The sequence below is a fragment of the Homalodisca vitripennis genome, chromosome 3 (genome assembly GCF_021130785.1).
Source record: "Homalodisca vitripennis isolate AUS2020 chromosome 3, UT_GWSS_2.1, whole genome shotgun sequence".
Taxonomy (NCBI): Eukaryota; Metazoa; Arthropoda; class Insecta; order Hemiptera; family Cicadellidae; genus Homalodisca; species Homalodisca vitripennis.
In genome coordinates, this window is record NC_060209.1 from 77,871,055 (window position 1) to 77,943,143 (window position 72,089).

The 72,089-nt window shown below is 33.3% G+C and overlaps 3 protein-coding genes across 3 annotated transcripts; 1 reads left to right on the forward strand and 2 right to left on the reverse strand.

Annotated features, from left to right (window-relative positions):
• Positions 1-21,099: 21,099 nt before the first annotated feature.
• Positions 21,100-23,646, forward strand: LOC124358249 (glycine-rich cell wall structural protein-like). Its single transcript, XM_046810543.1, has 3 exons — positions 21,100-21,111; positions 22,609-22,678; positions 23,360-23,646. Exons 1-3 carry the CDS (start codon positions 21,100-21,102, stop codon positions 23,644-23,646), a joined length of 369 nt encoding a protein of 122 aa, XP_046666499.1.
• A 5,351-nt stretch (positions 23,647-28,997) lies between these two features.
• On the reverse strand, positions 28,998-30,041 carry LOC124358663. Its single transcript, XM_046810967.1, has 2 exons — positions 29,970-30,041; positions 28,998-29,335 (listed from the first exon to the last, which is right to left on the reverse strand). The coding sequence occupies exon 2, from the start codon at positions 29,312-29,314 to the stop codon at positions 29,012-29,014; it is 303 nt and encodes a 100-aa protein (XP_046666923.1). The 5' UTR covers positions 29,315-29,335; positions 29,970-30,041; the 3' UTR covers positions 28,998-29,011.
• A 19,725-nt stretch (positions 30,042-49,766) lies between these two features.
• On the reverse strand, positions 49,767-57,487 carry LOC124358664 (cold shock protein 2-like). The gene is made up of 3 exons (XM_046810968.1): positions 57,363-57,487; positions 53,679-53,985; positions 49,767-50,051 (listed from the first exon to the last, which is right to left on the reverse strand). The coding sequence occupies exons 1-3, from the start codon at positions 57,378-57,380 to the stop codon at positions 49,975-49,977; spliced, it is 402 nt and encodes a 133-aa protein (XP_046666924.1). The 5' UTR covers positions 57,381-57,487; the 3' UTR covers positions 49,767-49,974.
• Positions 57,488-72,089: the final 14,602 nt, after the last annotated feature.

A 72,089-nucleotide genomic window follows, 5' to 3' on the forward strand; every position in this document is an offset into this window, starting at 1 on the left:
AAATAATTGCTCGATCATGTGGGTTTTCAGTGGCATATCACTCTTTTCATACGCTTACAGTCAGTATAGAAGCTGTGCCGTCGCAAAACATAATCCTCTGCATAAATTATAACTAATCCGAAGGTGTTATCTACACCTGTGATTGAAAATCATAAGTTTTATCATGCTGAAAATTGTAATAGAGAAATACTTATAGGAATTTCAAATAAATTGATGAGTAAAATGTGTTGCTGAAGACTAACGACAAAATTAAAACTGTAGTTGTTAAATATTTAACGCAAATTAGAGTGTCAAAATAAAAACAAATTGGCTTTACTGTGAAACATCTCTGCAAAATTTATTCCAAGAAAACAATACTATGCATTTGTGCTACACCAACATTAAAAATATTTCTTAAATTTAACAAGCCCAATAAATTAATTGAAGCATACATGACTTAATGTTGACCACTTTTTAACTACCATAAAATTTCATAAAATCACGATTATAAATTAAAAAAACATACTCTTATTCTAATTAGATGTAAGTAATAAATAAAGTATATATATATATATATATATATATATAAATATATAATAAATTTTAGTATATTACCCACTTATAAGTTACATTATTTTGACATGTAGAGTTTAGGTTAGTATTATAATTATAGACGTCGATAAAACAAGCGTGAAACACAACTTGCTACACAATTAATCCCTCATTATAACGAGGGTTGAAGCGCAAATGGATGTTACAAAGACAAGAACAGGCATACAATTATTATAATTAAACCCAAGTCTACATTCAACTTGAAATGAAGCTGTCTTTAGTTACTGCTTGTATAAAAACCATCCAAATACAAACTGTTCTTTACATATTAGCTAACTTAGTAACTATAATTCTACTGCAAAATCACGAATATATTTTACGTATACAATTTTGAAAAGCACCTTTATTTACTTTATACAACGGCATAGCCGCATACGTAAAGTACAAAATCTTTGACTTTTGTAAACAGAAACATTAAGTACTTAATACATACCAAAGTAGACTTATTTAGGACGATTGCTATTTTCTCATAACCAATCTCTGATTGGTTTCCAAACAATGAGTCCCTATTTTCTTATGTAGTCTCTAATAATCATCCTGAATTACAGTTTTGAAGTTAAATAATTGTCACCAGAGCATGGAATTTCGTCTTTTTATAATAGGATAGTTTTCTAAATTTCCATTTCGTGAACCTGTTAATTAGGGAACACGTTAGATTGAGGATAAATGGTGATATCAATTTAAAATTGGTGGGTTTGGAAAATATTTGTTATGTTAATTATATATAAGTTATGTTAATTTGTTATACGTAGCTTTTAAAGATAACTTCCCGCATATAAAAAGTAGATAAATTCTTTTATCACTCCACGTAATTCACCATATAAATAACTAATTTTCTCTTTCTTTCAATTTAAAGGAAAGGAATGTATGGATGGACTTATTTAGATTTGACAATAGACATACACATGGGATGGAGAGGTGTTACCTGATTCCGCACAAATCTCGTAAATGATTTTTGGGAGTGAAGTTTATTAGTCCTACAAAATTTAATTTTGTTAAGAAAAAATATGTTTATAAACATCATATTTTCTTAAATTAAACCCCAGTTAAAAATGTACTTTTATTAAGTCATACAATAATTAAAATCATATCACTTTCAGAAGCTATAACTTATTTCTATGTTGTAAATTTTTTACGTTTTTATCTTCAACCATATATAGAAATTTCAACCAAACAGAAATTTGTTTACAAAATTTCCTACCAGTAAAAAATGCCTGTAATTGCAGTGTTCCAAATAAACTTTTCTACACTTTTTGGATTTAAGGGATTAAACTTAAAAAGCTATGACTTTAATATATAAGATATTGTTGAAATCCCAAATCAATTTCTAAAGGGGAATAGAGGACGTCGTATATAACCCTACTTTTACCTCTCATTAAAGTCTATTTTTCTATTTAATTTCATGGATTTTCAGTCATCAAAATCCATGATTCAAATAGTATTCTGAGTCCCTCTGAATATAAACGCCTGACAAACGATTCTGCCTTAAAATGGTTCTGCAACAGAGTGGGATTGTCATAAAAGATGTTTTCTACTCCGGTTCCGGTCACAGGTGTCTTGGAAGACATCCTTAAGAAAATGGATTCGCTTGCGACAAAGGCTGATATTGAACCTATTTCCAACGACATTGCTACTTTAAAGGATAGCTTCGGCAGGCTGTCAAGAGCCTTTTCTGAGATCGAACCGCGTATAAACAAGATTGAAAATGAAGTCAAATACTTATTAGAAGAGTCTCAGAAAAGAAGCGATCCTCTACCTACTGACGACATTTACTCGGAAATAGTTGATCGTACTTCAAGACAGTCTAACGTTATCATCTTCAAACGTTCCCGAATGTACTAGCCCCACTTCTACCAGAAAAGAAGGCGTATGACTTGGATAAGATTAATAAAAATTCTAGTTTCAGTTAAGCTTACTTCTCAGAATTTCACCTTCTTTCGCATCGGCAAACCCTCTACTAAGTCATCCCGTCCTATCAAACTCATTCTGCAGAGTCCAGCAGAAGCAAGATTCTTCTTCAGGAACTTCCTCATCTGATCTTCTGGATGGAGTACAACTCTCCGACGTTTCTATCTCTCACGACAGGACTCCTAGCGAACGTAAGACTCTGGACAACCTACGTAAAACTTTGGACTCTCGCATTAAAGAACGGCGAATCTGATCTCACCATAAAATACGTCAATGGAACTCCCAAAAATTGTAAATAAGCCAAAAAACTACATTCTTCCAACGGGGTTAGCACAACTGAATATTTATTATCAAAACATAAATGGAATTAGGACTAAACTAGCTGAAATTTCGTCAATCATTAACCACTTGCATACATGATATAATAGTCCTTACAGAAACAAACCTTCTACCTAGCATCGCAACCAGTGAACTCGGCCTATCCTGCTACCAAGTTTTTAGGAGCGACAGAGCGCTCGACACTACTAATAAGAAGAGTGGTGTGGTGGAGTGCTAATCGCCCATATCTAACAACATCAAATGTGCTGAAGTCCCTGTTTGCACCCCATCAGAGGCTATTTTTGTCTCTATCTGTCCTCTCCTACGGCAAGAAAATGCTCCTTGGTGGCGTCTATATTCCTCCGAATAAAACCTACAGCATGTTATACTGATTTTTCCGACTCTCTCGAAGATATTGTCAACTTTAATGGGTTTCAAGACATCTTGCTTCTAGGAGACTTCAATCTGCCGAATGCTGACTGGACCTCAATGTGCGCATCACGTGTGACGGCTCTTTTCAAGTTCTTCAAAATAATGGCAACCTTGTTTGGCCTTACTCAAGTCAATAAGATTCCCAATTTCAGAGGTGTAATCCTTGACTTATGTTTCCTCCTCTTCTCAAAACATAACAGTCTCTCATGACCCGGATCCGCTGCTTCCAGAGGATATTCACCATCCAAGCACTGTCTATGACTACATCTGGACCATTTAATGTCAAAAAAAATGTAACTTATCAGGCCAACGTTCAAGCTTTGTGACTATGCTAGCGTACTCCAGGACCTACAGGCTCTTGAACCTTGCTTCTGACTCGGTTGCTCGGGGAGATGTCAATGAAGCATTCAACATATTTGTTAACACAATCAAGAAGAGTGTACTTCAAATTCTCTCCGAGGACGAAGATGGGATTGTCAGCCTTCCCTAAATGGTTTTCTAAGGAGTTGATCCGCCTTACAATTTTGAAAAAAATCTCTCCACAGACGCTACAAATCGACCCTTTCCCAGCTTAGTTATAACCAATTCGCTGCAGTAAGAGCACAGTGCAAGTCATTTGTCCAACACTTGTTTCAACCGGTTACATGAATACAGTTCAAACTTCAATAACTGATAACCCAAAATTCTTCTGGAGCTATATGAAATCGTTAAATAATAACAATGCAACTCCCCACTACCATGCGTTTTGACGTCATCTCATCAAGCTCTGAAAGAGATGTAGCGAACATGTTTGCTGACTTTTTTTGCCTCAGTCTTCAATCCGGCCAATGACCCATTGCAGTCCAATCGAATCTCCAGCTCATCTATTTCACCAATTTTCTACCTGCCGCATAAGTCCATCGGAGGTTTTGAAGACACTCAAGAATCTTGACACTAAAAAAGGTCCGGGCCCCGACTCAATCCCACCGACAGTAATTAAGCACTGTGCTGGATGTCATCGCCCGTCCCTTAACCACACTCTTCAACAGATCACTATCAGAAGGAGTATTCCCGGATATCTTCAAAATTTGGCCATGTGGTTCCCATACACAAGAAAGGCTCAGTAAATGATATAAAGAATTACAGGCCCATTACCATTTTACCAATACTAGCCAAAAATCTTCGAGAAGATTGTTCTGAGCAGAATCATATTCATGATCAGCAGCAAATTGACTATTAGTCAACATGGCTTTATCTCAAATAGGTCTACCTCCACCAATCTCGTTTCTCTTTCAAAGCCATATCATCGAAGCATTTGAAACGAAGGAAGCAGATTGACACCATAGAAATGGATTTCTCTAAAGCCTTCGATAGAGTGTGCCATGAAAATTTGTTAAATAAATTGGGGGCATCGGGATTTTTTCAGGACCCTTCCTCCAGTGGCTTAAAAGCTACCTACATAACCGGAAGCTGGTAGTGAAATATAACAACGTCCTTTCCAAGGAGTTCAAAGTAACAAGCGTGTCCCGCAAGGTTCCCCATCTCGGGCCCATCCTATTCAATTTGTATATAAATGATGTGGTTTCTTCCCTGACTTGCAAACACTTGTTGTTTGCGGACGACCTGAAGCTGTACTCCGTTATATCTTCCGCCCTTGGACGTGGCTCAACTTCAAGATGACATTAACAGGGTCGAATCGCTGGTGTAGTCTTAACAAAATGTCGCTGAATCTGAGCAAAAATGTGTTTGCATCTCATTTTATCGCATTTCAAAACCTATATTGCATGATTACTCTGTCAGAGGTGTGCCACTATCCAGAACATCGGAGGTGAGGGATCTTGGAGTGTTCTTTACTTCTTCCCTAAGCTGGGGAGCCCCATGTCCCAACATATATGCAATAGCGCTCTTCAAGTCCCTTGGCTTCCTCTTCCGAGCTTCTAAGTCATTTACTGATCTAAACGTTCTCAAACTCTTGTACTGCTGCCTGGTGAGACCGCACTTAGAATACAACAGTGTTGTTTGGTCTCCTCACCAGCAGTATCTAAAAGACAACATAGAGAAGATCCAAAGACGTTTTCTGAGGTTGGTTGGTGTTAGACTAGGATTCCGATATCTGGATGTTCCTGTGCAAGAAGTCTCACGGCTCCTAAACCTACCCTCCATGGAATCAAGGCGTGTCAGTCAGGACTTACTTTTCTTATACAAGCTGGTCAGAGGAGAGTTGGACTGCCCCTGATTTGCTGGAAAGAATAAACTTCAGGGTACCTTCTGGCACGAGGTCAAGGGCACTTTTTGCGAAAACCTCAACTAATACCTTATATGCAGGCCAATAGCTCACTGTTTCGAGTCCAGCGCCTGTGGGCAACACACTTCCTGATCACCTAGACTTCTTCCATACCCCGCCCTCGTCATTCAGATCAGCTGTTCGAAGCCTCCAATCGTGACACGTGACCATCTTTGGCTTGTGCAGTGATGTGCTCTTGAGTGGTGCCTTTAGAGGGCCACTACAACCAGTGCAAGTGGTTTTGTTATGCATGGCCTGATCAAGGTTGCTTCCGTATTAATTAACTTGTTTACATTTCATGCCTAGTATTGTTAGCAGGCTATTGTTACTGATTATTCTTTGTTGTTATCGCTAGTGTCATAGTTTATCTCTTGTTTTTGTGTCATTGTTATCGCTTTACCACACATTATTCATTTTTGCATATTTTTATTAGCTTGTTGTTATTGCAGTTTATTGTTGTGTTTATTGATTGTTGTTGCTTTCTGTTGCACCGTTGTTTGTTATTATTTCTAGCTTATTGTTACGTTTGACTAGTCGGAATTTATTAGTCGTTAAGTCAGCATCTTGTCTTAATCTTTGCCATTGTACTCTTCACGTTGTTGTCTCCATTATTTAGAAAATATTTTGTTTTGTTTTTGCAATTGTACAATTTAATATTTCTTGTATATCTCTTGTACACCGTCTCAACATTGTGCTACTTTGCTTACTATATATGTATAATGTCCTGTATTTAACTATACTGATTGTAAATTGGCTAAGCCGTTGGAAGACAAAATAAATAATAAATAATAAATAAATAATCAAAAGAAACTTTTTAATCTGAACAAATTTTCCACCAGAGCTGTGATTAGTCAGGTAACGCCTGTTCACCCTACACGTAGGCCTTTGTTGAATCTAAATAAATCCACCCATACTTATATATTTCCTCTAAATTGTCATACTACTCTCCATTCCATATTTATGTTGCGAGCAATATGAGAAGTAAAGGCTAAAATATTTTGTGATATGCACGGGGTCAGCCCAGGACCCAGAATGATGGGCGCGGTGCTACAGTTGGGTGCAGACGGACTACTGGGCCGTGACGCCCCACTGACCAGACTGGACCGTGACTGACACGTTGCACTGTTCTTGTAACAGTTACGTTACAGTACGCAACACTACGCAGTGTTAAACGTCACATTGAGGCCTAGAGATCAGTTTTTTATACTATTTTAGGTCTTGTTTTCAAATTTTTATATGCATTTTATATGCACGTACACCTATGTGTGTGGGTGGGAAGCATATATAACTACTCGAATGTAAACATTCTGCAAAGCATTATCGTAGATGACTTCATGAACTGAATATATAAAATTAAGCAAAAAAGATTGTAAATATTTTTATTTATAATTTCATTGCCTGGTCGGCGTGCAAGCGGTGAGTCGCTAATTTAAATGCTCATTTAGCGTTACCCAGGAAACACTTGTGCGATGACCACGGTCGTGAGCAATATCGTTCCCCCGTTGCTCAGGATAAATATTAACGATTTGCTTGATGACGCCGAAATGTTCTCGTTTGTGAGAGAAACAGCACGCTACTTACCAACTTCAGACCTACGCCTGGAAAACCACAATATTCCAAAACATATGTCATCGGACACAGAACTAAGGAAACCTGCATAGAGACGATCAACGTCAAATATCCAGAATCAGAGTGACCCCGCATATACAGTGACGGTTCATGAATGCCAGGAACGGGGAATACCGGGACAGGGTATGCCTCCAAGGCTCCATAGCAGTTGGGGCGCCTCTCAAGAATTATGACGGGAGATCGCTGCTATAAAACTGGAAAACTTGGAACCAAACCAAAAAGCTGTTTCTAATAGACTGTCAGGCTGCGATAATTTCAGGCAGTACATCGACTGCAGGAAAACAAACGCATACTAATTTAGAGTCTCCAACTTAATAGAAAGTGGTTTCCAAAGTCATAGCAAAAAATGCACTACTCTTCATCACCACCCTGCACACATTCCTACTCTTCTTCCAAGATTGCAATGAGGCAAGAGGTAAACACCTCGAAAAGGACACGCAACAGAGAAGCCAGGACTAGGAACAACCTGGTCAAAGTTAATAGATTCACCCATACCCCGAAACCTAGAGGTGTAGCTCCTTTCAGAACCACCACCGGCCATGATATACTGGCCCATCTGCACCGCAAAAATTTAGATGCGATCTTTACGCTGTGCCAACAACCCGGGATGGACGCAGTCCATCTACCCTAGTGACCGGCCCGCCACTCCCAGGACGATTATGGCGGCTACAGGGAGATCGCCCGCCTCTACTAATCATCGCACCACCAAATGGCTAACCTGCCAAGGGTTATAATTCTTTTAAAATCGAATTAGAATTATTTGTAGACGACTTTATATATTTGAAGTATTACAGATAAAGTATGGCAGATTAAGGCATTATTAAAGGTCCTCCGAGATGTGGATCATCGTCAAATCTTATCCGGAAGCTAAAATGTCTTGAGATAAGAGCTGAGATCGGTAATAGTGATTACAAGAAATCTCTATCGTCACATAGCCTTCCTCTTTTCAGCACCAGATCTGGTAGATTCCTCCAAAATAATACTCAGCAAAAGTGAACCTCAGCAAAAATCAAGTAGTGAAGTGGTCAGAAAATATATCAAGAGGATATTGGTCACATTAATTTCATCTCGTATTCCATTCATACCCTATAAAAGTCATTATCGGAGTAACCTTGAATTTCACTGAGAATAAATCACCAAAATTGCATAATTCATTTAAAATAATTAAAATAAACCCCTTTCCCTGCTCTTAATTAATGTGAAACATCCGACAGTTCATAGCCATCGAAAAAGATTACATAAATAAATAAATATTCCAAGATTCTATACAGGTCCTTTCTTTTTTCATTGCATAAATCTTAAAGTGACCAAATAAACTAGTGACCAAAATACCTAAATGAGATAAAACCCGTAGTTCATAACAGCACTAAACTATTAACTTCATGAATCTGAAAACTAAAAACAGATACACATAACGTAAATATGGTTGGAAGAATTGATTCAATATACAGTTTATCTCAAGTTTTACATGGAATAAACCATATCCACCAAAGCTACATTATGTGTAGGAAACTTGGTTGTTACACCATGCTTAGATATTGAGTCAGAAACATCGTAGTGCACTCATCTGTACACCTGATAATACAATTAGAATAACCCTTCACCTAGATTAAAATATATTTTTATACTTTGTAGTCTACGTGTTTCTGGTTTAAAGAGTTCGTTTTGAGCTTCTTCGTCGCCAAATTTGTTCTCTTCAGCCGAACATGACTACAGAGTCCAGAAGTAAGGCTGTGACAGCGTAAAATCCAGATACTGCACTAAGAGGAAGGTGAACTAGAGCTAAAATCAGTATTCAAATTAACAGCACATAGTTATACAGCTGAAGTTTACAGCTGGCATAGTTATACCAGCGATTCTGTTTTATGGTATATGCTAAATATTTTAATTACTATTGCTAGTCTAATAACGTGAGCAGATAATAGATATTAACAGATAAAAAATTATGGTTGCCTGTAAAGTCGGTTTTACGGGCGAAGATTTTACGTGACAACGTCTTTTTCTCGGTAGAATATTTATTGATATGAATATTATTAAATTGCACAATAGGAACAAGGAATTGAATGAAAATAAGAATTGCACAAATTTTAACTATAGCAATATATTTTGTTTACTAAAACATTGTACATAATTTGAAATTAATTAAAATTTGTTATTGTAAATGGTAAAGTTGAATAAAACATTTACTAAAATTGGAATTTGAAATTCTTGCTAAACACAGTTAAATTCTAACTCCGCGCGTGGTGATTGGTCGGTTTAGTTCGTTTGTTTGGTCGCACTGTTATGACAGGTTAGAGGTTATAATTTGTTATTTTAAATGTTTGACTAGCAATACGCGCTGTTTCTTCTCAATCGACTGAATTACGATTGATTGCAGAGTGATTTAAACTAATAATTTACTTAACACTATCAACATTTGTCAATAGTATGACATAACCTATAAACTCAGCTTCTCAACTTTTGTGTCAATCTAACAATTAATCAATCAATCATAGTTTACGATAATGAAATATCAGTGTACAATTATTTACCTTTATTGTTGTAGTTGTTGTAAATGACGAATCTAAGCACTCCACATTTTCACGAATAAACATAGTTATCTGCTTTATCCCGTGCGGATCCCGTGCGGCGGACCCACTGGACGGGCATCGTAACGTTACCGGGCGTTACACTTTTTCATGAGTGACTCCGAGCCGCAACCTAATTTAAGACGTTGTCACGTCAAAAATAACTCACAATGATAAGAGTAGCATTGTTGAATATTTTAAACATACACGGGTACATATAGTTATACTCTTATACAATAAAATTAGACATACTAAAATTTATGGAACCGAAAGTGCTTTATTAAAATGTGTTGTTTTTCTTACGTATGTACGTCCGTGTGTACCGCACAAAAATTTCTGTTTTTTTATATCATAAATCAAAAATTCTTTATTGATAGTCAGAATAACACTGCAAAATAGCGCCAACAATAATATGTAATAGTTAATTAAATTAGGTGATTCAGAATAAACTAATTAAATTAAATATAAACACAAAGTCAGATTAATTAAAATAGCACTAAAGTTTTTGTTAATGCTAAAACAAACTAAAGCTTATGCGGATGGCTAGTCTTAATATAAAGCTCAATATACCAAAAAAAAGCTTTTTTGTCTTAGTTGTTGTCTACATATTTAATGCATGTATGATTGTATATTTATATAGTATTAGTAGGCCTATATTGTATTAGTTATTCAAATATTGTTAATTATCATTGTAAAAATGATGGATACCGTTGATGAATAAATAAATATAAGCTCAGAACACTGGAAAAAGTCCCTGACACTGTAATAAGCCCGCTGTACCAAATGCCCTTTGACCTCCCTCTCAAAAAGGACTTGTTTTTGTTTTCATAGAGTCTGGGAGAGCATTATATATTTTAATGCCGCTGACTAATAAATGTCTTTCAAAAAACTTGTTCTGTGGGCAGGAATGGTAATTAAATAGGCGTGACGTAGATTTTGACAATGTTGTGGATTGTGAGATTTGAAAAGGTGGAGATTTTTGTGAACAAATGTCACACAGTTCAGGATATAAATCGATGGTAGTGTTAGAACTTTTGCCTCCCTAAAAAGCGAACATTCTACACGGTTTCCCAAAAAACCGCTCTCAACGACCTTTTCTGGAGTTTGAAAATGAATTTTGTGCGTACACTTTCACATCCCAAAATAACTACCGCATATGTGAGAAAGGGGTACATAAGCCCATAGTAAGCAGCCAAGGTCACTCTGGTATCAGCAACTTTCATAGATTTCTTATAACAAAAATCCCTGAGCTTAGTTTCTTACAGACGAGCTCAATATGATCGTGGAAACTTAATTTATTGTCTATCTGAACGCCTAGAGCTACCAGACGAAATCTCTTCATCCCCCAAACGGAATTAAATATGCTCTAAATCCTGAGAACTTCTGACAGAAAAGTTAATCATTTAAGTTTTCTCATTATTTACTACAATCTGGTTATGCCGAAACCACTTAGATAGTTTGTTTGTTGCTTAAAAAGCCAGAATCATGAGGTCGAAGCGATTTGGGGCTTTCACTGTGAGGGATGTATCGTCTTACATACAAATACAAATTTTGGCATTGGGACCAGTAATGCAGTTGGGAGATCATTCACAAACAAGAGAAACAGGATTGGTCACAGTATTGAACTCTGCGGGACTCCTCTTATTATCTCACATGATTTTGACGAGGCTCATCTTTGCTATAGCTGTCCAAAAAATGAAGCTGAACTGATTGCGTCCTCCCACGTAGGTAAGAAGAAATCCAAGAGTACGATACACCTCTAATGCGAAGTAGGTGGAGTTTTTCTTGCAAAATTTTATGATTAACCATATCAAAGGCCTTGGTCAATTCGAAAATTAATCCCATAGCTGAATTGACCGAGTTTAGAGCCTGTGTCAAAAATTAAATAATAGAGTCATCTGCGTCAGAAGTTGATTTTCCTTTTATGAAACCAAACTGGCTTGAAGAAAGAACACCATTCCTCTCCAGAAAAGACACCAATCCATCCAGAAATATTCTCTCAAATATTATAGAAAAGGTTGTAACCAACGAAATAGGCCTGAAGTTACTACAAAACGTTCCTTGCTCCTTTCTTGTACAGAGGGTGGACTAGTGAAGTAGAGCGTGATTTAGTGAAGTAGGAAATTCACCCACAGAAGAAAAATAAATCAAATAAGCAAGTGGGGAAGAAATTAAATCATGGATCTGCCTGAAAATCTTAGACGATAATCCATCACTTGCACAAGAAGGCTTGGGTTTTAAAGAAAGTATCACATACGATACTTCTTGCTCTGTGGTAGGGGACAAGAACAACGACTTGGTTACAGATTGTAGTGTATAAGATTGTGTTGACTCGCTTAGGCCAAGAGAAATACTGCCACTAGTGATATGGTATTGACCAATAGTCGAGAAGAAGTCGTTAAACATATTGGCAACCCTGAGAGGATCCATAACAGCATTACCATCAGAATAAAGCAAAGTGGAGAAAACAGTATTTTTTTCTTCTGGAAGGCTTGCTGTCATTAATGAGAGTCCAAACGGTTTTTGACTTATTTCCTGATTCAGAAATCCTACTCAGGATTTGATCCGACTTAGACATCCTTACTGCACTTTTATAGGAACGTCTTAATTTTCTGTATGCCAATCTGGAGGGATGTAAAGATTCTAAGTTCTTCGTAAAGGGATACCAAAACTGTAGCTGTTCCTTGAGTCTTAGAAATTTGGGACTCTTCGTGACGATCTTGTTAGAAGAATTAAGAGAGCGTATTTTTATCTTTGTCAGAGGAAAAGTTGCTTCAAAATAATAAGAAATTAGATTTTTTAATTTATTAAATATATCATTGAAGTCTACTGATTTAAACACACTACTCCATGTTTCAATTTTTATAAAATGCCTGAATATTTGGATATTGCAGGACGTTATCCTTTACGTCATTCTAAACTTAGGCAAAGGTATGGTCTTAGCTGAGAGGACGATCACAGCTTCCTGGCCATAATGATCTGATAACGCAGTTATCACCACATTGCAATTTATCAAGCTAGGATCAACGTTAGTAAAGAGATTGTCAATTGCAGTTCTTGAACCCTAAACTCTCTGGTGTAAGAGGTTATGGTATATCTTAGACCAAATGTTTTCATGATATGAATGAAATGTTTACTGGATGCCTAATTACTCAATAGATCTATGTTGAAGTCTTCAATAACAACAAGTCTATGACTCCGCCGAACAACTCTATCAAGACAGTTGCGAAACAAAGGGAAGAATTCTTCACAATTATATCCAGGAATTCTGTAGACAGCAACAATTATAATACTCTCACAATTCCAAAGCTTTTGGACTTGGATAGTTGACAAGAACTCTCTGAACAAAACTTGGACACATCGACACGTTCACAAACCACATTACTATTTGCCAGGATACATACTCCACCCTTTTGCCGAGATTGGTAACAAAAAGCCGACAGATTGTTATACTCCAAAAGAGAGAAGGACTCGAACTGTAATTCCGATAGATTGTGCTCAGATAAGCAAATTATTTCAGGGTGGTCACTCTCCAGGTGTATATCTAGAAGGGTTTGTTCGAATCCTACAGATGTTCTGGTGGAAAATAGTGAAAGCTCCATTTTTGTAACTGACACCTGTCTCAGAGGAGAAGTCCAATGTAGTTTCTCTTGCTCCTTAACCTGTCCCGTTCCAAAAAATTATAATTTGCCTGAGAATTAGTCCATGTTTTCGATTCGAAGTTTGAATTTTACACAATTCGGGTACTAAACATTCGTTCTACTCTATAACATTGTTCCATTTTGTTGTATAGGATCTGTGCTTTACGCCATTGTGAGGACTTCCTCAAGATCCAAGCCCAGGATATAAAGGCCTGATTTTCGCAAAACAGCGCGGTAGAGCATTGGCCATGAATTCCGCAACCCTTCGCTTCCCGAACTAGTTAAAATGCACCTCGTAAAGAAACGACTTGGGATAGACTCGAGGGAAACAAAGTCAGCATGAGCATGACTCCCAACCGTAGCAATAAGATCACGGTTAACACCACAAATGACATTATTTAGATTTTGAGCATCAAATCTCTTGGGAAAGCCCAATACACTAACGTTGGTGTCAACCAAACCCTCCAGTGCTCATCCGAGAGACACGCAAAGACCATCGCAATGGAACATTGGTCCAACCAAGTGGTCAGGAACATTGTTCGTACCAGCCAAGATAACAACATAATCCTGTTTTGTGAGTTTGCGGCCACTGAGGTTGTTGCCTTCCATTACACACTCAAATTCTTTACCCGGTAACACTATAGATTCAGTTTTAACTAGGTTTCACCAATAAATTCAATTTACCACATATACGCCGTCCGTGTGATTCACTTAATAGCAAAACACTTTGAACATCCTTTGGCGGTAGATCTGCTTTATTATCAACAGACAAGCTTTTTACAGTTATATCCTTGACTCGAAAGCTGGAAGACATCAATCCAGTAGATACGTCTTTTGATAGAATTGTAATAAAACCGACTCTTGTAAGTTAAGTTCCTCTTTGCCTGAAGGATGTTATTGGCTTTAGGTTCAAAATAACAAAGGGAAGTACGTTTGTCTGTCTGTTCGTCCACGCGATACTTCGATCATTCGTCGTGATAATTCGTTTTTTTCATAAATTATGTTCTTTACATAACCGATACATCGTTAAATCTGTTTATTTTCAGAATAAAATTAAACTTAGTTAATTCAATAACAAGTTTATTCTATTAATAGCAGCGCACATACTTCTAGATCACATTTTACTTTGTTTTATTTTAGTTTTAAATGTCACTAATCAACCTTAAAAAAAAAAATATACGTTGTACACTTTCTTATCCGGCCCAATGAAAGCCAATTCTCAATAATCCAAGAAGCAACAATATGTAGCACTTACTATTAATAATATAATATATACATATATAAATAACTTTTAATCTTATATAACTTGAAATGGTTCATCTATATATATAAAAATGAATGTTTGTATGTTTGTCCTTTATGGAATCGTGAACTATTGGACCGATCATGATGAAAATTTGTACGTATATGTATTTTTCCACGGAGAAGGTTTATATGCTATGCCCATTGATGTTATCCCTTTCCCGATTCAGGATTCCGCCCCACTGGTTACAGAAATACCCATAAGAAATGCATTGCAGCAAACATATGTTAACGTCTTTTTCAAATTTTTAATCAGCTGTTCTTTGTATATTATAAAATATAGAGCTGTCAAATTATTTAAAATGTAAGTACAATTAAATAGTTATGAAGGATTAATATTAATAATATTAATAAAGTTAGAAAGCATCTATCCGTGTGTGAACAGCCGGTTCAATTGGATCGGATACATTATGTGATTCGGAGTGCTGATTAACATCTTATAAATTCAAAAACGCATTTTTTTACGTTGTTCCCGTACAATTATGCCTCCAAAGCGACAAGCAATTGGTCGATCTACACACTCAAGCTCGGAAGAAAAGAGCAATACGAGCCTCAGAATCAGACGAGCAAACGAGTATTAAGGCTGGAAAATATTCGAGTACATGCCGCTGAAACCCGTTCGACGGAATCATCTGAACAACGAAAATTGAGGTTGGAAACTAATCGAATACGTACTACTCAGGCCCGTTCGTCTGAGACAACTGAACAACGGGAAAGAAGGCTGCAAAATATTAGAAATAAGCAACGTTCGATCAAGACGAACGTTGCACATTGATTTAAATCTTGCTGCATTCTATTATGATAGTAATAATTATTACAGTCTTCATCCAAGTGTCGTCATTGGAAAAATGGATAAAATTTGTATGTATTGTGGCGCCCTTAAATTTAAGAATGAAACACCAGGAAATGTGCTGCGCCAATGGAAAAGTTATACTGCCAGAATTACATCCACCACCCGAACCACTATCAACGTTTGTTATCAGGTGTTACACGTGAATCGAAGCATTTCTTGGAAAATATTCGCAAATACAATTCATGTTTTCAAATGACATCGTTCGGTTGCAACTAACATCGTGCGTGAAAATTACATGCCAACATTTTAGAGTGCAAGGGCAAATTTATCATCGTGGCCGGATCGCTGCTACCATTGCCGGACGCAGATCACAAGTTTCTTCAAATTTATTTCATGGTAAACAGTCATGAACAAATTGAAACAACGATGTCATTACAATGCAGGCACTAAACGAGAAATCGTGGCTGCGTTACAAGCCTTTTTCGATCAACACAATGAATTAGTTCAGTTGTTTAAAACCGCCATTCAACAAAATGCCAGCCGATGACTACGCAGTTGTAATTCGAGCAGATAAAAGACCCTTGGCCAATACGAAAGACAATTTAAATGCACCAACAGTTGATGAAGTGGCGAAGAATTCGAATCACGCGACATAATTCTTCATCGCAGAAGTGGTGACGTTCAACGAGTCTCCGAAACTCATCGTTCATACGACGGATTACAGTATCCGATTCTGTTTTGGCGAGGAGAAGATGGATATCATTTAAACATCAAAATGAGAAAATCCACAAACAGACGAGGAAACGAATAAGAAAGTCAGTGCTATGAATTATTATTCGTATCGATTGATGATTCGTCAAGACGCTGAGAACCACATACTAAAATGTCGACAATTGTTCCATCAATACATTGTCGACATGTACGCGAAGATTGAAACCGAACGACTCTTATATATATTCGATTGAATCAAACCAAGTTGCGGTCTGAAGAGTACATCCATTTACGAGACGCAATCGTTAATGATGGTAACAAGAATCCAAACGAATTAGGAAGAATGGTCATATTACCAATCGACATTCACGGGAAGTCCACAGCACATGCATGAATATGCACAAGATGCGATAACATACGTTCGCGCATACGGTCGTCCAGATTTGTTCATCACATTTACATGCAATCCTACGTGGGATGAAATTAATGAACTTCTGTTAGCTGGACAATCATCTTCGGACCGCCATGACATTACCGCACGCGTAATTTAAACAAAAATTGAAATCTTTCATGGATTTTTATTATCAAGCATCGTGTTTTTGGAGAGGTACGCTGTTGGATATATTCCATTGAATGGCAGAAAAGAGGATTGCCACATGCACATATTTTGATTTGGTTAGGTCAATAAAATTACGCCAAATCAAGTTGACCAAATCATCTCAGCAGAAATACCAGATAAAGACATTGATTCAAAACTTATTCGACGTCGTTACCAAAAATATGATTCATGGTCCATGTGGCGCATTTAATAACAATTCACCATGCATGTCTGATGGAAATGCACGAAACGATACCCAAGAAACTTGGTTTTTCTCAGACCATTACTGGCAATGACGGATACCCACTGTATCGTCGACGATCAGTTGAAGATGGCGGCAAATCCATCGTTCTGAAAGTACGAAACGTTAATGTCGAAAGTCGATAATCGTTGGGTTGTTCCATATTCCCCATTTGCTCTCAAAGACCTTCAAAGCACACATTAATGTTGAGTATTGCAATTCAGTAAAGTCGATTAAATACATTTGCAAGTATGTCAACAAAGGAAGTGACATGGCAGTCTTCGGGAGTAGGGAATGTAGCGGCACCGCTCGATGAAATCAACCAATACCAACTTGGACGCTACATTAGCAGCAAATGAAGCAGTATGGCGCATCTTATCATTTCCAATCCATGAACGACATCCAACAGTAGTACATTTGGCAGTGCATCTCGAGAATGGACAACGCGTGTACTTCACAACAGATAATGTACGTGCAAGAGCATTGGTTCCACCGGCAACAACTTTAACTGCATTTTACTCATTGTGCCAAGATGATCATTTTTGCAAAGACTCTACTACTTATTCTGAGGTACCGAAATTCTACACGTGGAATGCATCGGCTAAAAAGTTTCAACGTCGCAAACAAGGTAAAGTAGTTGAAGGACATCCCAATTTGTATTCCAGTGACGCATTGGGTCGTCTGTACACTGTTCACCCGAACAATACCGAATGTTTCTATTTGCGATTGCTGTTAATCAATGTACGTGGACCGATGTCCTTCCAAGATTTAAGGACAGTCAACGGTCAGTTATGCGCCACTTATCATCAAGCTTGCCAGAAACTAAATCTTCTTGAAAATGATGCCCATTGGGACACTGCACTCGCTGATGCATCGAATACTGCTCGACCACAGCAAATACGGTACGTTATTTGCTATCAATTTAACAACCTGTTTCCCATGTAATCCAAACGATCTTTGGGAAAAAATACAAGGACAACATGAGTGAAGACAATTCTACATCGTTTTGCGCATTGCGAATCAAAATTCGGACATTCAATTCACTCCAAACGTGTATAATGAGGCATTGATTTTGATTGAAGATATATGTTTGGCAATTACTAACAAGGCACTGGTGCAACTGGAATGCCTGATCCAAACCGACCAGCGAACAAACCTTTTCGATCGTGATTTGCAACGAGAAAACACACTTTGATACTGTCGAATTGGGACATATGTTCAGATAAATCTTCCGCAGTTGATTCCAGAACAACGCATTGCGTATGACAGAATTATGCGTGCCATTACAGAACAGAGTGGTGGACTATTTTTCCTAGATGCGCCTGGTGGTACAGGGAAGACTTTTCTTCTTTCACTCATTCTGACAACCATACGATCACAAAATAATATTGCACTGGCCATTGCATCATCTGGAATTGCGGCAACTCTTTTGGGATGGTGGCCGAACAGTGCATTCAGCATTGAAACTGCCGTTGAATTTGCAAAACACTGAGACACCAACATGCAGCATCAGTAAAAACTCTGGAATGGGCAAATTACTCCAAACGTGTCAAATTATCATATGGGACGAATGTACAATGTCTCACAAGAAAGCATTGGAAGCAATTGATCGTACACTGCGAGATTTGAGAGGAAACGAACAGATCTTTGGTGGCGCACATCAATTTTATTGTCTGGTGATTTTCGACAAACGCTGCCGGTTATACCACGTTCAACACCCGCTGACGAACTTAATGCATGTCTCAAATCATCAGTTTTATGGCGCCATATACAGAAATTGATTTTGAAAACCAACATGCGTGTACAACTTACAACAGGATGCATCGGCTGAAAATTTTGCAAAACAATTGATGGATATTGGAAATGGGCGAGTGCAAATTGATGAATCTACGCAATGTATCACCTTGCCAGCAAACTTCTGTAAGATCACAAAAAGCATAGATGAAATTGGTGCAAAAAGTTTTTTCCAAACATTGCACAAAGCTACAAAATCTTCAGTGGCCTCAGTACGCGTGCTATATTAGCAGGCCAAAAATATCGATGTCAATACCATTAACTTCAATATTCAGAATGGAATACCTGGCGAAACAACAATATATAAGTCCATCGATACTGTGGTGAATCAAGACGAAGTTATCAACTATCCAACTGAATTTTTGAATTCGCTTGATTTGCCAGGCATGCCACCGCACGTTCTTATATTGAAAATTGGCGTACCCATCATTCTTCTTCGAAACATAAATCCACCACGACTTTGTAACGGAACCAGACTCTCAGTCAAGAAAATGATGAACAATGTTATCGAGGCAACAATTTTGACTGGAAAATTCAAAGGTGAAGACGTACTGTTACCAACGTATCCCAATGATCCCAACAGATATGCCATTCGAATTTAAACGTTTGCAGTTTTCCGGTGCGACTCGCTTTCGCAATAACTATCAACAAAGCACAAGGACAATCGTTGCAAGTATGTGGATTGAATTTGGAGAATCCATGCTTCTCACATGGGCAGCTCTATGTGGCTTGCTCACGCGTTGGAAAACCTTCTGATTTATTTGTTTACGCACCAGATGGAAAAACAAGAAATATTGTGTATCCCACAGCCCTTCAATAAATATCGAATTTAATCGAAACGCTGCAATGTCACAATTTTTTCGGAATGAACAAAATCAATAAGGTGACTCAAAATGAATTGTATATGTGTGTATTGAATATTTCCTTCAAATTTATTGAATATTTTCCTTCAAATTTATTTTAGTTGGTGGCGTAGCAACGCGCGCAGGGTAAGCTAGTATTTCATAAATAATTTTATTATAGAGTCACTAAAAGGCTTTCAACGCGATTGCAGCTACAAAGAGAGTTATAAAGAACAGCAGTAATGCTGTACGGTCTGCCGGCCGCATCTTGCAAGCTCTATGAGATAAAAGCATTTATTCTTATTTCAATCATAATTAATTTAGTGCTGTATTTTGTATTACATTTTAAGTTTTCTGAGCCATTTTTTACAGAGCATGTCGCTTTAATTTGGGTTTTGTAAACCTGGAGACTTAAAAACAGCTGTTACTACTTTCAATGTTGTTGTTTTTATATTCTCATTAAAAATATATTAAAAGAATCAACATTAATTAATGCTTTAATTACAGCTTTATTTTCTTTTGTGTTTTCATGCATAGTTGTATATAGTTTATTTTTATTGTATTTAAAAAATTTTAGTTAAAAATAAATCATATATATAAATATTAATACATAAATCTAAAATAAATATTATATAAATACGATTTTATTCTATTCTACAATGATCAGTGAACCCTATAATTACCTCAAAGTAATATTTATATTAAAAGAATTCAAGGCAAAACTAAAAAAGATATTAAACTATTAAAGTTTATTAAAACTAAAACGGATATTTGTGTTAACATTAATTTGATTTACTTTTAATTTAAGAATTTTTGTAATAAATAAATATTATATTTTGCTCATAAGTAGTGGTTAGTAGCAAAAAAAGCAAAACCTATTCAACATGAAATAGCGTTAAATATTGACAAAAGTCCATCTCAGCTACCATAAATTCCAGAGTAATTACAGGTATTTCTGTTAATAACAGAAACTGTACCCATATAAAAGTAGAAATTATGTCGTCTTGTAATCTAAACAAGTATTTAGCTGTAATAAAAATTCAATTAAAAAAACATGCCGATCTATATATCTGAATTAGGTAATTTCCAATTAATCTGTAATGGTTATAGACTGTAGAAATACATGTGCTCATGTTATCACATACTTAAGCAACATACTTACAACTATTTAAAGTATTTTTATTGTTAAAAGCTTACATGACCCCAAAAGAGACAGAGCTAGAGTGCACACTCTTGTGTAAAATGTTTTGTTACGAATCTGTGTCAGTTTTAACGCGTATTGTCGCTACACATGTCACATATTGCATTGTTGATTATGTCCTTCATAATCGAGATAGAAAGGCTTTATGGAATCACTGATACAGAAAATGAGTGTTATTATGACATTGACCGGCTCATGTGGTCACTGGCCGTACACGCTCGGTGAATATATAAACTGTCCAGGCTCTGGTGTTAACAACAGTCTCGACATGGTTCTCAAGGTAGGTTACAAGTTGTGTTGCCATAAGTAATTAAGTAATACCTAAAAATTATAATATCTATATTAGGAGTATTATCACTATAAAAAATAGGCATAATCTTGAACTATTTACACTAAAAGTATTTATAACACCTAATGTACAAATAACGAAAGTATTTTGAATTTGGCAAAGATTCGACTATTGTGTTTTTTTTTATAACTTTTGTATAATAATATTTCTTTATAAATGATTTTAACCCTTTTAATCTAATTGTTTTCTTAATATTTTAAGGGAAAGTCTATTTACATTTATTTACCTAAGACTAGGTTTTCCTATCTTTATTTGGTTAAACTAGATTAATTGCGTCACATTTTCTATTTGTCCTATAATTTAAATTTTACAGTTTTTGCCCGTTATGTTCGTGTTAGCGAGGGGCTGGAATATCTCAATTTTTTACCTGTCTATCCGCTTGAGGTATCGAAAACAAACAAACCTATAGTGCATTGAAGTAAAATATTGTCAACAACTTTAACATTGACTCCTCTCTATTATATTTCTTTTTAACTGTATGAATAACATTTTACCTGTTAAAACTTCATATTATTGTTCACAATTTATTTACAAATTTATTTATTCCGTTACTATCTTGTTTCAATCATGGTCACCCACAAGACTAATGTAAAAGTATTCGCTGACGTTCAACCGAATCCAATAGAGTGGCATGCATCATCGTTGAACACAGTTTTCCTCATATATAAATGAAGGTTGATGCAAATGTTCGTATATTGAACAGTTTCTTTTCGACAGACAGATCGTCCGAAAAGACAGACAGAAGTATAAATTCTTCCAGCACTACGATTTAAAGGCTTAACTAAAGCTCGGGTAATAAAGAGTTAAAACACAACAGATTGTAGATGTAGAAAATGTTAGAGTAAAATATATTGCTATGGTCGTTTTATGTGATGTGACAAAGCTCAAGATGTGTTTGACTGTGACAATAGAGCTCGAGACAAATTGAAGACGACGCAACGCAGATGCCCGTCTCAAATATATGTAAATAATTACTATGGATCTCTAGCACAAAATATCGGTTGATGGAAATGTGGGAATTTCAGAACACATACTTATGAGTAAATTGTGCATGATGCTTTGTAAAGCGTGAAAGAAGTTATAGAATAAGCTGTTGTAGAAAGCCACAACTGTTTCAGAAGTATCGGTACTCGTGCAGTTTAATAATGTTATTAACTTCAAATAAATGTGCATTACCCAATTCTAAAAATATTTAACACTAATGACATTTTCACAGTGTACTATAAGTTTTTAAAGTTGTTCTTAAAATAATGTAGAATATTCTTTGGAAGACTTTGAAACTAGGTCAGTAATATAATCGACAACCTAATTTTAAAGACACTAAGAAAAAATAATTGGACTAACAAGGCAATGAACTGTGCAGTATAAAAGACCTTAAATATATCTTACATGATAAAGTGGTCTATACAGGTGTTTATTATTGTGCAGGTGTTTCTGGCAGTGATCCTCTGCTCAGTAGCTCTCGTCTCAGCAGGAGGCAAAAGTCACACCCATCTTTGTAAGTTTTTGTACTCAGCACTGTTTATACGCTATATTTATATACTATCGATTCAGCCTTACGTAATTTTGTAAAAAAAACATAACTAGTAAGTAATGAAGATACTAATATCTAGTTGATCAGCAACAAAATTTCACAGTTATTAGTGCTCTACTTTTTTCTATTTTAAATCAATTAAGTTCAAATCGTTACGTTCATAATTATCTATTAATTTTATTTTCAATTTTCAAAAAAAGAAGGCTATTTCCATCTTAATAAACCTCATATATAAAATGACATTATTATATAGAACACAACTGTAAAATTTATATAACAACCATGACACATATTATTAACTACGTGTATTATACATAGACATATATTGTTCAGTAATTTAACGCGTTAACTGCGATAGACGCCTTAAGGCGTCAGAGAGAAGGTAAACCTCTCATTATAATCCTGCAGTAAGTACGTTTTGAAATATCTAACTTTTTTAAACATCCTTATTTTACGATTAATTATTTCAATTTATTACAATACAAGTCAATAAGGACGTTTCGTAATTCTTCACAGTGATATCCGTGTATGATAACCACATTGTAGATACATAACCAAGATATATATATATATATATATATATATATATATATATATATATATATATTGCACGAATTTAATCTAATTTTAATAATGCAATTACAGCCAACCATCTCGGTTACAAATATGGCTACGACATCCACCATGATTACCATGCGCCTTGGCACGGTTACGCACATCCTCACGGGTACGGAGGTTTCGGCGATGACCATGGTCACGTAGCCTACGGCGGTGCTGAACAGTACGGAGGATTCGGTGGTGCTGGGGCTGGAGGTCTTGGTGGAGCTGGATTTGGTGGCGCTGGAGCTGGAGGTCTCGGAGGAGGTGCATTTGGTGGCGCTGGCGCTGGAGGTCTCGGAGGAGCTGGTTTTGGTGGAGGCTTTGGAGGTTGATCTCAAAAAGTTTTAAATAAATTTATAACTATATACTTTGTATACATTATTTCGATCCAGTTAAGTAATAATATTCTAAATAAGACTTTCCAAGTAATCACTTAATGATGGGACTAGATGTGATAATGATACACGGACGATGCAAGATCACATTGCTATATGGTGAAATTTATCTTGAAGTACACATTGTTATCTCATATATCATTGCTTAACTCGGTGATATTTAGTAAACTAAGTCTTTATCGCTTCAAGGTTATTAGTTCAAAATTTTACCATGTTCATAGTATCGTGTTCTCCAAAAACGCCGTTAGTAGGATCAATGTCTTAATCTAGAAGGTAAATGTTGGACTCTCGATATAATTGCTGTTATTTTTGTAGACAAAATCCAAAGCCCTCGATTTTAAAGAGATCACATTTATAAATTCAAATTTATTTTGCATAATGTTTACCAAAATCCAGATGAAATTTAGCAGGGTCAGTTCGGATATTTTTATTTTTATTTTGAAACTAATTGGAACAGTTCTGATGCCGAACCTTCATAATTTATTTTTAAAATTTAATTGATTTGTGGTATAGTATTGATGAAACCAGTAATCAGGACATAGGCTTCTCCTTAAAAAAAATTCATATGAGTTTTTCATATGATACAATTTTAGGACACGATATAACTGAGTGCCGCAACAAAATGTTGAATGTTTAAAAATATAACTCCTAAAAAATATATCTAAATACATATCTCTTCTTACTGGATTAAGAGTGGTTTTTACTTATTTAACAATTTACTAATCAAAATTAACAAACACGTGGACAATATTTTTCTTGAATAAAACTGCTAGTCATTGTGCTGAGAACAAATTAGTACTGTATAAGTACGCAACCTGGTTTTTCGTTAAATCGATAGAGGAATGTCTCCAAAGAATTACATAGATCGTCTGTCAGAATAATTCTGGTTTATATTGATATGACATGGTTTCGTAAGAGTTAAAAATATTAAAACGTAATTTTTCCAAGGAAGGAAATGTTTTTGCCATGATATACTTTAAAATGACAGTAATTTGATTAAGATTAAGATTAAGATACGGTTGACGTATCTACGTAAACAATACTTATAATGCCGACAGAAACCGATAATAGTAAACTTGTATCTAAACATTCAGCCTGTATATGGTTAACTGGCGCTAATGTAACATGTTCAAATAATGTGACAAGCTGAGAAATTATGAATTGAAATATTTTTATTAACATTATTAATATTTTATTAATATTTTTAACCTTATTAATGCCAACTCGCTTCTACCAAAAATACGGCTCAAGATAACCGATTTATTTCTCAGTAGAAATTCTTTTTTCCGAAAGGAAAACAAGGATTTTATGATTATATAGTGCAAATTAGCTTTCAGCTTCTGAACTACACAGGCATGGAGTCGGTTGGAAGAAGTGTATAAAATTAAGCTCTAGCATTTCTCCAGTGGTTATAACGTCGTCCCAAGTAGTTATGTTTCATTCTGTCTAATTTAACTTGAGAAATTTAACAGCAGAACTAAGGAAATGGAACATTTTCAAAGCCAATACAACACACATTCTTATGAGTCTCCAGTAGGGCATAGTATCGGCTTTCCCTTGTTTGTAAGTTTATGCTTCATCTCTGATAAGAAGTATACATTCATTATGTTCTATACACAGACGGTTCACAACTATTACTCTACTGGCTGTTAGCAGCAAGGAAATTTAGGTGAGCGAAGGATATGATACTGGATTCGATGTTCTTAAAACCAACAGAATTTCATCAAAGTTGTATAGTGCATAATAAAAATGTTAGCCGGGTCAAGCAAATAGCCAGATCCATGGGTTTTCCCCCATAAGGTGTGGAACTAGCCATTTAATTTTTACGTATGTCAAAAAGTTCGTCTTTAGGCTTTTTAACATCTCTAGAGATATTCCCCTCGATCACACTTACCTTATTGTCTGTTACTCACGCTATTTAATATGCATCTACATTATTTAATTGTATCTAGGGTGTATCTGTTCTTGGGCAGACGTTCGTGTCCCTTGTTAACAACGGTAGATTACCTAACAAGTATATAGCATTTAATAATACTAGGAAAAGAACAGGGTCTATAAAAAAACTCTGAGATAACCCATGGTTAATTTTTCGTTGTGGAAAGAAGCTTCCCAAGGTCGACATTATCTGATTCAGATTTAATCTCAATAACTGTAGATCCTAACTGCAAATACAATAATTCCCTAACTTTCGCAATGTCTTAGGCAATCAGTCGAAAGCTGTTTTTATTTGAACCTTCAAATGGTATACAGTCCTTCACCCCACAGATTTCAAGAATACCAAAAACTAATTAGTTTTTAGCGTTTATTCTCATTAATCTGTGTTTACATTTAGCGAAAATTATTAAACTATAAATAAATACTTACAAATCCAAACATTGACAATACAAAAGTACTACCAAAAGCTATTGAGTAATAGCTTTTTACTATTATGAAATTATACAAGGTAGCAATATGCCACACCACGCGTTGCGTAACAGGCTTCACTGAGTTTCCATGAAAAAATTCAAGTCTTTGCTCATTTCATTATTGACAGATAGAACAAAAGACAACCAACCATATGGCAAAGAAAATTGTTACATCCTCCGGTAAACAAAAGGGATATCGTGTCACCCTACTAAGTCTCAAGCATTAACGACGCTCAGTCAAAGTGAGGGTTGGAGACGCTTCATCGTAGAATTAATGAAGTTTTTGAAGTAATGAATGAATTTTCATGCAAAATTACATCTACAGATGAAATCTTTCTCAATTTATCTTGACTCATGATCAATTCATATTATCGTGTTCATTAAATTTCGTTTAATATCAGTGTTTATATAATACAAGTATATAAGTTTACACACACCAAGTCATCATAAAATTATGTCGGATGTCTTGGGATAGTTAAGCTACACGTGAAAATGTCACATTTTTTAATGTTTTATTTTGAGTATAATGAGCTTCTTTCCAAACACGTTTTTCTTCTATTTTCTCGTTGACACAATGGTTACCATTCAGACCAATCTAAAAATACTCCCTAACGCTTAGCCAAACGCCATGGAGTAATATGTCCCATACTTATATGCAATGTTCCTAATATAAATATGAAGCTTCCTGCATAATTAAAATTCTATAGGTCAGATCGTTTTCGATATATCGTTCAGACAGATAGACAGAAATAATATTTTCCCGCTCCGTGAGTGATTTCTTCCAGTTGAACCTACTCTGGGTACAGCAAAAACGAATATATAACTTACATATGGGTAACCCTATGGATGCCTAAGAGCGACATATCTCTAACAGATATCAAAATGGGGAATACGAGTGAAAGAATTGAAGCATGAGACTAAGTTATCTTCACAGAATGACTGTTAGATTAGGTTGAGCTTCCTTAGTGTCAAATCCAATTTAGAGGCAGTACCATTCCTTGTTCCTTTTTGACTGGCAGAGACTAAACAGAGCTAACCTGTTTATGTTATGTTTATGTTATTATGTTATTCTTCCAAGGTGACGAGACTGAGATGTAATGCCCGATATCTTCATGATGGATGTATTATTATGGAAACTCTACAGGAGGTGGACCTATCTATAGCATGACAATGTCTCGACCGTCTACAAAGTAAAAAATGTTGATTATATTTAAGGCCGAGTAAGTCTAAAAAGTAAGGTACTGCAGGTAAACAACCTGCTATCCAGTGCGTCATTATCACAGCATAGCCACTATTAAGCCGCCATGAAGTTAGTGATAAACTGCAATTAAAATCTCAATCATAAAAAATCATTTTTCATTGGTAACCTCAAAGCTCGAATTCCCCAACAGTGATGGAAACATCATTCCGCTACCAGATAATTATAACTAACCCATGAAATAAACTCGTAGTGTAATTGAGGATTTGTTTTTCTTATTTTTTTATTTTAGTATTGTTAACATTTAATTCCATATGTTTTAGTACTCTAGATAATTAAGTTATGCAATAAACACAAAAATATAGGAATATGAAGTGCAATCCTAAGTTGAAATTTCATATTATCAAATTGGGTAACAGTAACAGAAACTCAATTTTATTTTTCGGTTCAGAAACAGTCACTTTGTCATTATCATTCCTGAAATAGATTTTTATTGAAATTAATGATTCCTTAAGCAATATAGTACATTTTTATATACTTTTTTTATTGTTGTAAGCAGTTTAAGAAACTTCAACGTCTTAGTATTTCTAGATAATAAACCGTGTATGTAGGTACTAGTTATTGGCTAAACTTTAGTGGAACCAATCACTCATGAGGTTGGAAAAATCAATGTCTGTCTGTATGTTCGTCTATCTGTCTGTGTGACCACACGATATCTCGAAAACGAACTGACAAATAGTCTAAACACTTTGTATAATGCTTCATTTATGTATGAGGAACATTGAGTTCGATGACATTACATGATATATAGTGATGTAGTACACTACATAATAGTATATACACTCCATAGTATTTTGCTAAACTAAAGTTTTAAGTTGGTCTTATGTGTAACCATGATGGAAATGAGACAGTAGGTGAATTAATAAATTTGTAAACAAACTGTATTCATTAATGTGAGGTTTTAATAAATACTGTCATTTGTTTTTATTCATACAGTAGTAAGGTAAGGTATAATAGACTGGAGTGGCAATATTTTACTTGTAGTACCCTCGCTAAGAATTCTTATTTCAACACTGTTATAAAACAGTACTTTCAGAAAAAAATGTGAGTAAATCATGTGGTAAGATATTTCGAGGAATAATTAATCTGTATAATTTGAATTTTCCATGAAACTTTATTCCTACATAGAGAATAATGTGTTTTATGGTTGTGCATGTCCAACCATGGAATTTGGCTGAGTGTCGTTGATGCCTATCACCCAGTAGACGAACACCATTTCTCTTTTGTCTGCCAGAAAGATGGAAAACATTACTTTTGTTAAGATCGTATGCATGTCTATCAGTACGCAGGACGTCTAGAGAATGAATTGAACTATATCGATTTGATATATTGCATGCAACCTTGGCGAACCTGTTTTGCGACACGTGGTGTGAGGTACTCTTACCTTGCAGTATTCAGAACTAATGCTTTATAAAATTCATAATTTTATAAAATAATTTGTCAAATTTTAAATACCATGTACAGTAAATGCGTGTTTAAACTTCGAATACACAATATGACTCTTACATAATAACTTAGCCATCGCCCTCCTTTCTTAGTCATCTTTTTCGTATTTTTAAAAACCCTTGGATCAGAATACCTTGAGAAGTTTGCTACTTTTAGGACTCATAATAATTGACACAAAGTAAATAGGGTAGTTTTAATTTATTTCAAGATTGTTTGAGATCAGATCAGCCCCTAAGACCACCGCCAAATCCAGCTCCTCCAAGTCCTCCACCAAATCCAGCTCCTCCCAGTCCTCCACCAAATCCAGCTCCTCCGAGTCCTCCAAGACCGCCAAACCCAGCGCCACCGAAGCCTCCGGTGTTGCCGCCAAACCCACCGTACTGGTCAGCACCGCCATAGGCGACGTGACCATGATCATCGCCGAAACCACCGTACCCATGAGGATGCGCGTAACCGTGCCAAGGTGCATGGTGGTCGTGGTGGATGTCGTAGCCATATTTATACCCGAGATGGTTTGCTAAAGTAAACATGATCAGCATTATTAAAAAAAGATTGGCTTTGATTTTTGTGCACAGTTAATTTTACGGAGTTTTCATTTTTATAAACAGTCAGGATACCATCATTATTGTCACAATGGATTTTTAATTTTCAAATAGTTAAATAAAACATTTTAATAGTACCGTTGTGTAACACACATTAAATTGAGGACTAGTCAACTAAGGAAGTGAATGAATAACAGAAGTTATTCAAAGGTAAAAATTAGTCACATTTATCAAAATTATTCATACAAAACTGTTGGTCCATTGAGTAGAATTATAAAACGTCATTTTACTGTTTTATTCTAAAAAATATAAATTAAAATCATACAAATAAATAATATAGAAAGTAAATATAACTATTTTAGGTTAGGTTCAACAAGTAACTGCGTTAGCAAGTAGAAGTTATATTCTCAATTAATTATCAAAAACACGTGTATTTGAGCTCTGTTGGTGATTGATATATATATATATATATATATATATATATATATATATGATATACATTAAACAAACAAGATTGTAACTGAAACTTGTTTATTTAATATTTATTTTCATATATGTATATATGGCCGATTCCAAGTCATGTACTAGTATGTACAGTAAAATACTTACAAAGATGGGTATGGCTGTTGCCTACGGCTGAGACGAGAGCTACGGAGCCGAGTATCACTGCCAGAATTACCTGTAGGATAACAGATGTAGATTATAAATTTAAAGATTGCTTCATCAAATACATTAAATATAATATATACTAAAAATACAATATTTTGTTACTTAAATTAGTTTTCTTAATTATTCTCAATTGAAACCGACAATTATACTTATTGCTAAAGTAGATTCAAATTTATTTCACTTTGTCACGTAAAACATTACATTCACTATACTTTTCCATTTATTTTTATAAGCAGAACTATTACTGTATTTTTTTATAATTCATATTAGTTAGTAAGACTTTTAGCTCTATGTCAGAAAGGTCCTAATTTGCGTTAGCTGAACACTTATTCGGTTTGCAGTTAATATAACAATGGCGATAGCCATATTAAAATATTTAATTCTATTTAATAATGTATTTATCTAGCACGTTTATAAATGCAGATTTTAATTAGAATATAGCTGAAACACTATAATGGTATGACCCATCCTAAATGATGTACCTCAATTATTAATTCCCTAAACTCTCCCATGATCTAAAGGGCACCATATATAGAGAGCTCATATACGGACATTTTTTCAGAATAAATAATACACGAGTAACTTCATTTGCTAATTTAGCTATAATTAAAATAATTGGTTTGTATCCTTAGTAACTTTGTTGCGCTACGGCAACATGTCTCGGACCACAGTGAAAGGTAGAGCGTGCTATTCATGTATGTGGAGGGCAGTATGAGAACTGTTAATGAACGATACATTTCTGTGCTTTAGTCTCAGTTTTTCAACTTAGAAATTATTAAAATAGTTTCTTGTAGAACATTTTAATTACATTAGTTACCCAATAACATTATATTAAAACGCAAATTGACTAGGCTTATCTTCATTGCAAAATGTAAAAAAACTTCCGAGAACATAAGTGCTAGACGAGATATTTCGGTGCATGCACTACTATAAATTGTATTTGCGAAACAGACATTTTTCAACGTACATATTTAGAAATTATTAATGAAAAATACTTATATGTAGACTCTGACTCAGACGTCTATAAATCCAAATCTAAGAAGTACCAAGTGGATCCAATAAGTTTTTTAACTTAATCTAGGAACAATAATACTGTAAGCATTTTTAAGGGCAATTTTAGTAAGATAAAATTACAATATAAGGTTTATATATAAAAATGTAAAGGAAACTGGCAACTTTAACCTTTTTAAAGTGTTATGATACAGACTCTCCCATGATTCTTGAACACATATAAAATAAGGTTAAAAAGAAGAGTATGTTTTTATGTTAAAAACTTTGAAAACTTTCAGAGTAGTTTTTTTTTTACTGAAATATTTTTTGTTTTATAAAACTGTAAATCTGAAATGAATGGGATGAAATATTGTTAAATAATTAGTAATGTTATATTTTTTAATTAATCACATTGAATCTCAGATTTAAGCCGAGTTCCACCACTTATATTATGTACAAGTTGAGAACTACATCCCGAACCATTGTCAGTTACGAAACACGGTGGGGTTAGACACAACACAGCAACCCAAACCAAAACAATTTTTTTAATGTTGGCTTAATTTATATTAAAGTAACTATGATATGTATACTTCAAAATCCCTTACTAGAAATACTAACCCACCTGAATTACCACCTTATTCCCACAATCGATTTCTCACTTTAAAAAATCGTCTTCCTGCTTGAATATTATTAATTAAAAAATTAATTATAACATTATGCAAAATACACATACTTGTAGTTTTTTTTTGGATATTAGATAGTCTTATATAATAAATTACCTCTTTTGAACGTATCTTTCAACTAATGGCACTCTTAAGGTATACAGTATAAAGTAAGTTCTTAGTAACTAAAACGACATAACGACTTTGTAACCTACCTTGAGAGCCATGTCGAGACTGTTGTCAACACCAGAGCCTGGACAGTTTATATATTCACCGAGCGTGTACGGCCAGTGACCACATGAGCCGGTCAATGTCATAATAACACTCATTTTCTGTATCAATGATTCCATAAAGCCTTTCTATCTCGATTATGAAGGACATTAGTTTGGCAAGTATAGTGTGACTGTAACGGCAATAAGAGTTAAAAACGGCACACATACGTTATGAAACCTTTTATGCAAAAAAATAAATTTAACTATGCTATTTTCGGGATTTAGAAAACATGGAAAATTTCTTGCTGAGCGTTAGCAATGTCTATTACTCGAAAGACTGGAAAATTATTATTTATTTGTCTCTCTACGCCATATCTCGAAACGACCTGACGTATAGGCTATTTATATATAGAGTACGCTGAATTAGATCCTGGTGCATGGGATTTAGCGTAAGCGAATATGTTTACTTTGGTTTTATGCTTAGCCAAGATGGCAATGAGATTATAGCAGAATAAATAAATGTGCAAAAAAACTGAATCTAATCATAAGATATTTTAACATATGATTTCAATAATTCATGTTTCATTTATAGATTCATGATTAATGATTTTATTTTCACTGTATTCAATAAGTAAATAATAGAGTGGTATTTGATGTAAAATGTCGGTGAAAAGATTTTGATTTTTACACATCCTTAGATTACCAGTAATTTTATTATTCAAACTCTCTGTTATGAAACTATCTTAATAAACAAAAATATGAATGTATCATGTGGCAAAAAGTATCGAGAAACATTTTATCTGAAAATATGCATGAAACTTCATTTCCACATAAATAAATGAGTTATACGATGGTGCATGTTCATTGTTCAACCAAGAAAATTGGCGGATGGTGACTGAGACCTATCACTCAGTAGGCGGGTAGACTACAATTTATCTTTTCTCTTCCTTACGGATCTGAAAATGTATTTTTTGTGTGGATGCTAAATCTTCACATAATAACATCTTGAGACTGAAATAAGACTTATTGATTTGAAAATTTGCATGCATTCTACTGAGAATGCTTCACTGCAGGCTTCACTGGAAGCCTGTTAGGCGACACGTGGTGTCGTGTATTCCTACACTGAATAAAAATTTAATTGAAGGAGGAGCTCTTCTTAGTTAAAAAAATTAATTTGATTAAAAAGGATACATAAGCGTAACGTTTTTCTTCTTATTAAACAAATTATAATAGTGTGAAATGAGAGAGAGAGAGAGAGAGAGAGAGAGATTAGTTTATTTACATTTTAATATTAAATATCCGTAATTTTGGCCACCAGAAATCTTTTTCCTAAAATGTCATTTTTTCCACGATTGTCACATATTATTTTATTATTTTTACTTTTATTTTAACTTATATTTTATCTTTTCGACTTTCTTTTAAATTTTAAAAATGGGAAATTCTTTACAACAGGGTTTCGTGGAAAGTTGTAACTACACAGTTCATTTTCTTGACATTTATTATAGTTTCATTAAGTATTTCTTTATTTTAAATATTCATTATTAATATTTGGACTTTTTTAAATATTAAACCCACAAATCTCCTTATTGGCTGAAAGTATCTCCTTATTTTCCTTTGCCAGTAGGAGAACACTTCTGACTGTCTGCACACACGATAGTTCGAGAACGAATTGATCTATAGGCTTTAAATTGTTTATAAAACATCAGGTAACATTTTACGTGACATGTCGTGCAGCGTATTCTTTACAAATGGCTACAACATAACTCGTGATCGAAATATATGTAAAATCAGTCTGGTTAGCGGTAAATTTTCATTTTTGGGTTTTATTTAGATCCCAGTTGATACATGCTGATATGTTTTTGTAACTATCCACTACTTAAGTACGAACTAAAATATATGGTCTTGATCAGAGATCATAAAATAATCATACTAGTTAATCTGACTATGATAGTCAAGAAGGTTTGTGCCATTGATATTCTGCCATTATTGATGATACTAAGGTAGGCCGTTATTTTCTATGAAGTTCTGGATAGTCTCGTTGTACCAACACAAAGTATAGATATAAAAGTTCTAGGATGTACCATACATAAAATACACCGGTTTGTTGACATATTTTGGAGTATACGAGTGTACGAAAATATACCTGCTTATATCGTAAATCATTAACAACTCATATTTGTTCAACTACTTTGGCAATAAGATTTAACCGAACTGGAATTATACTTGAGTATGACTACTTAGTTAATTCTCTCGCAAAGGTTTTTTTAGTAGATCGTCTTTGGTGCTTGGACCTTCAGCTTGGGCACTGTATTTAAAAATTAATTTACTGGTAGGATTTTATTTGACCAGTCAAAACATTTTAAGGAAGAGGGTGTAAGTAAAGTATTCTATAAAGCATGATATAACTACCACCATTTGGCACGACTAGAAAAAATCATATTTATAAACCAAAATTTAGTGTAATTATAAAATGATGAATTTGAGACCAGATATCATTGAAGGGGATTAAAATTCATTTTACTTATCATAATTAATTTTTGAACTATTTTTGTAACTATAATTTTTTAGTAATTAACATCTATAAGTAGGCTATTGGCTATATTGGAAAAAAGCAACGTTTATGGATTAAGTATGTGAGAAAACTTTTTACAAAATAATATTTTTAAATAAATACGCAAAAGCAGGGCATTAACACCAAATCTGTTTCAAAAGGTTATTCACTAAAGTTATATTAAATCTAACGCGAATGTAAGCAGGTTTTGGTTGTCAATTAATTGGAGTGATACGAAAAGTCGAAAAATACATATAAACTTTTAGTAAATACTAATATTGAAACACCCATATGTATACGAGTACGTTATGTTTCCAAAATACCCATTATTTTATTAGATAGTATAAATTTATCTCTCAATGTAACTATGAAAAAGTGAGAAAAGAATGTTCTAAAATTTTAATTTATTCAGGACTGAGGCTAAACTCTCAATGGAGGCTCATTCTGTTTGCAGCAACAAAACAAAACTGACTGAGAATTCCTGCACTAGCGTGCAGTACACAGTAGTAAATTAATTTCGTTCTGTAGACGGATAAAGCTTTTATCTCATAGAGCTCACAAGATGCGGGCGGCAGACCGTACAGCATTACTGCTGTTCTTTATAACTCTCTGTGTAGTTGCAATCGCGCTGAAAGCCTTTTAGTGTCTGACCCTTTAATACTATTACCATCTTATATGAAAGGAATCATTTAAAGTTTTAGTTGCACTATGTCACCGTACAATCCACAGTAAACATCACAACGGATATTAATATTAGTTTAGAACGCCACTAGATTATACTATCGATACTAATATACTTTTTTTTTATTCAGAGAAATGTTTTAAAAGCCAATTTTTAAAATTCAAACCACACTTAACAAATAAGTCCATTCGCGATGTGCCCCATAAACAGTTAAAGCACTTGATTGTCTAGAGCTTACTCATCCGGCCAGCGGCCATTTCAAACCTCTGTTCACCTTTTAATAAAAACTGCAACTATTGGATATTGAACACACGAAAAAAGGAAAGTATAATTATTACAATAAAATACAGTAGGTACTACTTTTAAAATATATTTAGCCACGCCACCTGTTTCATAATGTGTAAGAACATTATTTCTAAATGAAGATAAGTAACAATAAGAATTTGATTACAAAAACAACTTATTCAAAGTTAGATCCAGTCTTAGCAACTTACTTATAATTCCTAATAAATGACTCATAAGCTTTTGCAAATAAAAATTCCACAGAATTCTACCTTTTTTTTAAATAAAAGTTGCAAATATCATAACCAACCTGCAGAAAAAATAAAACGGAAGAAAATTTTTAAGTCCTACTTGATAGGTAAATTGTGTAAATACTTCTACAAATTTATGATTGTAAATCTGAGGCTAAATAGAATATTATATTGAGATGGTCGCATTTCGCAATGAAAACGTATTACTTGTAGCTGTACATAACCAGAACATAAAATGTTACTATGGAAGACGTGCAGTGTAGCGATTTATTTATTCAACATTAGCCATAAAATGAGCAAAAGTGTGACCAAGCCTATTTTTAACAAGTACAGAAACAAGTATTATGTTTTTAACTAAAATATTTATAACACTTAACAATTTAGATTCAACGTTAGCTTTTAACCACATCTATTTCATCATTATAAATTTTTAATCACCAATGGACACTGTTAAATGTCAATAGAACCCAGTAACCACTGTATAATTAGCTAAGCGATAGCCAAAGTAGGGAGATGGAAAAAATGTCTTTTATTTCTGTTTCTCCGCAACGTATCTCGAAATTCTTTGTATATAGCTTCATTTACATATAGGCAACAAAGTTCGATGGTGGTGCATGTCACTCGATGGGAGTTTACTGAATGTTACTAATTAATTTTATATTTATCTTGTGTGTAACAATGATGGCAATGAGGAAACAGCAGAATAAATAAATTTGTAAATTAATTGAATATGAGCTTATGGAATTGATTATCCTGACTCTCCCAAAATTTATCACATTATTTTCTGGTAACTTGGTCTGTAGCACAAATTAAAAAGAAAAGTATGTGAGTGTCTAGTGAAACTTATTATACCCCTATAAAAACCAAACTTATGAGCAAAACTGTCAGGACCATGTCAGGACACATTTTGAGAAATATTCCATGTGTGACGTTAAATATTGTATGATTATTCAATTCTACATAGACAAGAATAAATTATATGAATTGTGCAATTTCAACTATGGAATTTTGGTTCAGCGTCGACTACCGGAGAAAGTTCTATTATGTATGATTGTCTATCTGTCCGCAGAACATATTGAAAATTAAATCAGATATAGACAAGAAATATTGCATCAATTTCAGCAAACGCTACAACGCTGTACGTGATGTGGTATACTCCTATTCTGTCAGTAAAATATGAGCTTGATCAATATCACAAGATTTTGGGATGGTAAAAATATCATTAATAACGGTTCATTAACTGTATGTGTCAAAATAAAAAATGCCTTATAGACTATGAAGGAATTAAACATTTATCGGTCAATATTAAAAGTTGACATAAAACTTGGTTTAAAATCTTCAAAACTTTACTAATAGCGTTACTACAACTTTTTATTGTAACGAGAATACGTTTTCCTCCAATATCAAATCCGAGCTGGTTTTCCCAAAGTAAAATCAAGAAAAGAAGAACAAGAACTGTTGTGTCGAGATTTAAGAAAACATTGGGATTGGCTCATTGTTTGCCGCCCTTTATCATGAGATACACATCAGCCAATCCTACCAGTCCTACAATCCTAATGAGATCTACAACAATCAGTAATGTAAACCGGTAACGAAGTAAAAGTATGATGTGTTAAGAATTGAATAATTCATTATTTTTACTAAAAACTCAATTTAATTGGTTTGATAAAGTAGAACGTAATTAAAGGAGAGCCTTGGTTTATCGTGCTAATCGGTTTATGTAGCCTGGTACATTTCAGCAAGGTTTGGGGTTCATTTATTATTCCATTTGGGCCCATGCTTTGACAATTAATTAGTTAGCAAGACCATTAACTCCTTCAACCATATTATCAGATGCAAGATATAAATTTCAACACCAGATTGTATTGGCTGTATAACTGAAAAGTTGTAGATCCTTACTAAAGGCAAAAGTAACTGTCTGAGCGTTAGCGAAACCTATCACTAGAGGGACTGGACAAATGAGACACATTGTCTCTCTTTCTGCTTATTCCCATATATCTCGTGAACAAACTAACCGATAGCGACATTTCTATATAAACAAATATTGAATCATCGAATTCGATAATCAGCGTTAATAGTGGTGTGCCGTAATCCTACCATTATGTACCGTTATTATACGGGTACGTGTCTAAACCTGTATTCAGTTGGATTAAAGCGTTAAATAAAATGGTTTAGAAGTACATATTTGAGCGTTAGTGAAATTTGTTACACGACAAACTGAATAATTTCATTTCTGTCTGTATGACAGAGCGATATCTCAAGAACTAATTGAACTTATAAAAAAGCACGAAGCTTCATTTCTCTATGTAAACATCAATTTCGATGACTGTGCATTCCATTCCAGGGATTTGGCTGAGCATTGTAGAACATTTTTACATTACGCGTGTATAACCATGATGAGAATGATATATTCGATGATGATGCGTTGTTCCATGGGATTTAGCTGAACATTATGAAAGCGTATAATTTAGGGTTATATTTAAAAAAAATAGAGCAATATACCACAGTATTTTTATATTCTGTTTTTCTACCACTAAAATTTCTGGTAACATTCTTCTGCTGTCTCTCTTGCAAATATATATGTGTGAAACAATTTTATCACACATCATAAAAATAATTTAGATTTTTAACAAACACATGGTTATTAAGTAAAAGTACTTTAACAAATTTGTAAAACCTAAACTCAAACTACACGGGCTCGTAAAACTTGAAAAAGAATTGCTTTAGTTTGGTATTTAGGCTTGTAACTATACTTATACGTTCATAAACACACATTTTCTACACATTTGTCAAAATAAGAAGTGTTAACAAAAGTTGAAACCATTGTTTTAAATGTAAATAATACTTAGACGTTATCTTGATAGCTAGGAGATATATTATTTCGACATTCCCAGTTCCGTGGACAAGAAATAACGGAAAATAATATAAAAACGAAATGGAAGAAATTATAGTTTGATCTGAATCCCAAATTTCCAACCCTATTTAAAATATATAATGCCAATATCCAACGTACTCTAATGGGATAAGTTTGAGTACCGAATATTGGAACTGTGGGGTTAAACAATGAAATTACTTTTGCTAAAACACGAGTTCTGTTACAAAACTTATATCCGAGATACCCTTGTATAATTATACCGTCAACCCATCTCTGGTTGTCGTTGCGGACTGTCATACCCATGTTAAAGCGGTGGGAGAGATGCACGATACCTATCGGAATATAAGGCCTTTTCTCAACTAAGCTCAAACAGCGTTTTCACTGCAAATGGGGGTCCGTGTGTTGCAGTTTTTATCGTACTCTATAATAATTAACCAGATAATTATAAATTCAATAAAACATGTTACCATTTAAGGTTCCCAGTTTATTCAACGTTATTGCATTACTAACTCAAATCAAATACTGTTATATTTTAATCGTGTTAGCTAATTTTCCATTTGGTGTGAAACGGCAAGATTACATAATAGTTATGGCAATGATCACGTAAGCCTAAGATCTTGTATGCAACACTAAGGTTTAGTAAAAGTTCTTTCACAATTTGTTTAGTGACAGTTTCATTGTTATTGAGATTTATGCTTTAATCCCAAACGTATGCTATTTTGTTGAAACTACTAACAACATAAATAATCATATAATCATAAAATGTACAGGTATGTAGGAATTATTATTTAAATATACATTTTAATGGTAAATATTAAAGTTAGCTAGTACTCCGATAAAACAATTTTAATTATAAGAGACCCGTGTTTTCGTTTTGAGCACAAACGTATTTCACTGTTTTTCTTAGTTTCTATATGTGGAGAATAATGATACTAATACAGAATTCTTCCAGAATTGGTCTTTATCGAGACAGACAGACAGACACAATCAAAAGAAAATATTTTTGTATATCCTCCCGGCATACAAATAAGAGATTGTGCCGACCTCATGGCACAATAACGCTCAGACAAATTCCATGGTTGGAGACGCCCCATTATGGAACTCAATCTTGTATATGTACAAATTAAGTTTAATACAAAATTTAAAGTTGAAATGAAATCTATCTCCACCCATAAAATACATTCACATATTTTCCCATTAAGTTAGGTTTCATAATCTGGTTCAAATGATAAAAGTTCCGATGAACTAAGGAGGGTATTAAAACTCAAGATTGCTCTAAAATCAAATATTTACACCGAATTTTTACATTGACACTACACTCTGTTATTTTGTTTACTTTTACTCAATAAATAAAAATCATGTTAAAATTTCATATGATTTTACTCAGATATTTTACAAATATATTTATTCTCATTTTCTCGTTGTCATCATAAGACCGATACAAAAGTATTCGCTAACGCACAACCAAATTCCATAATGTGACGAGACCTATCATCGAAATCAGTGCTGATGTATAGAAATGTAGCTTTATGCAAACTTTCAAGTTTATATGTCAGTTCGATTTAGAAATATCATGCGGACAGATAGACATACAATTTTTCTAGCCTCTCGGATGACAGGCTTCGCTAATGTTCAACTACAAATACAGGCATTAATCTCCCATTCTTCAAGTGATTTGAAAACAAATAATAAAACTATTCTTTTTAAAAAATTATTCATTTTTAGCACCAAAATTGTTTAAAATGCATTACTTTGTCAAATTAGTAATCTGTCGCTTATACCATTCTTAAAATGTATTAAAGAGTGGGTATTTTCATTGCAGAATGTTGAATGTTTCTTAAATGTAAATTAAATGTTTTTAAATGTTTTTTATATACTGTTTTGATGTCCAGTTTTATTGTACAAAACTAGTGGGAGGGATAGATATGCACTGTTAATTGCCACGGTTTAATAATAAACACTAATGCTGAAATAATAGTATTTTGTCTTTGTATTATGAGTTATGTATGAAATGTTGTATTGTTGGTTGATAGGGAAATGTATGTGTGGGTGTAGGAAATTGTTCAATGGATGTTTAATTTTGATGTAGACATAATGAGGATTATAATTTATAATTTATTTTATATAATTAGTGTATGTGTGATTTATCTGTTTATCTTGCAAGTATGAATCTAAATGGATTTTGTTAGAAAGAGGGTTTTAGGATTATGTTGTAATATTTTTATAATATTTGAAGATGTATAATTGTTGTTCTATCACTGCTAGTTCTTTTATTTCTATGAATTATGTAAATGCCTCAAAACACGCTTTGCCTTGGAGGCCAATACTTTGTTTCTCGGTATATGTATGTATGTATGTGTGGTATGATTGTTAATGTGTCAAGGTCAGCCAGTACTGATATACTCTGTAATCGCGTGCTATGAACAAGATTATTTTACTATGTTTGTGGTTTGCAGTTGTATTTGTTGTATATTTGTATTGAATATGTTGCAATGTGTGCATATTTATGGAAAATAAAGTTTATTCTATTCTATTTATTCCAAACATCTTCGTTTGATATTTTGTTATTTTATTTAAAGAGTTATAATTTAATTGTTACATTTTTAAAGCTGATAGATTATTATTATTATCATACTATCAAGCACAATATATTCTATTTAACAATTTAAATACTTTTCTCTATATCTTTATGAAACATTCATTTAGAACGAATAATAAATAGTAGAACCTTATTTCCAAACAAACCAATTGTTTCATTAGCGCCTCAATTGGCAGCCAATTATATGGAAACCGCTATCATTGGCCAAGCAGAACAAAAACTGAGAGTTAATTTCAGTACTGGAGTAAATTATGTAACGTTGTGGGCAGTTGGGAATATTGCTGGCCTGCTCATGAAATTGAAAAATATGTCTGAATATTTTTTACAAACTCCGTGGTGCATGCCTCCTTTCTTTATAATAGTACTATTTAAGAGGTTTCTAGCGCAATTGTGTGTGTGTGTGTGTGTGTGTGTGTGTGTGTGTGTGTGTGTGTGTGTGTGTGTGTGTGTGTGTGTGTGTGTGTGTGTGTGTGTGTGTGTTAAAACAACTCCCCTCTCAAAAAAAACCTCAAAAACTTAAATATACGTATAACAGCAATCGGACTTGTGTTAAATACAGCAGATACATAGTTTACTTTGAACTACCGTCATCTAATTTATTACAATTTAGATTCATCCCATATCACCTTGGTTTGATGATTTCTTCAATCAAATGCACCCCTTCCCCCTATGAAGGATACTGAGTTTGATTATCCCAATATCAATTCATGGAATTTGGCTCAGCGTTCGCGAATATTTTTACATTGGTACTATGGATAACCACGATAGCAACGAAAGGATATCAGAATGAATAAATTTATAAATTAACTCGGTATATTCAAAAGAGATTTAACATGTGACATGTTAATACATGTATCCTAACTATTCCAACATGCACTATCATTTTATGGTGACTCGGTGTGTATACCTTTATTATTTAAATGCTTACATGAAAAATAATTTAATAAAAAAAATGTAAATGAATTATATGGCAAGATGCGTTACGAAAGTTTTCATCTATAGGTGTGGAATTTTGCATGAAACTTACATTTTGTACATACTGTAGACGGAAATGGGTTCTATGGTGTTGCATTCCAAACATGAAATTTGACTTAGGGTCATCTGTAGGCTGACTCTATTTGTCCCGGGGTATGCAAAAATTCTTTGCTGTATGTTTTTTGTCGTTCTATCGGTCAATAAAGAAATTCTTTATAATTTACTACTACTGGTAAATGGGTTATAGATGAGAAATTTTGAACATGGTGAAGCTTGTTGCGCAACACGTGCTGTGGAATATACGTGCTGAGGACAATACTCCTACCTTGTTATTAGGTTGTGTATTATATTATTATTATTATTATTATTATTATTATATCAAACATTATATTATAATTTTATATTATTATAAATTTAATATTGTACTATTCATATTTTTACAAAATAAACCTTTAACTAATCTTGATTACATTAATACAACTGGTTCATTTCATGCCTTACCGAATGGCACAACCCAACGTTACAAAATCTCGTGAAATTCTTGATGAAACGATGCGATATAAAACTAAAGACAAAAATATACATGGAGAATGGAATGAATGATTTATTTTACTTTTTTTGAAACTACAGGATTGTTTACTCTTTCTTTAACTTACGCCTGCACATTACGTTCAGAACACAAAGTAACTGCTAACTGCTTTTATGCTAGACCCCATAATTTCATTTCTGTCTTTCTATTGTTTTTTCTCATTAGTTTCTGTAAAATTCCACTTTGCCAAAAACCAAGTTTTCTCATCCTTTTTACATAAGATTTCTCATAATCTATCCTCTTGAAGGTCGTAATGATCCATAGCACTCATTGAGAACCGCCAACTTTAAATAGAAAGGTAATGCTTAAAATAAAATTTCACAAAATATATGAGCTTTTTGATATAAACTCAATTTATCAATGATTGTCAGGAATATATTATTCACCTGAATCAGGTGCTTTGTAACCTTTTAACTATTAATATCTGGGTGCAGCATATTAAGTATATCTTGAAGAACAATCCAACAGTTGATTTTCCAGCCATATTTTCAGGGAAGACGTGGTTTTTACTCACTAGTTGGCGATAAAGACTCGCTTCCTCTGTCGTATCTATGGTAAAAAGCCAAAAAATGACAGATTCAGCTTCACCGAATTATGGCATGCATATATATTTGTTAGTGTTACAAATCAATATATTCGTTTTTATTTGTTTATGTGCTCCTTGATTGTGTTTGTATAATACTCCTCTCGGAATGTTTAGTAATTAATACAGCCAAATAGTTACTTTGTTAATTAATAATTGGTAACAAGAAATAAAGACGTTAATTAACGACTGGCTTTTTCAGTCTGCAGTTGCCTTAAGTAAGTGGTTCTGGATTTCCTTTTATCCGCTCTACCCGTGAGATCAAAGATGTCGATAACAGTGTATAAAGAGGATTATTTAAATAATTTACACAATAAGCAATTATTAATTAATGAAATACATGATCGAATTGACTAGGTTTTCGTGTGTTTTAAGAAACGATTTAGTTGTATACTGGCTCTTACCTTCGGTTTCGCACGCAATTTCAAACAACTTAGGAAAATTACTTTTATGTTATATGGATTGAAATTTTCAATCATACGTAGGCGTATATACAAAAGTATGACTGGGCAGTATACTTTATTCTAAAGGTGTCTATTTCCGCTCGTTATATTGCCACAGTTAAGTTTGTCTTGTTGATTAGACCAAAACTGTATACGGATGTAGCTCTTGAAATATACTTCAATCAGAAACCGTCTACTCCCTACTTATGTAATTTGCTTTTGGTTTGAGATATTTCCAGTGACACTGTTGAGTTTTATTTGTTGTCCCAATGCAGAACATATACATACATACGAAGGACTGAGAAGCCGTATTAGGTCTATGATAAAATCCTATTATTTTATAATGTATATCCTATCCTAGAACGTATAAAGGGCAAAACTGTTTTAAGTTCATAAAACATTTCAAGGTAATCGTTTGTAACGTTTTGCGTAATAGAAGTCTTTTTGACGTGACAACGTCTTAAATTAGGTTGCGGCTCGGAGTCACTCATGAAAAAGTGTAACGCCCGGTAACGTTACGATGCCCGTCTAGTGGGTCCGCCGCACGGGATCCGCACGGGATAAAGCAGATAACTTTGGGTCCGCCGCACGGGATAAAGCAGATAACTATGTTTATTCGTGAAAATGTGGAGTGCTTACATTCGTCATTTACAACAACTACAACAATAAAGGTAAATAATTGTACACTGATATTTCATTATCGTAAACTATGATTGATTGATTAATTGTTAGATTGACACAAAAGTTGAGAAACTGAGTTTATAGGTTATGTCATACTATTGACAAATGTTGATAGTGTTAAGTAAATTATTAGTTTAAATCACTCTGCAATCAATCGTAATTCAGTCGATTGAGAAGAAACAGCGCGTATTGCTAGTCAAACATTTAAAATAACAAATTATAACCTGTAACCTGTCATAACAGTGCGACCAAACAAACGAACTAAACCGACCAATCACCACGCGCGGAGTTATAATTTAACTGTGTTTAGCAAGAATTTCAAATTCCAATATTAGTAAATGTTTTATTCAACTTTACCATTTACAATAACAAATTTTAATTAATTTCAAATTATGTACAATGTTTAAGTAAACAAAATATATTTCTATAGTTAAAATTTGTGCAATTCTTATTTTCATTCAATTCCTTGTTCCTATTGTGCAATTTAATAATATTCATATCAATAAATATTCTACCGAGAAAAAGACGTTGTCACGTAAAATCTTCGCCCGTAAAACCGACTTTACAGGCAACCATAATTTTTTTCAGACTATAGTCTGGGAAAGAGTAGATTGTTGAGGTATGTTAGTGCTTGTTTCTCCATTTTCATTACGCCACTGTTAAAATTCCATATCGCAATGTCAAGAAACCCAATCAGTTTCGGGTATCTTGTGTGAAAACATTTACAGCTCCATACATTAAAGATGGTTTTATAAAGGCACTCAAACAATATTTCTAATGTAATGGTATGGTATGTGATTTGTAATGGTTATGATATCAACTTAGCCTTTGCTATCTACATCATTACCGATCAAGTTCTAAAATTTAATTTGTTAACCAATATTTCTGCTTGTACCACAAACTTCAACTGAATGTGTCAACAGCTGTTTAATTTCAGTTAAATTTGGTTTGTGAAACATAATTATTACATTTTTTCCCATTTTTAAACTATTCCGGGTAAATTTTAAGATTTATTTATTGAAAAAAGACATAATTATACAAGAAATTAACCAATTGGTCCAACTGTTACCGAGAGTATCGTTTAACAACACATTTAACGACTAATTTTTAATTATAATATTTGCGTATAATATTTTTTGGACACTGCAAACCAAATGATCAAATTTTAGTTTTAGCTGGATTTTTAAACTAAAATTTAGATTAATTCTGAAATTTTGTTGATTTTTTATTTATATTTACAAAATTAAAACCCTCGATATTTCACTTTGGTGCATGTCAGAACATGAGTAATTTCAAAACCATGCTAATCTGACTATAACTAAATTTCGTTATTATTACATCTAAGATGAGAGCTCTTGAAACTATAATTGGTCACTGATATTTGATGACTAAGTATCATTTATATGCTATTCTCTGTGTGTGAACAGTTTCTTTGGTTTGAAGTTTTTATTTTGCAAAAATGATTCTTATTTTAAAATATATTAATAGATTGTGTTCTCACTATATTTCCATTATGCACAATCTGGCAAAGTTTTGACCATCTAGTGTAGTCCCAGATATCTGAAGCTTCAAATTAAATACATGACTATACCCTACCCACACTTTGTAATGCAAATTTTCTAACTTTGTGTCCGCGTTATTGTGCGATATGTGTCTATAGCAGACATTATAAGTGATATAAACGGAGATTGTGGGTAATATGTCAAAATATTAAAGGACAGGGAAGAAAAAGGTTGTTGCCCTGATTCCTCCGTGAGTGAGTGACAAGTAAAGGAGTACAATCCAATAGACTACATGTTTTTATGTTTATACCTTTTTAATAATGACGGGTTTGTCCGTGTGCTTTATTTTTCCATTGTTACTAAGTAAAAACTAATTTTTGACGTATTTAAAAAAAAACGTATTTCATCAAGAGTAGCTTCCGAGGTATTGACACTTTCATCTAGGATGGTTCAGTTCGACATTGACTGGAGTAAAAGACTTTCACATTCCAGACTCCGACAACTCGCACATCTACAGTCCTGTATTTCTATAGGGGACTCAAATAACGAATCATCTGAGTTAAACTTTTTGGAGCTGATTATAGATTCACATCTGAAGCACCATCTGATGATGCGGCTAAATGAGTAGTTTTTTTATTGATTACGATCTCTTTTGCTAATTACAAATACTGCCATATTTTTAACCACATTTTTGAGGTATTTATCTCCATCTTACCTATGTATCCTAATGTAATGTAAGGAATACGAAATATCTTCCGTATACAGAAAAAAACAATAAGGTCATATTTGGCCTCGCAAGATCGTAGTCACGTTTACTTCCTTCAAATAATCTTCTGACCTTATTCATATTATAAATCTCATCCATCTTAAAGTAAAATACTCACTGGTTGTGTTCCTACGTAATCCAGTTATTCAATACTACATTTTCACATTATACATAAATTCTTTGGCACCTACCACATTTTTTAAATTGAAGTTTTGGATTCTTTTTAAGAATCTTTTAATGGCCTGCCATTACATCTAAACCAAAAATGCCTGTACAAGGAAGACAGTTAAATACTTTTTCAATAAGAATACTGTTTTATAAGTACCTTTTCTGACTACGATATAGTCTATAGGTAATTTATCATATAGGCTGTGGACTTTGTTATACGTTATAATGTTGTTCTATAACTATTATTACACAAATTTACTGTTGGGGACAAAAAAATAATTCTATGCAAATTGGCTTAAAGTTACTTTGCGAATTATCTCGGCTTTAGATTGATGATTAATACTTTTGCACAACCTAGCATTAGCCTTCACGATAACTGTTTTTCATATACTGGATGATCGTTAAAACTTAAAGTTATCAAAAAAATCCACAGGCATTAAGAAAATCGACAGCTTCTTCATATCTTCTATTTGCTTAGCAAAAGTGGGGTTCATAATGGAGAAACCCTGTGTCTATTAGGTTGTCTATAATTTTAATTAAAACACACAGGCAGTTATTTGATTTCCTGTAAACTAAATCTCAGAAAACCCGTTAAACTTGGAACAAATTCCCATGGCCGTTTGTGCTCTTAATTTGACCCTGGCAATTAACCTATACGCAAACAAGGAATTCAGTTATTCAGTTTATAACAAACTCCTTGATTGCCTCTCCTATTTTTAACCTTTATATTATTAAAAATTATTTATATCAATTCTGTGTTAAATTTTTTAAACTATAATGCACGCATATATTTTCGTACTTAAAAAAATATAGATCCTGAGGAGTTTAGAATTTTATGCTGATGAATAACTAAATAGACTCTTTGTCTACTGTGGTGTGGTAATTTCACCTTCGTCGACGCAGATATCCGCCATAATGGCAAGGCTAGGTCGGTTTCCTATTATTGTTTACTATCTGAACATTGTTTGCCCTCACCTTGTTTCCGCTTGGTGGACCATCCTTTCTTCTCCAGCAGTGAATTCACAATGACTATTATCGTGAGTGTGCCTTCACCATGAACAACAAATCTTACAGAACAAACAGACATTACTAGTTCTGACTTCCTCTCTAGAGTACTTGGGATCCCAACACACATAAAATCGTTTATGGTTGAGAATCGTTAAACATAGAAGAGATTAAAGAAAATGCTAGGATAAGATAATTTTTTATCAAAAACTTAATTTTCACACACACACACACACACACACACACACACACACACACACACACACACACACACACACACACACACACACACACACACACATATATATATATATATATATATATATAAAATTTATATATCCATATTGAGGGAGGGAGAGAGAGAGAGAGAGAGAGAGAGAGAGAGAGAGAGAGAGAGAGAGAGAGAAAGAGAGAGAGAGCACGTGATGTAGTAAATGTGGTTCCATTCACTACATAAATTTTAATAGTGTTTATTTTTTTGTGTAACAATTTTGGTCCTAAATATTTATGTGATTCTCATTTTAACGTTTTTGTCCAAGGATGGCGCATAATACATATTCTATAGATTTATCAAAACATAAATTTAATTTATTCAAACCCTTCATGTTAAGGTTCAATTATATGGTTTTATTACTTTTTAGGATGTTTTTCTAATAACTAAATAATAACAGCTTGATGTTTCGCTTGTGAAGATATGATGACTGCGAGTATGTGTTTCTGAGCATCTGTGTGTTGCAGAATCAAATCTTGACGGTATTGAGGTAGCCTATTATGTAATATACATTAAATAAAACTTGTAAGTTTTAATTTTGTTTATCATGTGATCAAATCCGAGATCCACCACAAGGAGCAAAAGTGGCTTTTAGCAAATTTATTCTTAGTTCCAACCTCGGCTTAGCCTCGTTCGTTAAACCCGATTGCGCACCGAAAAACTACTTGTGCTCCTATAGATTAGAATTACTATTATTTCACTCTCATTTCTCCCCAGTGTAACAACTTCAACACCATCCAGCCATACATTAACCACATCTCTCTCGGTAAATAATATTTTAGTTTCATCCCTAAACCAGCATATGGATTGTGAATCCAATAGATTATATTTCACAGCCAATATATAGTTAATGCATATATAGTTATTGTTGAATACGTGTTTGATGGACAGGTATGGAAAGTAATGAATTGCAAAATCTTGTCTTACGTCGGTTATGAACACCTTCACTGCGGCTCTATACTGAGAATACTTAGTCTCTAGTAATCTAATAGCCGGCTGCCATGGTCCTATTAACGTATTAAATTAATGAAAAGCATTCAGGAAAATAATTTTGAAAATTTTTAGTGCTGTAAACTAAATTAATCGCGTTATATTTAGAACGTAATTTTTTCATATTTTACCATCAAATGAGTTTTTTCTTTAATGAATAAAAAATAAATCGGATGTAGTAGTTTTCTGTACATCATATGAGAACTTTACCCTTATGTTATTTATACCAGTGTTACTGTAAATAAATTAAAACATTCGTTATTAGCATTATTCTAGTAAACGTTGGCAAACACACACGCATTTCATATATGTGTTCATTTAATTTCAAAATTATGTTTGTAAGTAATCCAAAATTTCTAATTTGTTCTTTATTTGTGGTACAGTGTTTGCTTTGGGATCATTTATATAGTCAATACCTCTATTAATTCTAGAAATACCTATAATCATTGGTTAAACTTATTTCGTTATATTGTAGTCCGTTACAATGTCTTCGGAATAAGGAATAGATTCAGATTTAGTCGTGATATTAGTCACAGACACTTCGATATTAATTTATTATTTAACAAATTGGATTATATGTAATTATTATGCATTCATTAGTTTAGAATCATTTTTTTACACTCATGTCATCTAAGAGGTGTAAAAAATAATGGAAATACATACTTTTTAAAGTTTTTATTCATTTTGTACAATAATTATGACATATAATTTCGAGGATTCAAGTAACTTTCTTTTCATACATGTCAGGATTTTACGTACATGTATCTCTTGCAGTACTTGGATTATCAATTTAGCAACAGTTTAGAGCTGTTAATGACCAGATATAATTTTTACATTATTGAAGTAATGTTACAAGTAGTTTCAAAAACTACCAGCCTCCCCTGCCACCTTGCTGGTAACCTCTCTGGCTCCCTTGGTTGTAACCACCTCGACCGCCTTGTTGACCTGAACAGAATATACAAGTTCAAAATTGTAAAATCATGTACACATTCCAAGTAGTCAGTATGTCAATTTTATTTAAAAATTATATGAAAACTATTTAAACAAATAGGAATCATAAACATTATACTTGATACATTTTTAAATAACTTATAATGCTAATGTTACCCTTAAAATAGTTAAGATAAATAGTATAAAATTGGGATGAGTTCAATGGGATTATAAATTCACTACACAAATAGTAATAGCTTATTACAAATGTAAAAAGTACAGAATACTTTAGCAATAACTCGTTTAGGTATCAAATAAAGTAAGAAAGTCAAGCTGAAGGATCAAATATATTACATTTCCAGACGCCAGGTTCTCCTAAAAAACAAGAGTTCAACGCCACGGAATGACCTGTGGTATTTCATTAATCTAACTTCAAACATGTTTCTCGTTTTCTTACCTCAAACACACATTTGTTTATTGCCAGTATAAACACACATTAGTACAACCTTTATTACAACAATTTTCCATAGTCATCAAATTTAATGCCGCTTTTATCTGTAAACTTTATACTTTTATCAGCATGGTTCGTATATATGCGTTATACAACCATTACAGGAAAAAGGAAGATCTCGAATGGTTCATGTGTACTTCTGCATCGGTATGTATCTTTGATGTCATATTATTTACTGCTTTGTACTATTTTAAACTGAACAGTACATAAGTCTGTGTTAATAAGGTTGTTATGTATTTATTCCAGATTAGATCCAGCCAAACACAGTAATTGTTGAAGGAAACCATCTCCTTCCTCTTTACTCTTCTTCCTTACCCCATTAAATACATACAACTGTTATATTAAAACCCAGAACTTTTGCAAATAAAAGCAATTATTACTCCCGAAATATTAAACGTAATCTCTAAGTATTACTAGATATTGTAATTATTCCTATTCCACAACATTAAAGAGTTATAAAAGTCTTTTAATAAAATGAATATTATTACTTCTGCCTTGTACAATAGAAGCCCTAAACATGTTTTTAATGAGGATATATATATATATATATATATATATATATATATATATATATATATATATATATTGTTACCTCGTAATCATTTAATGAATATTGCTAAGAAGTGTGGAATGCCAATATAAAACGAGCACAGCCTGTATGTTGTCTTCCATGACTTTATTTCAAGTATTCCATTCATAATAAATAGGTGTACAAAAGGGATAGCAGCTTTAGTAATTTATTAATATAAGAGCATTATATCGTATGCTTTATAACACAAGGATGATTGCTTTATTTTAGTAAGGGGAGAGGGTGATTGAATTGAATTACAAATTATTTTGTAATTATTAAATTTGCTGAAAGATAAACACAATAAATACTCAAAGTGGTTTGGGGACACGTCAACGGCACTTACTCGGTCACTCCACCCAAGTATCACCGGGGCTCACAATGCTGTAAACTTTACTACCCACGGTTGCTGGCATATTCTGTTTTATTCTTACATTTACATTAGAGCGTACTCCACCACACAGAAGGTCATTTTCAAATTACAATAATAAATTCACTGCGAATTTTAAACAGAGTGAGTGCACAGTCTTTATATTTTAATCTCACTTCTTAATTGCGGTTAATTTTTTTTTAGTCACTTACCAAATATTTTGTTGGACATTTTCCAATATCTAAGCAATGCACGTGAAATGTATGCTTAGTTTTTATATAACTTCAATAAAATATGTTATAGCGCTATAAAAATACATTTCTATGAAAACAATTCCAACCGGCAGAGAGATTTTATTCAATCAGTCATACTTATGACTGAGATTTTCCTTAACACAGGTTATTATCAAGTAATTAGCAAACACATTGTCAATTGTTGTAACAGATATGACATTTAAATATTTATTCTTATAAATAAGACATAATCGCTAATTGTGTTGTTAAACACTAATCTCGGGTAGGACTGGACCAATCATGCTATTTAATATTTGATGTCCGAGGAAGTTTTTTATTGAGAGAAAAATCTGAATAGTTTTTTCCGGAACATTTTATAATTCGGAAAAATAATGATAATATTTACGAAACATAACTCAAATTTAACTGACAGTAAACAGCTGCTGACACTTTCTGGTGAAGCTCACCAACGAGGTAGACACATTTGCTTACACCTAAATTTTAGAAAAAGTTAATACACAGTGCTTGGTTAGTTGCGTAATTTAAAGCCATATTTACTATCAAATTACTACTTATTCCACAAGTGACGAATTTAAACAATCTCACTCCGTTACAAAACCCATCTTATTAATGAACAAAGCTTTGAAAATGTTTGTCTCCCTTGAGGTTGTGTATGGCCATGTGAAGTGTGCTTAAGAGAAAATCGGGGATGGACTCAAATATGCCTCAGCGACCCATTCTTTCCTAGACTAAAGTCCGTAAATCAACAAGATTTACATCATCCAAAATCACCCAACGATTATTTTGAAATGTAGATGTAAATTACTCAATTTCAAGGATTTTACACTATTCATTCCACTAATACCGAAACCAGATGTCAATATTGTGAGCGTAAACTCAAGCGATAGAAGAAGATGCTTTATGACCAAATAGTTCTTTTAACTTCACATACGAATATATTTTCTTGGTCACAGCAAACAAACACTTATAGCACTTGGTTCTTCATTACTGCACATAATCTACTTTTTAAGTAACTAACATCTTTTTTCGTGTCAGGAGAATGGCCCGCAAGGAATCAGAAGGAAATCTTAAATCAGAGCATGAAAGTCGAGTAGTACATGAAATTGAAGTTCTCTATTAGTAGATTACATCCGCAAATTCAACCTGAAATGGTTCACTCTTTAAAAACTTACACTGAATTAAAGTTTGAAACATCAAAAGTCCTTTTCTAGGTGGTTTAATTTTCTTGTCTTGGCTCAATTTGAGAAAGTTAAATTTAGAAAATGAATATTGGACTTAAGAAATAATTTTTAATGTAGTTACTGACTCTTCACATTAAATATTGTTCGTTTCTAATAATTTACATCGTGGGTAATGCTCACTCGTAGGTTAAAATTTTTGCTGAACTCCTTGTACATCATCCCCCATTGGATGTGAAGTAATGATTACCAAGTTTTATTACTTTACTTGTAATCGTTCGGGAATTATTAAGCCCGTGCGGTACTTTTTTACACCCTGTATATCGTCTTTGTCTGAAAAACAAGGAAAATTCAACTTGTGACACTCAAAATATCTGAGACCGTACATATTTGAAGATTTAGAAGTAGTCGCATTTTGATCAAAATAGGTTTCTCCGATTTTCTTGATCAAGGCGTTTTGACTGTACGGTCATATATGTAATTGATCAGAACCAGAAATGTATGCTCCTACATTTTCAAAACAATAATGAACCATTCCAACCATTTTAACTTTTTACTCTCTTAACCAAGGCCACTGGAAAACAAAGTAACAGATATATGCCTACTTCTGATTGAAAATTATCACAGCGCTTAACCATACAGCATCATAGGATCTTACAGTAAGAAGACGGCGCCACTCTGTTTAGAAAATTGCATGCAAAGCTGTGAGTAACAGCTAGAAGTGCAATAAATTTAACGAAGAATATTTCAGTTTCACTGACCAGGTCCTCTGTTGGGCCCTAGGAGGAAGAAGCTGGCGCGGCCCCCAGGATAGTTGGCCTCATATCCGTATCTGTCTGGAGCGTCCACGATGTTGAATCCGTACCTGGAGTTTCCTCCTTGACCTCCAAATCCTCCTTGACCTCCAAATCCTCCTTGGCTACCTCCAAAACCTTGACCTCCGCCAAAACCTGGACTTCCGCCAAAACCTGGACCTCCTCCTTGGTAAGCCTTCCCCGCTCTAGGTGCTTCTGGGAGAGCCTCCTGCATGGATGTCTCCACCAGCAGAACCACTAGCATCAGACTTACCTAGGACAATATAATGTGCCATTATTTTAGTTCCTAAAGATTTATAAAAGCTTCATTTAAAATATAAAACATAGAATTTAAAGAGTTTTTGTCAGCTCTAAGACAGGTATGACAGCGTTTATAGTTTAATTTAATTTATATTAGATTATGCATATATTTACTTCCTTTTGTTGTCTTAGGATAAGAATATAAGGAAATTCCTCACTGCACTACTGCTGGGTTGGAGGTTTGGTACGATTATGGATTGGAACTGCCTTGTGAAGATCCATGAGGAAGGTAGGTACTATCTCAGTCTACCTTAGAAAAGGGAGATTATTTGTCTGTTTCTCAGCCTCTTCCAGTTAAATCAGAAAAGTTGGTATCTTAAAGGATGGTTTGTAATATAACCGCTTACGTTTGCTTGCAAAAATATTTAATGCTAAGAGAGCACTCTCTCAAAAATCATCCTCGGCATTAAACTAGCTAGCCCCATATATCAACTCTTTTCTCCAAAATCCAAAAATTGTGGTTACTGACGTTCGGTTTACTCTTGGACATTGAGTTACCCAGATATAAACGAAACAGCGGTTTTTGCTGCGCCCAATATGGAGTCTACTCACAGATATAAACCAGCTAGAAGTGAACTGCACTGTGAATATTTGCACATTATGTGCATAAAATAAAAGCCGTTTTAACTAATATAAACGTTCCAGTAACTCTGCAAAATAGACGTATAAGCAATATTCTAATGTATGATTATACGAGTATATCTACTAGCATGCATGTTTCCAGTTTTTTCTTAATTAAAATTCAAAGAAGTAAATCTTAGTTATCTATAGCAACTATATGCTTTCTTTCATTATAAAAAGAACATTGTGAAAAACTAGAAAATTCGTATGTTAATATTATGCAAAATTAAAATTGCTTTTTAGAAATCAACTTACACTTTAAAATCAATAATTGTTAGTAAATGTTTGAAACATACACTGAGATTGTTGTTTAAGCCGGAATTTGATATGGTAGTCATTTATTTATTGGACACAAAGCAATGTGAAAGAGAAGTTTAGCGTAACATTGAATCAAATTGAACATCAGACGTGCTTTGGCCTTTTGTACAAGCACGATTAGCTCGCGTGCATTCGGCATTCGCTTGTTTCATTTCACTTTGAGTAAGATTAAATTAGCAGCCCGCCAGTTTGCGATTTAACTTTGTAATCCTGACACATGGCGCGTTCGTGAATACCCTTCCAATAGATTTATGGCCTGTAAACTGTACCGCCTACTCATTATCTCGAGTTTTAAGAACATATACTAACGTAACAACTCGTCGAATTCTGCCACATATAGTGATTAACACTTTATATGTGCTTTTAAAAAAATATATAATAAAGCAGGAGCCGTTAGCCAATGTCTATTATATCGTATAATGTTGTGTTCTTGAAATCTATAGATAAATTACCACTGAGACAGAAATTAGTCTTTAGTTTTGGTGGTGGTCAGGAAAGAAGTGTATTAAAAGAACAATATATATTAAAACTTTTGTATCCGTCTAAAACCAAAATGCAATTTGGACTCTGAGAATAATACTTTGAGATAACATTAAATACATGATATGGGATAAACGGTAGTGAAATTCTAAAAATGTTACAAGCACTTACTAGCTCTGTAACGGGTATAATATACTCATGAATACAGTAGCACAGTTTCCTTAATCCCTGTTTAACGCCTAAAATGTGTTCGTATATTTTAATAACGCAATAATTTTTTTAGATTAAACAATTTAGAACTTGCCTTTTTACACGGGGATTCGTAACGAAGAAGGGCATACAGTATGATAGTTTGGCCGTAATGATTACAGTACTCTGTTATATGAGTAATCGTTAAATTACAGTGGAATACTACTATCGATGTTATATGTTACCATGACGATGACCCAAATCTGCACTTTATTTCTTTCATAGTTTTCGAAGAGGAGCATGCAATGAGGTAGGTTAGCCGTGTTCACTACAGTATTCTAACCTCTCATATGAGTAATCGTAAAAACAAAATGGAATCTAAGTATTGACATTATATGTTATCATGAAGATGACCCACATCGGTTCACTATTTTCTGCATAATATTGCCAATAAAGTATGTTATAAATAGCGTATCTTATAGTATACTTCAATTCTTTGTAACTTTACTCTGACAATTATATGAAATAAATATACAGGGGCATTAAAATTATCCTGAATAGTGTAAATTTTGAAGGTATTGAAGCCCTGCATATCAAGTGTTAAAATCTACTTTTTTATTCATTTCCTTAGCCCAAGGGATTGCTCTGTAAAGGGTAGATGGTATATGTTAAAGTTATGGTTAAGTAATCTATTGGTTAAAAGCCGTAAGGTGGTCAAATAGGATTTTAGTTGAGTAGATTGTCTTTAGCTTCATACCCACAGGTAATATTTCTATAAGGAACATTCCCTAGAGAAATCAAAAAAATAAAGTATTAATACCACACCACGAGGAATAATATTTATTATTGTGGACATTCTTTAACTATGCTTCAAGAAAAACTCATGTATGTAATAACTATGGATATTTTGTAACACACATACGGCTTATAATCTAAGTATCTAATATATTTTATTAATGGAATAATACTAAATAGATTGTAGTTTGTAGACAATATACCTTAAGAATAATACGTTTTTATTTATTTTTTAAATATAACGCAAAACTTCATATATAAAACAAAAAGAATGTTCTCATTCCTTTCAGGCACATTTTAAGAAAATATCTAAAAATACAATTTTTATTAACCAATGCAATGATACAAATCAAATTCAAAATTATAATTTTTTACATAAACCGTTCATTCGGAATTTCTAAGAGAGGTAAGTTACATAGACAGATATGCGCTAGGCTAAGCAAAATTGAACGCAAGCTAATTGGTACATCGTTATAATATATCGGCACAAGGAAACTTGTAAAAATATCTACTTATCGCATTGTTTTACATTTACTTATAAAAAACTTTGCATCCAAATATTTCATAAATACTGAATTTTTAGAAAGGTAAACATTACCGCTACACTTTATACTGTTCAGCTCCGTGACATTAAATTACTTAAATGTTAACTTAATACGTACCTTATGAACATTCAGTTGAAATGTAATTCTAATTAATTCAATTTAAAGTTCAACTTCTTCGTAATGTATAATTCGACTGAGTACTTTATATGTACTATTTTTTATACGATCACATGGTTGTATAAAACAAGCAATAATCTCAAATGTATTAATTTTCAAACAAATAAAGGGCAAGATTCCAAATACTAACAATAAACCATTAAAATTATTTCAATTGAAAAGGGGTTTAAAATACATCGTAATTTAAAGATTTCTATTTTCTTACCAGGACTGAGGTATTCATCGTGAATGTATGAAGCACTACTGCCCTGTCCAGAGCAGTGCGGTCCTTTATACTGGTGCCAACATAGGAGGTCTATACCAGGTGCTCTGAGCCCGGTGGTGCAGCGTCTTGCCCTTGACTCCGTCGGTCACGAGTCGCCGAATCTACCACCAAGGCCAAACGTTATTGACATTATGCGACAAAAGCAATTAAACATTGATATAACCGAAAAAGTAATCCGAAAATAATTTCACCGGCTGGTCATTAGCGAATATTGAATGTATCTCTATTTCACCTTCCGCGTGGTTCAGCGATTGAAATCTGATACTGGTACAGATTGCGTCTTAAACATCATAGTGCACTCAACTGTGCACCTGTTGAGAGAATAAAAATACCTCCTCAACTAGATTACTCTGGGAGGCTGCTGGGTAACCTAGGTGTCTATGATTTATAAATGATTAAAAGAGTTCGTTGTAAACGTCTTGGTCACAAGCTTTTATTGGTCTCTTCAGACAGATGTGGACTCCAGAAACCAGGACTCCACTAAGCGATAACTGAATGGGGCTTAACTTAATATTTACCGTGAATCAATCCTTCTCACAATACCTACATTAAGTGTGGTCAGTTATAGTGAAAATCAAGAAAGTACATAATACAAAAATATTTGAAGTAATGTAATTTCCCTTGTGGCAACACCCAAGCTCGAAAAGTAAAATGGGGACCGACCATTACTGCTATAATATTGAGTGTTTTCAGGTTTTAAAGTCATAAGTATAGAGTAGAAACCACTCTGACATTATTTTTATAGTTTGCACAACATACTAACCCGTACCATATGGCGTTTTATTGGCTGAGCGTTAGCGAGGCCTGTCACTCGAGGGGCTGGAAAGTTTCACTTCTGTCTACCTATCTGATTCTGTGTCCGCATGATATCTCGAGAAAACACTAACCTGTATGCTTGAAATTTTGCATGGGGCACCATTCTACATATAACTTGTGGAGCGTTCTCGATGAAGGCGCATACCCCTCCATCGGATTTGCCTGAACGTTAGAAAACATTTTTACGTTGGTCTTATTGGTAACCTTGATGGTAATGATAAAATTCCAAAATAAATCAATTTTGAAACGAACTGAGTAAAATCATTTGACATTTTAATACGTAACATAGTATCACAGGCAGCCTACTGAAATGAGTTATAGACTTGAATATGTGCATGTAACCACGGTGTAGTCTCTCTGTTTCGTGACACGTGCTGGGGCGTCCTCATACCTTCCTATACTGTGTTACATGTGCATGTCCATACATTCATCAGTGTGTATGTATGTATATATATATATATATATATATATATATATATATATATATATATATATATATACTCGTATATTGTAAAGCACTTGTCCCTATAGTAAACTGCATTCAAATAATCATTTGTGAACAAAAGTAATGTACATATATAACACCAAAATATGTATAGCCAGCCACCTTTACATAACACAAATGTACATTTTTATCTATCCTGAAATGGTCATGTTATACAAATAATATGGATATTTCTAATCGTATAAAATAATATATTATTTTCATATAACAATTTCACATTCTATTGTTATTCAAGCGTATCCATAGAATATACCCAAAAACATAGGTCAAACACGCTTTTAAACTGTTTTAAAATAAACACAAGAAATCTTTTTAATGTCTTATTTGTATCCAAACTTATTTGTATAGGATAACTATTATTCCTTTAAAACATAAAATATAATACAACTCTAAATATTCCTTCCGCAGAGTCGGAAGAAATGTATATTCCATGAGTGAATGTCAGTTTTAGGTATAAAATTGATTATTTTGTCGTTGGTTTGGAAGCAATCAGACATTGCGTTTGCAAGCGTACACACTTCTGTTATATCCTATAATTTTCAAACCTTTAAACAAGAAAAATCTGAAAATCTTACTAATCATTAAAAATGTTTTATAAACACAACCTTTCCTTTTCAAAACCTTAAACTACCGGTAAAGAAAACTTATGGTTTGAAAACTTACGGGATATAAATAGTCATTAAGTGTAAAAATTGTTAGTATTATTCAACGTTTTAAAAATCATTTGATGTTATATAAATCTGCCTATTTCAATCGCCCTCGTAACGGAATTTCCGGAATTAACAATTATTCAATTACATTGTGGGAATAATAGTGAACGCGATTATTACCGTAGTTCTTAATAGACTCAGACCAAACTTGGTGCATGAATAATACTTGTAAATAAGTTGTAAGAGTTCATTATTCCAATCTTAACCCAGAAAAAGTTTCAAGATGGCAGCCATTCTCAATCGAGCATATGTTTTACCCAACTATTTCACCAAAATAAACCCAAAAATATAAATATTTTTAATATATTAGGTAACTATAAACAATTTTGTTCTTTTACCGCTTTCCATATCTCTTGATGTTTCAAGATGGTGGCCATTCACACTTTATGCAATATAGTGCAAAACTAAAAAGTGTTTTAGAATTCTCAATTAATGATTAAATGTATAAATGTACAGCAATGATTGTTGTTATGTAATAATTTATATTTTCGGAAAAGAGGCGTACGAAGTTTCAAGTAGTATGCAACATTGTTGAAATAATCGTGAACACGATGACTATCGTAGTAATAGATTCAGGCTAAACTTGGTACAGATACCGCATTTACATATAGCCTGGACGAGTTCGTTAGCTAGTTATCAATAACCAATAAACGTTTAAAAATTGCGTTCTTTCGTATTCTGATAAAATTTTTATCTCGGATATTTCATAATATAAATCAAAATTTCAAGCGTTTTCAAGCAAATTGTATTCTTAGATATTTTTTCATAGCTATCAAGGTTTTAAGATGGGGTCACTTAAATGTAATTTAGATGGGTTATATAAATATAATCATTATAATTGATTATATTTACAAACATAAGTTTGAATTAGTTGTAGCTAAATTAAGTCCAAGTTCTCTAAAAACAAACTTTGCACGCATATAACAATTTATGTCTTGTAAGGTTTCATGATTATGGAGTTTCTAAATGTTTGAAAGTGTTACGACTATATTAACCTGCCAACGTTGAAAGTAGTTAAAATAAAGGTTGCGGAAAATAAAAATCTCAACTAATGTCAACACCTTCAGGTGTTGTTATTTATCTATGTCTTATGGTAGCGCGATTAAATTTTAAATTCAAATCCTAACCACCGCAATATAGAACCTTTTATCGGTTAATAGTTCTCTCCGCTCTTATGTAATAAATGCATAGGTTCTATCTCCATGCCAAGTTTAGTTTTAATCATTTAAAAATTGTGCCATTTATTATATTTATTTGTTTTGCCGCTGAGTTATTAGAGACTTATCGACGCTATGAAAAACCATCATCTTAGGTATACCTAAAAAGTGTTATTAGTTAAGTTTAATGTTTATATTTTTATTTTACATTTGGGTGTTTAATATTGTGAAACAGTTAAGATAGATGTTTTGCGTACAATAATGAACTGTCACCGTATGGAAACGATGTGCTGATTAAAACAAGCTTTCAAACTAATCCAAGTGCTTTCTCCGTACCAAGTTTAACTTGAATCTTAAATTATGACAGACGTCGTGTTTACAAACTTACATTATATTGCATAAGCCCATACACACATGTACTATATGTATTTATAGTCTGGTATTTACAACGGTTTTGTTTTCTGAGGGCCGTGATGAGATCGACTACAATAAGAAGCGTCTATTAAATCTATCTAAATACCAATAGCTACAATTCCAGGAATAATAATTGTACATGTACTAAAAACATAACTTAGTCAGAAATATAACTATCAATTAACACAACTTTCCAAAACCTAATACCATATAAAAAGTTCGGAAAGATAAACCCGTAATCCGCAATAGTCATAAAGGGCGTTGATTATTATTTTTATAGATTTATTAGGAAACAAAAAGCTTGGTATTTTGCTCCTTTCTAGTGGAAGTTTTGCCGACTGATGTAAAAAAATGTCTTATGGTTAATTTCAATTAGCCTTCTCCAATAATAACAGATTGCTTTCAGAAGATTATTTGATTTTAAAACATTATAAAAATGTATAAGTGTTTGTTTTTATATTTAAACAGTAAAAACATCTGAATGCATGTAGAAGCTTTCTTTAAAACATCTGTTAAGAATTCGTATATCCTAAAAGAGAATGAGGTCGTCTACGTATTAAGTCACAAATCCTTGTGTAATGATGATTTGACATTGTTCACCTATAGCAAAAAAGAACAGAACAATCGAAGGATTAAACTAAGATTCACCGAACTTTTTATTGGTGACAAAGCATAGTCTACTATGGGTCTTATTTTGTTGAAATTTAATATACCTTCTTAGTTAAATTTACAAACTTGTATGTACGATATTTTTAATTCCAAAATATCGCGACTAAACAGATTAATAGACACGGTCTAATTCCATAGAGGAAGAATAATCAAACAATGTAGAATTATTCTATGATCCTTTGCCCAATTTATCTCAACTGTTAATTTCCCTTCCCCTAAACTAAAGTAGTATTCTGAAAGAATATCATTCCGGTTCACGAAAGATAACATACTATTTTAAAAAAATAATATTTTACATTCTTTAAATAGTATTGGCAATAAAGCGATTGCTCCGTAATTATTCCAACACGTCTCTGTACCTGAAAAAGGGAAGAAATTATACTTAATTAAGGAAGAAACTTTAATTTTTATGTTGAATAATTAATAGGCTTTCAAGTATACCTCACCCGCGTTGCAATATACGTTTGGTGATTTGTAAACCTCACACTCTGTAAGTGGGGTACTTGATTCCAGTTGATACATGGTAGGCTTCCTCTGCAATTGATGTCATTATATACATCCGCTAACTCTTTAAAATATGAGGAAAGGAATGGATTTTTCTAACTTATCTAGGTTACTATATTTATTGTTGTTATTTAACTATAATGTGTTGTCTGGCTTCGTTGTTCAGACTACTCATAATTTTCCAAGCAATAAATTATAGTATTATTTGTAAACATTTTTATGTCTTTTTCAATATTGTAATTGATTCTTTTCTAACTTTGAACTTTTTTATGATTCAATCAACAAATATTCTAACAAAACATTGATAAATTAAATTTCTTTCTTAAACTCTTAAAATACTGAAAACTTAATAATGAGTCCAAATTCCTACATATAACAAATTCAACAAATTGAAGAGTGTGAAAAATATGTTGTCCCTTAAATTTGTGATTTCTCTTATACTTAAATTTTAACAGACAGAGAATCATACAGAAAAGAAACTGAGACCAAAATTACGCTGAGCGAAATTTCGTGGTTGGACTTGCACTATGCTAGAACACCTTCTTATCTACGTACAAATAAAGTTTCATGCAAAAAGTCTACTTACAAAATCTTTCTCAAGATATCTGTCCTCATGATATATTCAAATGTTTGTTCATTAAGTTAGGTTTCATAACAATGTTAGAGTGTACTAACAACCGAGAGTGCACTGGAATTTATTATTGTCGCCGACTTTTAACATTGACTTTCGACTCTCTTATTTATTTTGGTTATACGTTATGAATATAAATGTCAAATGTTCAAATCACATTCGAATATACTCAGTTTTTTTTGTTTTTTTTTTTTTTATTCTGCCATTGCATTCGCTAATGTTCAGAGAAATCACATGGAATGACATGCACCACGTCGAACTCAGTGTTGCTCATATAGAAATGAAGCTTAATACAAATTTTAAAGTATGTAGGTTATTTAGTTTTCGACTTAAGTGCGGACAGACAGACGGAAATAGTTTATCCATCCTCTAGAGTGGCAGGCTTCGATAAAGCTCAGCCAATAAAAATACAGTTAAAATTAATTTGATGTGTACCTTTATTCAGACAACCATAACAATCATTTATTATAACATAACATATTGTGAGATTATATTTCTTTAGTAGTACTCAGAGTATTATTACAGACTTTACGAATGATGCTGAATGCTTTCCTAAAGCGAAGATAATAGAGGTGGCCTTGAGGTGCCCGACTACAGTTGCCAATTCTTCTAAAACTCTTGGTAACGAACCATTCATATTACGCCAGTCGGCCATTAGCCCTTGACAATGGCTGTCCTCGCGCCTTGCTGGACATTCTGGGTTTTCCACAACACATGGTCTTTCCCATTTGAGTCCTGGGTCACTTTTTGGAGTGCAGTAAAACCTGTAATGTCAGTTTAATCATTCAGTATTTGCAACATCCATTCTCACTCTTGTATCGCCTCTAACACTTCCAAACATACTCTAAGGGTTTCGAATGTTGAAATGACGTAAGGGAATTATGATGAGTGGTAACAGCGACCAGTTTAGTCCAATAAAATATGACCTTGTAATATAAAAACAAAAACAGCTAAATTTCATTATGTGTACTGGCTGAGCGTTTGCGAAGCCTATCACTCGAGAGGCTGGAAAAATCTAATTTCTGCCCACCTTTCTATTCATCTGTATGTCTGCACGATATCTAGAGAACAAACTAACGATTAGTACCCATGGTTACAACGAGAAAATCGCTAATTAAATTAATTTCCAATCGAATAAAATGTATTTGAGATTTTAATATTTTTAATTTTTATTCATAGAGTAGGAAGAAACTATAATAGGGTGAAAAGCCAGTTTTAAAAGTGTGACAAGATTTGTTTTCAGCCCACTCCTGCATTGTAGTACCCTTCCTAGTTCACCGGAAATGTTATTATTTGAACACTGCTATGAAACTAATGAACGTATCATGAAATGTGAATACGTCATGTGACAATGTATCTCGAAAAAGATGTATATGCAGGCTGAAATTGATGTATATATAGATAAGAATAAGTTCTAGAGAATTTAGATTAGCGTCATGGAAGCCTATACTCAATAAGCTGACCCGCATTGTCTTTTGTCTACCGGGAGAATGTGACGATTTCTTTTCTGAATGATTGTCTGTCTGTCTCTACGTCCACAGGACATCTTGAGAATGAGATGAGCCAAAGGTTTGAAATTTTGATACAACCTCAGCGAATACCGTTACGCGATACATGGCGTGGTAACAGCCAACTAATCATTTTATGTTTTGTTATGGAAAGAAATAGGCTTCGCTAACACAACCAATTAATTGTAATACATTTTTTTATTTAGGTTTGTTTCCGTTATATATATATATATATATATATATATATATATATATATATATATAAGATATATATATATCTTTCCATTCACGCAATTTCTAGAACCCATAGACGAAGATTTGCATAAAGTATCATTTCTTTATAAGCAATTTCGTTCGATGATTATGCATGCTTGTTAGCATTACATGTTATTTGGCTTAACTTTAGTATACATTATATATATATATATATATATATATACATTTTTGCAGGACAAAGAAAACTTTTCCTGCTTATTTCCTTTAGCAACACTAGAAAATCCAAATGTTCAAACAATGGGGTTGAAAATATGACCCTGTTCTCAGACCAAGCTTTTCTTCAATAATAAATAGAATTTGAAATAGTGTAAGAACTGCACCAGTAAATACATCCCATACCTCATTATAATTCTAACTATAATATCTAAAATATTCTTAAATCTAGAGTAGAAAATCTTCTCATGGTTACTGGACATAAGACTAAGTTTTTTTAATAAGTAGTTAATATGAGTCCTCCTGCACAAGTCGAACTTTAAATTATTTCAGATTATATATTAAGTTCGACTACTAACAAAGTAGGTATTTACAATTACTATCACAGGAACAGGCATAAGAGTTAAATTAAGTTGAATATTCTGTTTAAGAATCTCAAATGTCAATGGCTCATATGTAGCTACAACATACGATTGTTTATTTTGTCGTATTTTATTTAAGATAATTAATTTACTTAGCTTAAGTGGATATAATATTTAATGTCTTGATTAGTTTATAATTCAAAGTTGCGTAATTGTTGTCAAAGCATACTCATACCTATTATTGAAGGGTCATCAGCAAAAGTATGGGAACCGAATTTCAAGGAGAGCAGATCATTAATATATATCAGAAATAGATTAGAACCCAAAACTTCTCCTTGAGGAACCTTAATATACTCCACGCACATTACTATGACGCATTTAACTATCTGGTTAAATTTAACATCTGCTTTAATTTTGTTTACATCTTTAACCAACTCAAGTATGACCTCATCAATTATGCATTTCCTACTTGTACAGTGAAATTTCAGTCGTCAAAGTAATATCACGATATATTCCAACAGTAATGTACCACTATGTTCGTAAATACTTTCTTAACAGTGTCAATCAATCACTAAGTCCGAGCAATTTTTAATATTGATCTTCCTCTTTTTCAACAGGTGTTTCTCTTTTCATATTGTTTAAGATAAATTATGGCTATTCATGCACTTATTAAATGCATGTTTTCCAAGCATGCAGCAATGTTTCCAGTAAAATTTAGTGTTTTACAAATCACCATTTTTCATAAAAGTATTTTATTTACTTAAATGTTACATGGCTCTTTAGCCATGTAACATGTGTGGTTGTAAGGTGTATACATTGTTTAAAATTTACTACTTTGACAGTTTGTATTAATTAATTGTAAGTATTAATTTTTTAGTTTTTGTTTTGTTATTTATAATATGTAAAGTATATTTAATTTACTTCAGAATCAATTTTATATGAATCAGCATAAGATAAATAAGTGATTTGTAGTTTATTTCAAATAATACACTGAACAATCTTTTACTGGCGCTTGTTAAAATTCCTATGACGGCTTTAATAAAGCAAACCTTAAACGAACGATTTTACATTTTACCTCGCGTGTGTTATTATAGAGTTTATATGCATCTTCCACAATATGGTATATCCATTATTAATTAAAAGATAACTAAATGCTTCCCTGGTAAAATACTCAGTATAAAATATTGATCCTTGATTTTGTAGCATAAATCCAACCACCATTTACCATAGGTGTATTTTCAGCAATGTTTGTCTCGAGTTTTAAAACAAAAAACTCTCCTTGCTCTGTCCTTTGTAAACCCCCTGTGTTTTCCAACTGATTCTTCTGGTCAGCCAGTCAAAACAGACTGTTAAATTATTCTCTGTCGTCTCCACTGACTTTTTGTATAAACTCGAGAACTAAGCTATTTCCTTTGAAGCATTGTTCTAACGTTACGGCTCTTTTAGGAGCGTTAATTACATTTAACTCCACTTACTACAAGAAAGCAAGCTGAATAAAAACTATGTTAATTTAATTAGTTTTATTGCTTTTTAGGAAGTGTTTTACTGCAATACTGATGATTAATGTGATAAAATATTGGATATGTTCATATAACCTGTAACTGTGTTAGTCACATTATTACAATTGAGTTAGTATGTGATAAAATTTAAAACTTGTTATTAAACTAAGAGGTGTTAAATGATAAACTCGTAGATTTCCCTTTTAAAAATTTACAATTACAAAGGTTTTTTAATCGATCAATTTTTAAACACATGCTTTTAAAGTATTCACCAATGACATTCTAAAGCTCAACGACTCACTGAGTTCATAATCATAATTAACTTTATTTCCTCAAAATTAAAGTTTACTAGGTAAGTAGAATGTTCTTACATCTAAGTATAATAATAGTTTCGTAAACATTAGTACAATTTAAGAACATGCTTTAGGAAATAAATAAGACATGTAAGGTCAAATCCTGTGTAGAGATTTCATAACAGAAAAATGTTATGCAGGTCTACTAGAAGGAGCCAAGAGTAAACGCTAGTGTTAAGCCAAGTCTCGTACTAGGCCTGACACTCAGAACGCGCTGTAAACAGCTTGCTACGCGCGCGCGCGCGCACGCACACACGCACACACGCACGCACACGCACGCACGCACGCACGCACACACACACACACACACACGCACGCACGCACGCACACACACACTTGCATTCTCGCATCTTTATTGGAAAAGGTTATATATCACAAGTGAGTGATATGCAAATGTATTTATATCAGATAAGATAGAGTTGGAAGTTTTGATTTTAATTTTTTCAAGATACACTCAAGAGAAATTGAAATAAAACACATCACATAAATAATTACTGTATTCCTAATTACCATTTTAGGGTTGAAAATTGTAAGCGCAAACCAAATAAAAATTGAATTTTATCCCTGGAAGTATTTCCTTGATATTTTGAAAAGTTGTAGTCACAGTAATTTGGTTTGCAAGAATACAGATATGTGTTGATAAAATAACCGATTAGTGGTTCTAGTAACCAATAGTATTAGTAGTATTTTTCAGCTGTTTAAGAGGTGGGGAAGTATTGGCAAAGGCTTTCGTAAGCCAGGTTCTTCAGTTGTGGAAAATTTTGAAACGTTTGAAAAACAATGGAAATCCACCTGAACAAAAATTACAACTCTGTGTTTCGAGGACTGAAATCCATCTTCTTATTCAGGTATCAAAAATTCCTTATAAATCACAAAATGTTAAAAATTAAAAATTGCGGCAATGGATTCCCCTGAATGTCACTGCCTTGAAGCAGCAAAAACAACACGACACGCGCACCAAAGAAACTGGAAGACTGACGACAAAACCAATATCAGCATTTCCTGTTGTATCGTGACGTGCTATCTGAAATAGACAACAAACAGGAGATGGTTGCGAGGGAGCAGACTACAGGATCGCCTCCAGCCTTATGTTATGGTCCTGGACCTCAGTGTCATAGTGTGTGAACGAATTTTATCAGGTGAGGTTTGTTTGTTAAAATCTTTTTATGTTTTATTATTAATCTTTTTAATATTGGTTGCAAAACGTAGTCTCATAGTGTTTGTAGCATAAACAATGGAAATCTTAAAAATCCTAGTATCCTTTCAAATCATCCGACGCCGATAATAAACTTTAAACAAAGAATTTTATTTCACGATTTAATACAATTTAAAGTTTACATATACCAGTAATCATAATGTCCTAAACTAATAAGGATCAAAAATTGAAATCAAAGGATGTATTAAAAAAGCATACCGAATAATATGGAAATTTTAATAATATTGTGGGTATGAATAAATAAGATTGCATACCACTTCCTTAGTGAATCCAATTTTCTTAATTAAGTATCTGGATTTGACAATGGGACAGCACCCCTGAAATTAGCCATCTAGTTAAACAATCGACTGATATCGACCACATTTGTTGTCTTATTTATTCATAATCAAGCATGAGTCCAGGAGGTAACACATGTATAATATTGTAAAAAGCCATAATAGCAATAAGCGCAAATATTTCCTTATGTTATTAACTGAAATCGTTTAAATATTTTTGGGGTGCACACTTTCTTATTATTACTTATGGTGGTTCTACTAGCCGTTACTATCCACATATGTAACTATTGATCTATGGATAGTACTAAGTGACTGATGACTGACAAGGGATATGGTTGTTATAACAATATTTCTTATTTACACGCGAACAGTTGATGGCAGCCATTACCCATACGAGTTTTGTTATATTTCCATTTTCATTAACAGAGACAAAGGAGGGAAATATTAAACAAGGAGATAAATGACATAACTGGCATGATTTTTATTTCATCGTATGTTTTCTTACTAATATCTAACCATTGTTGTACATTCCACATATATTCTTAGTATTTTAACCATAAATTGAAATCTTAAAATATTTCAACTCACTCATAATTCTAACCTCTTTTATTTTACCCGACCTCTAACCTATATTGATACTTAAATATCTTAGATATCGACATCATAGAGATATAAATAAATGATCAACCAACACGATTTCGTGAAGACTTTAGGTACTACTCCAAACAAATAGACTATCTCTTATATTATTATAATCGAGAAGTTTAAATCGACCTCATTTTTAATGTTATGCATTAAATAAACGGAAGTAGAGATAATTTGAAACAAAACTTTATCGTGAAACTTTAGTCTCTCTTCCGACTTATTCTTCACTAGCCTAAATTATTTCAATTTTTACTGAAATTTTGGGAACTATTCAATAAAATATCGTGAAATATTGAGGGAAAATTCGAGAAAAATCAGAGGTAGGCTACTTATAAAAACACTTTCACTCTCCGAATTCAGGGCTCCATCTTTCAACTTAATTCTAACATGGATCAAGACATCGGAATATCTTTTAGTGAATATCACTTATCACAGAATTGTTCGAATTGGAATGTAAAAGGAATATCCTCATGTTTGAATGTCTCGATGATTGATGCACAATCACACAAAACCAAGTGAGCGGACGTGGCCGAAATTTGGCATGTACTATTTGGCACAGTAGGAGGTGTATAGCTGTGCTCGCGACCTTGGCCAGTAAGGGTGGTGGCGAGGCAAACTGAGGGAAATAACTGCGTTTGCTCTGCAAACATAAACCACAGTTTTTCTGGAGATTCAAAGGCCCCAGAAGTTTAGGCGAACCTCGTGACCATTTAACTGGGAGACCACCCAACAGGGAGATTAACTTTGGCTGAGGAGATGGGAAAATTGGCGAATGGATGTGCGATGAGTGAATGCGGAATTATATGTATAAGTGTGATCTTGATGTGGTGAGAGTGGACAAAATTAGTTATTATAGTGACGTTTGCTATACATGTTTATTGCAATAAAAAATGATTGATTGATTGATTGATCGTGCCCCGACGCGCGCACACATTGACTCGCGCGCAGGCCGTCTTACCTAACGTCACTTCTATTTCGAAGACGCACAGACTAGGGTTTAGTCTGCAAATTTCTAATTTTTACATTTTTTATTTCATGTTAATATTTTTAGAATTTAAATAAAGGATTTTATTTCATGAAAAATCCTGTTAATAAGTCAAATAAATACTATATCTCTTTGATCGCAACGACATTTCTATAGACTATTATTGTTAAAGAGGTCCCGCTAAACGAAGAAAACAAGTTTCCCCCAGTTCTACATCTACATAAACAAGTCTAAGAAGATCTTTTGTCCATAGACACTAACACGGGTTTTATAATTCTGTACATTTATAGTAAAAGTTAGATAGCTACATTGTTATCTGCATTACAGTACTGACCAAGCTTAATATTTGCTAACACGTACAATTTTCCTAAAGTTTTGTTACTATTAAACTTACTCTGCTTTCAAGTAATGTAAACAAATTTATAATAATAGTAAAATAATTTACCATGTGGTTTTTCTGTTATAAAACAATGTTTACACAGAACAGTTGATTCATCATTTTTGTTTATTTATTTCTAGAAATACATTACATAACATTTGATGGAAAATTGTATTTGCAATCTTTAAATATAAATATTAGTATTGATTTTTCTATTACGTATTGAATGTTTATGTAACTTTACTGCCATATTTAATATAGGCCGCTATATATGCGTTATCAGGGTAAAAAATCCAACACAAATTGGTCGTTAAATATATAATTAATTCAAACCATTATCCTACAAACGCAAAACCTGAAATAAGAGCCACTCGCAATTTTGCTTAACCATAAAACTGAATAGTATTACTTTATCTCTAGGAAGTTTTTTATACCAATAAAAATTGGTATACGAAACCCCCAAGACGTTCCTAATATTCAGTTTGAAATTTTGGAAGAAGTTGTGGGTAACTGCTAGTTATATTATAAATATTGTCCTCTATTGTGTTTTGCACTTATCTATGAACTATGTTATGCTAAACGATCACATTTGTTTTAATAATATTTTCCAATATTAAATGGACTGATTTATCAACACCCAGCAAAATATTATACAATTTAATATGGAGAGGAATCAAGGAAATATATAAAACTAGTGAAAAATGGAAAAAAAAGGTAAAAAATAATGTGCTTGAAAGAATGCCCAGAGCAATTTTATACCATAAACCGGATGCCGACGAAATGTAGAAATGCCCAGGAAAATACGGTAAAAACCTATACTTTTAAGACAAAACAAGTTCTAGTCTAAACCCTGAAAGTAAGAGAGAAGAAAAACAATATCATAATAGTGGTATTACTCACAAAGAAAGCCTCTAATTGGGGTCTAGGTTTAACAAAAAACATAATCGTAAACGTAATCAAAATATATTGACCAATCAAGCAATAAATAACACAATATTTAAATTGTGCTCTTTGTTTTTATATATTTCTTCGATATTATATTATTAGCAAAATATTTAAAATAACAAAGATTGTTCTGGTCGAGTGCGAATCTAAATTAAGATTACTACTACATTAATTGGGAAGTGGACCAAATCCCTTGACCGAGCGGCTGGATAAGGAGCGAGCCACACGGGCTTAAGCCAAATTTAGGCCTAGCTTGAAGTAATGTGATAAACAATCCCAGGTTTGAATCCTAAAGAGTAGAGGAGGTTTTTTTGTAATACTATGTTTAAATTATTGTTAAAATTACACCCTAGACTGAAAATTTACATCATTAAATTTTATTATTTTCCATTTTATACTTTTGAAAGGCCGGGTTCTCTAACCCTCCCTGATCACGCCCCAGAACAGTGTACATAAACAATTATTAACACCTCTCAAAACGTGTTCAGGGTTACTACACAACCAGGGGTTTCGTATTATAAGGGCAACCGTAATATTTCAATCTCCTTTTGGATATTCGCTTAGAAATCAATTATACAAATATGTTTAGTTGATTGGGCGGGAGGCTTTTCTCCTCTCTCCATCTTCCCGACAGACAACCCAATCTTTGCTTCCCTAACTAGTTG

Bases quoted from the DNA above. Each gene is read 5' to 3' on its own strand.
- LOC124358663 (XM_046810967.1), bottom strand. From the start codon at position 29,314: ATGGCTACGACATCCACCACGACCACCATGCACCTTGGCACGGTTACG.
- LOC124358249 (XM_046810543.1), top strand. The intron at 22,679-23,359 runs GTAAGTTTTTGT...ATGCAATTACAG, and splicing joins CAAAAGTCACACCCATCTTT to CCAACCATCTCGGTTACAAA.
- LOC124358664 (XM_046810968.1), bottom strand. The intron at 50,052-53,678 runs GTCAGTGAAACT...TATTCTGTTCAG, and splicing joins AGGGCCCAACAGAGGACCTG to GTCAACAAGGCGGTCGAGGT.